The sequence below is a fragment of the Anopheles coustani genome, chromosome 3 (assembly GCF_943734705.1).
Source record: "Anopheles coustani chromosome 3, idAnoCousDA_361_x.2, whole genome shotgun sequence".
In the NCBI taxonomy this organism is placed as follows: domain Eukaryota; kingdom Metazoa; phylum Arthropoda; class Insecta; order Diptera; family Culicidae; genus Anopheles; species Anopheles coustani.
The window spans coordinates 75,110,813-75,171,760 of record NC_071288.1 but is presented as its reverse complement, the minus strand read 5'-3'; the positions used below and the strand labels follow the sequence as shown (position 1 = coordinate 75,171,760).

Genomic DNA, 60,948 nt, shown 5'->3' with positions numbered 1-60,948 from the left:
AAACTGCCTGTTTTGTCACGTCCTGAAACAAGTGTCATCCAGGCGGCTATAATTATTTTCTTCACAATTCTGATTGAATGCTGTCAGTTTGAAGTTGTATGCTGTCAGTCGGTTTTGCAACAAAACCTGCTGTCAGTAATACAAAGTGTAGTAGTGATGGGGAAACTGAATCCCTACAGGGATTCGAATCTTTCGATTCAAATCCATTCCGAGATCCGGATCTTAACCCGATTGAGAATTTGTGGGCAATTCTTGATTCCAGGGTGAACAAGACTGGTGTTTCAAACAAAAATCAATATTTTGAGGCTCTTTTGCGCGCTTGGGATGAATTAAATCCCGTACACCTTAAAAACCTAGTGCAGAGCATGCCAAAGCGCCTTGCACAAGTGCTAAAAGCTAAAGGAGGGCACATTAAATATTAAGATGTATTTATTATTATTTGTTTTTATGTATATTAATAAATAGCCTTTGTGGGCACTTTTCCATGTCACTGTTTTTTTAGATACTTTTTTTTATTATTTTTTTCTCGAAATCAAAATATGTTTGTTTTCGCTTACTCATTAGTGGATCTTATATGAAATATGTTAAACAATTTACGAAAAATACTTGCAGTATATTTAGTTGGGTTGAGAAAAAAATATTGAGCGAAAATCATCAAAATTCGAAGTGGGCACTTTTCCCTGCCGGTCACTGTATTTCGCGAAGATTTTGGCGGAGATCTCCCACAAGTGGGCTGGAAACTTTTGTAAACACTTTTTTAACCAACTGTCACAACAATGGCGGAGCAAAAAACAACTTTGACCCGACCTGTCTGTTAATTGTCTTTGGTTTTGTTGACTTGTCAGCTGTCACAAATACAATTTTTCAAAAAGGGCGGTTCTAAACTGGCGTCAACAGTCAGCAGCAAACAAGCGATTGTGTTTTTGTTACGGTGTAAAAGTGTAATTATCGGTGGATTATGTGGTCCTGTGTCGAGCCTGTTTCGTCCATCGATGAGTCGATAGTGGGTGTGTTCTGCACGAATGGATTACTGCGTATTTCGAGCCAGCAAACGGTAGGAAATTATGGAAACGCGTACGCCTTACGAGACGCCATTACATACTCGATTGTCCCACAATTGTTGCAGATCACAAGAGCTCCTACCGTCAATGGTATCCTGCAGAACAATCGATTGGTAATATCGGTGGACAGTGCCATCATACTGTTTCAGGATGAAAAGCGCTGCAACGAAGCGAGTATTCTCGACGTTGAATATTCGGTCGAAACCATCACCGTCTCAGCGAGTGGTAACATTATTGTATGTGGGCTCTCAAACGGGACAATCTTTGGGCTGCATATTACCGGTGTGAAGCTGTTCGAATTGTAAGTAACGCCAGCTTTGTCTAGTAACCAAATAGATTTAATTGCAATTTTGATTTTGTTTTATAGTGCGATCGAACCAACCGACCGTGGTACCGATTGTGCATCGTTTGCCGGCATTTGCGACACGGGAAATGGACGGTTTTTGGTGCAGACCACCCGCGGCACGCTGTACCGGGTCGCACTGGATGAATCGATGGTGGAGGAATCAATCGATGCCGTGTCGAACCCCGACCAACTGGCCGATGTTGCTAAGTACGAGCGATTGATCGGTAAAAAGTTTGAAGATCGTATCGTGTGCTTCATCGCGCTCCGCCACTACCACCTGGGAAAGCAGTCCAGCGTACCGTTGATCGCTGCAGCCAATAGCGATACGATCTTTTTCTACCGCGAAGAAAAAGCCGAACAAGTTCAACTGAAACCGGAGTATAAAGGAGTGAAGAAAATGTTTACCCTTATGAACTGCGTGTAAGGATAGCCCCAGGATCGATAAGTTTTTCCTTTTTTAAGACCATACTTAAGATATTTATTTCCTCTTTGCGCTTAGTTTTGCCCTCACGAACAATGGACAGTTGTTCGAAATATGCCCATTAACGAAACTCATGTCGGAGCTACCATGCACGTTCCGAATCGACGATATTGTTACTCTGCAGGCCACGGCGGATGTTATAGAGATGCTCATCACCACAAAGGCGGACGCGAATGGAAAGAAGTTGATGAAAATTGTCAATTTCCCAAGTAAGCATCATACATCTTAGTTTGCTTACACAAAAAACGATTTATTCACACGCGCTTTCTTTCAAACAGCCATGGAAATAAAGCAGGAAATGGAAATGACCGAACATACCTGGCTGCTGCAGCAGCCGAAAAACTCGGCCAATATCTACTACATCGCCGGTCAGACCTACAAGGAGCCGGTTGTGCAGGAGATCGAGCTGAAAATACTCTCCGAGACCGATCCCTCGTTACGGCTGCTAAAGCTGCTCAAGATTGGCCGGTTGGATGAGGCGGAAGTGTTCGCGAAGCAGTTCGATCTTGACCTACAGCTCGTGCACAAGACTCGGGCCAAGCTGCTTCTCGACGAGCTCTCGACGGCGGGCAACGAGGAGACCATCTTTGGCAAATTGATGCAGGTGCTGGCGGCGGTCGACGATACGGATTATCTCACCAGCATTCGCCGGGCCAGCATTGGTGATAGAAACATGAAGAAACGCTTCCTTCAGTTTCTCCTTTCCAAAGTGTCCACCGGTGGGGTATGTGGTTTGAAGAGAAGCTAAAACAATCTTCCGATAATGACGGCCAAAAATATATTTTGATGTTTGTATGTTTGCTCTCCTACAGAACGCTGAAATGGATCCTGTGATCGATATCAACGAGCGCGTACTAAGAATCGAAACGCTGCAACTGATTGATCCGTTCGATATCGATCAAGACTGGCAGCAGTTCGTGTACCACGACAATTTACCACAGCTATGCACCGAGCTGTTCCCGAAGGACATGGATGCGGCTTGCCTGATCTGGTCGCGTCACTTTGCCAGCATCCTGCCACAGTTGGATGATGCGAAAGTGACCGCCTTGCTACGCGCCATCCCGAAGGAGACATCTCCACTGCACGTGATCCAGTGGCTGTTGCACTTTGTTAGTCCCGTGCTTCATCACCTGCCGCAGCTGATGAACCAATTGGTGCAGTTCATCGTAGGCCGCGCCAAGTCGTTCCAAAAGCTCCCGGGTTGGCCAATGATCGGACTCACGTTCATCGAGGACGCGATCAAGATCCTGCAGGAGGTGAACTTTCCGCTCATCGACCTGCGGCTTCAGTTCGACAGCAACATGGAGGAACTGCAGCGTCTCGCCGCTGCGCTGCGTGATCTCGTTACGCTAAAGCAGCAGTTTAACCTGCTAGCCAGCCTCGATTGCTACATGCAGGAGGATATGGAAAGCACCGCCTTTCGGCTGTTGCAAATAACGCCCCTCAATCTGCTCGCCCGCATCGTAACCGAGTTCCTGTACAAGTTCTTTGTCGGGCAGGAGGTAAAACTGTTCCAGCAGATCGAGCGCTACATCCAGTTTCTGGTCGCCAACCAGTACAATAGCTTCTGGGACCAGCGTTGCATCACGCTCGTGGAGCTGCTGTACGACGAGCAGCAGCAGCTTGAGATGATACTAACGATACTGCGTGCTGCCCCCGTTCCCTGGTCATCGACTGTCGCCTCGCTGCTGAAGTACGCCACCGGCGGACACCCGACCGCAAAGGAAATCCTGATCGAGCAAAAATCACAAATCCTGAAGTGCCTGAAGATCAAGTATGGCTGGAGCCTCAAGGCTCCGTGCAACGCTCGCCTGCTGGTCCAACGCGTGCTCAAAGTGCACCTGCCCGAAATGCTCGGTGATATCCGGGCCATCGTGAAGGCGTCACCGGAGCTCGCGTTCACAACCGATTTGAGCGTGCTGGCAAAGCTGGCGGAGTACGGTGACATTTTGGCCGCCGCCGAGTATCTCGATGGGCTCGAAAAGAGCCGGAAGGAGCAGTGCTGTCGGGGATCCATTGCTATGATGATCGTAAGTGGTGCCTTTTTTAAATACGCATTCATCGGAAACCCCTTTTTTAAGTCATACTAATGATCGTTGCTATCTTATTTTACTCAATATTGAACCGATTTGTTTGAAGAATATAACATAGTCCTTCCTCTCTGTAGTAAATCTTAATATCTGACCCTGTAATCGGCAGCGAAATTGTGAAATTTTGTAGGATAAACTTGAACAAAATGTATTCACCTCAAATAACACTATCAAACATTTTGAGTAAGGTTCAAGATTAAAATTTCAATTTCTCGGGACATTCTCGACTTTGTTCGGTGAAACGAACTGATAATTTTTGCTGTCGTCCCAACTAAGTATTATCAATTTTTTCTTCTTCAAACTTTTGGAATCACTTTTGTTTCCTTGCTTTTTTGAATAGATAATATATTTACTCAACATTTAAATTTTATCATATTTGCATTTTGTTTACGCTGCACTTTGTGTACGAATGTTTCGGATTACATTATTCACTTACAGTTCTGAATGTTAATTTTACCATTCATTTTCGGTAATCAACGGGCTTTTTACATTCGATATTTTGTTTTAATAACTGATTAGGCTAATTATTGTTGATTTAAAAGTTAAAACTAAGCTTTCGTCATTTTTAGACGTTTTCGTTTCGTACAACATCGCTCATATTTCTTAGACTTTTTTCTTAGATTAAGATTTTTAACATCTGTTTTTACATGTTTGCCTGCAGATGATATTGCAAAATCGTCTGCGTAGAAACCCCAAAGACTAAAATTTATCATTTCTACGTTGGTTGTGTAGCGCATGGTCGACGGAGGAAAGATTTCAAAAGACCTGGCGATGGCGTACCTCGAGGCACTTCAAATGTTGAAACACCGTGCGGAACCGCTGCAGCAGAAAAGCATCCAACAGATCGTTAACATCGTTCAGCTGCGCACCGAGTTCGGGCTGTCCGTAACGTGTCAAAGTTTCAACGACGCTTCCGAACGCTCCGCACTGCTCCAGGCCGGCATTCGATTCGTGCTCTCCAAGATCAAGGACAATCGGGAACAATTTCTCGACCTGCTGCTTGGTGCATCCCGCCGCCTTTCCTCGCTGCTCCGGTACAACCTGCTGGACTGTCTGCACGAAGTGATGCTGCTGCTGGACAACGTCCACATGAGCTGCTTGCTGGCGGCCCAGCTTCCAGAGATGTCCGATTTGCGCCAACCGGATGCGTTCACCCCGGTACACCGCATCGTGTCGCTGCTGTTGGCCCAGCAGATGAGGCTCCTGCATGACAGTGGGTGCTCCGGTTGGGTCGAAGATCCGCTTACCTTCCCCATCTGTCGCGAGCTACTTTACCGCACCACCGGCGGATGCCCCGCTCAAACGGCTATCCGGTTCGAGCTGCTGCGCTGGATCCAGATCGGCGTGCGCTACTACCCGTCCGGAATTGAATTCGAAAGCCACCGCCGTACGATCGTTCCCGAGCCCGTCTTTAGCTCCATGTACGAGCGGCTGTCGAAGGAAACCATCGTGTCGATGAACGGAAAATCCCCACCAACAAACGGCCACTCGAAGCGGGAATCGCTTTCCACGTTCGACGTGGTAAACGATGACTTCGATCAGGTGACCGTGCCGCGGAACCGGCACGTGCAGGAACAGGAAACGATCGTCAAGTGTGTGGGGTTGGCGATGCAAGTGCTGCTGTGCCGAGTGCGGGACGCCAAACCGTCGCAAACGTTCGTGCACCTGTTGCAGCGGATGGAACCGATGGATGAGGTGTTAATTTCGAACGAATTCCAGACCACCCTGGACCATCTAATCCGGGCGAAACAGTACCCTCCGGTGGTGAACGTCGTACACTTGCTGATGTCTTACAAGCCCGCGATCGGGTTGCTTGTACCGATGAACTACGCCGAGAACGTGTATCGTAAATCCATCAAGTATATGCTATCGCAGAAGGACCCCAACTACAGTAGTAAGTATTTAATTTACAAAACTTCAATACGCCAAACCAACCTCTTTCCTGTTTAGATCGATTGCAAATAAGTTGCGAAAATTGCCGGCTGGGAATTGAAGTTCGAATAAATGAACGATAATGAACTGGTAAAGAGAGGCGGTGTAGCAATGTAGGCACTAAGATGCGGAGTACCATTTTCCTTCTTAAAAATATTGTTTTTTTTTTTAATTTAAGGTGCTATAATGACGCTATTTACGTGCGAACAGCGTGATATGTGCTTGGATTACTTGCGAACACAACTTACCAACGAGTCGCAACGCGTTTCCCTGCACACGCTGCTCGAGTTCTACTATTTCACCCTCGGACAGGAGGAAAAGGCGGTTGAGGAGCGGAGGCAACGTTTGCGCTACACGCTCTTCCACGAGCTGTGTAAGCTGGACCCGGCCCTGAAGACGAAGAAGGCGTTCGTCTTCCACTCGCAAGCGGACCTAATGAAGGAGCTCACGCACAAGCTGATCGGCGTGGAGCTGCTGCGCAAGATGAGCGACGCGTTCAGCTGGGATTATCAGCAGATGGTGGTTTCGCAGATCGTCACCTACTTCGGCCGCCAGGAGCTCTCCTTTACGGTCCACACGGACGAGTTTGGGCACGAGCAGGTACAGGTGCACGATACATCGGAGGCGATGCTGGCGCAAGTGCGGCCATACCTCGACGAGATCGGCAACGCGGTGCTACTGTGCTCCCAGCTGACCAAGTACATGGAGCATGCGAACAGCTACTTCTATGAGCAGTTTTTCGCCATCTTCGACATCTTGGCGCAGTTCAGCGAGGCAAGCGACGAGATTGTCCACTGGCGTAAAATCCTAGGCTACATGCAGTCGACGCTCACCGGCCGCCGACGGCACCGGCCCGCCCAGGCCGAGCTGGAGGCGTGGATGCGGGTGCACCCGGATGGCGATATGCTGCCGGAGATTGCCAAGTTTCGCTACCCGTTCTGGTTGTTCGTCCGCCAGCCGTTGAAGAGTCTGCTCAAGGACGACATCACGATAGAGAACTACCGCAAGCTGCTCGTGCTGGTGCACATGAAGGCACTCCTGGAGGGGTTGGACCCGAACGAGATGAACGACTACTTCTGCCGCTCGACCGTGGTCAACTCGATCAACGAGTACAAGATACAGCACAAGGAACTATTCCAGCAGTCCGAGTGGAACCGACAAACGAAGAACAAAGCGTTCTTGCAGGCGGTAAGTTGGAGCAGTGCTCGGAATTCTTATAAACGCACCCTCGTTTTAATTCTTAATTTTCTTTTTTTGAACAAAGTTTTGTAGTTTTCAACGATATGTTTCCCTTTGACTACATTAGTTTGAGAATTTTTCTGAATCAATTCTGAATCAAATCATTAAACGACAATAGTTAAAATTAAAACGACAATAGTTTTTAAAAGGAAATTCCTAAAACGCAAAATAATATATTTTCAATTCATCATGATGATCATCTTAAAACTCTGCAACATATGCTTAGTTTATGTGATATTTTTCAGAAGTATTAAAAACATGATTCGGCATCCTTTTGATCCAATTCACTGATGATGCGAAGAATGAAAAATTGATTTTCAGCAAGATAATAGCCGCGATCTTCTTTCAATCAATCAAATTCAATTCAAAATCAAATCAACATCGCGAAATTATTTCAACAATAGTAAGTTAAGAATTTAAAGCAGTGCGATTAACTGAATTTCACGCAGTGCGCAAAAACTGCACTGGATGAAAAAAAGGAATTGTGGCTAAACCACATTGAGTTATCTTTTTGTTTGCAGATCCTCCGCATCGTAGACTCAGTAATAGATCGATCGTCGAAGCTGCATATTCTGTACTACATCGCGTGCAACGCCCTGGACGGGGACGATCAGGTGAAGGCGGCCCACACGTGCTACAAGTTCGCCCGCAACTACGAACAAGAGCTGTCCAACATTCCCGAGGCGAAGGATAAAATGGAGAAGATCTACCGCAAGTACCCGGTGCTGCGGACTCAGCAGCTACTCCAGCAAAACGGGGTGACGGACGAGAAGCAGTTCCAGCTGGTGAAGCAACCGCAAGAGCTGATCCGGGCACTGTACAGCGACTCGTGCTTCCAGAAGGTGAAGGTGAACGATCTCGCCGCGGATATTGGCAAGCTGCACAATCTCGATGTCGAGGCTATCCAGGTGGCGCTGCTGCAGAAGTGGCTCACGATGTTCGGTGGTCCAGGGCTAGGTGATGGCTTTGAGGAGATGATGGAGGAGACCCTGTACGACGATCACAACGTGTCCGACCAGAGCCAGGAGGACGAAACGAACGTGCACGAGTGTATGGCCCGGGCCTACTACATCCTCAGTAGCTGGGAGCGCTCGAAGAGTGTCGAGTTTCTGGTGGCCCAGCTCAACTCCAGCGTGGACGCATCGACGGGCTCATCCGACATCGGCAAGCAGCTACAGATCTACCAGTGCTTTAGCAAACTGGCGAACGACAACTGTACCTCGTACCAGGAGTTCTTCACGCAGAACCGCTACGTGGCGCTCCGGTGCGTTCATTTGCTGAAATCACTCGGTATGCATCACCTGTCGATCGGAAAGTTCGAGAGCGCGGACAAAATGGCGCTGCTCAAGATGCTCTGGCAGTCACACGCTACCAACCCGAAGGGCCTCGAGGCGCTGTCGCTCATCTGCATCGGGTATGGCATCTACGTGCCGCAGGTTTGGAACGGCATCCTGAAGCAGATGGCCCGGCTCGGGCTGGTGTCGAACCTGCGCGCGCTGATCGACGTCGTATCGGCCCAGCGACAGCTGTTCGGGCTCGAGGGGTACCGGATGGCGTGGGAGATACTGATCAAGGAGCCGTTCCGCAGTGCCAACCGGGAGCAATCGCTTACGGAGGACACCATGCTCGCCCGCTCGCTGGTCATGCTGCAAAAGTGTCCGATCTCGTTCCGGTTGAACCTGCTCGAGGTGGCAGACGTTTGCATTAACGTGAATCGAGTGAACATGGGTGCCGTGCTGATCGGGTTCGCCACCGATGAGCAAAAGGAAGCACTGAAGAAGGTATGGCCCCCGGGATGTTGTGTGTATCCGAACTGAGGCACCGTTTTAACTAATCTCATTCCCTTTTTCTTACAGCTGATCGCCAACCTAACCGCACCGAATTTGATCGAGCAAATACGAGAGCTAGAAGAGTTTGGTCTAGTGACTACCATTACGAAGGCCGTATGCAGAGAATTAAAGCTTAACGAATCGTCACCCCCGACAAAGCGATGGCGATAAATAGCGATGGTGGTCGCCCTTCGGTACTTATTCACCCATTTTAATCCCTTTTGTTAACTTAACGCCATATGTATTAGTTGTTAAAGTCAAAATAATTAAAAGCATTCTTAAGCAAATCTATTATCGTCGTTAACAATACGAAATTATGCGATCTGAAATAATTTTTTTTATAAAACCGAAAAATGTACTTAAGATTCTCAAGATAGAACAGTATTAGGTTCGCAAATAAATAACGGCCCCCAATGACCACTCCCGACAGCTTGTCTTGCTTTGAGCAGCACCTCCGTAAACATAGAAGAGCATCATCAGGGCATATCGTTACGACTGAACTAATTAGGCACGATACGGAAGGAGGGGTCAAGGGCGTAGTATTTTTCCGAATTGGAATACGCGGTTTATCCGAAAGGTAGAACAAATTTGTTCTTAACTTAAGTAATATAGAATAATGGGCAATACTTTTATTGGACTAGTTTTTTCTAATAAAAACGACACAAGTACAAAAACGGCCGTTATTACTTTGCGTACCTTATATATTCTATCATATTATCATTTACGATTCCTTTTATCTGTTAAACAAAACAGTTTTCAGTAACGACCCATATAAATTAAATACGTTATTCTTTGAACAGCATTTAAAAAAAAAAACTTGAAAACAAATTTCCCAAAGTGTTTATAAGTAAGGCAGAGTACAGTTGGTCCCCGCAGTACGCGAATGTTTGGGACCGAACGCAATAGCGTATATCGAATTTTCGCGTATTGCGGATTTCCTCTGCCATATCGTTTATACCCCATATTGAAGAGTTGACACTGAGAGGGAACCGCTTATTTAACATATCTTTTATCCAAATAACTAATGAGTGTTCCATTTCTTATATTGCATAATAATATCTCTGTTAAAAAGTGCATATTAAAAACTTCATTCTACCAAAACAAAGTAAAATTGACTAATCAAAACTCGAGCAACGCTATGAGCTGTCAGTTTTAAAAAATCGCGTATTGCGAATTCGCGTATATCGAGTATCGCGTACTGCGGGGACCAACTGTATTATGGCGAAACTAACATTTATGTTTAATTATAAAAAGTTTAAAAAGTAGTAACAAAATTCATCCTGATTATTTCTGAAATGCATTAACTGTTCAGAAAAACCCCAATGGTCTATGAACAATCTAATTGTCTAACTAAAACAGCAAAAAATAAAATTATTTGTCTAAATCCATCAAAGTGTTTTGATCCCACCTCCATTGCTTCCTCTTTTAGTACTCTTGGGTTGCTACGATACCGTTTGTATACAAACAATTCGAGATGAGTGATTTCGGCATTTACAAATCTCGTAAAGAATGACTGATTTCAAAGAAAAACTGCTTGCAAATCTGGATAAAATCAATCAGCATGGTAAGCTGTAGCCTTCATTTGTAGTGTGTTTGATCAGTAATAATTTGTTGTTGTTGTTTTTTGCTGTAATGGAAAAAGATATTCGCCTACAGTATGCGTCACAAACTGATGACGAGATTGAAGACATTCTCTTTCAAAAGTACCACGATGAGCTGAATGGGAACAAAAAGTTCAAAACGGCCCTGGATCGAAAGGGTGAGAAAGATGGTGGTCCTTCGTTCGATTCGTACCGCTACATTCCGCGGTTTCACTTCGATCTACCGAAGAGTGCTGATTCGTTGGCGCAGAAGTTGCGCGAGGAAGCGCGCACGCTGTTCCTGCAGAAGCGCAGCAAGGAGCTACTGGACAACAACGAGTTCAAGTTGCTATGGAGTCTGCTGGAGAAGAACCACACTCCACCGCTGCACGGCGAGGAACAGTACATCAACTACGAGAACTACTGCAAGGTAGCTACGATCGCTGGAGAAAAGTTTAAACGCTACCTTACGGCTACGACGTTCGCTCGGCTGCTGGCGTCCAGCATGTACCCTGGGAAAATCAGCGTGATGTCGCTGTTCAACTACGCGATGCGCAAAGTTTGGCTGCAGCAAACCCGCATTGGCCTCTCGCTGTACGATTACACCGGGCAGGGTTACCTGAGCGAGTCGGACATGGAGTCGTACATACTCGAACTAATCCCGACATTCCCGCAGCTGGAGGGGCTGGAGAAATCATTCCATAGCTTCTACGTGTGCACCACGGTAAGAAAGTTCTTCTTTTTCCTCGATCCCCTGCGTACCGGGCGGATTCGCATTCGTGATGTGCTGACCTGTAGCTTCCTGGACGATCTGCTTGAGCTGCGCGACGAAGAGATCCCAAAGGACGCCCAGGAGCTGAACTGGTTTTCAGCCCCGTCAGCCCTGTCGGTGTACGGACACTATCTCAATCTGGACAAGGACCACAACGGTATGCTGAGCAAGAAGGAACTGATTGGCTACGGTTCCGGTACGCTGACACCGATCTTTCTCGATCGCGTGTTCGCGGAGTGTCTTACGTACGACGGCGAGATGGACTACAAGACGTATCTCGATTTTGTGCTCGCACTCGAAAACCGAGCCGAACCACAGAGCCTGCACTACCTGTTTCGCATTCTGGACGTGGAGCACAAGGGCTACCTGACGGCATTCACGCTGAACTACTTCTTTAAAGGCATACAGGAGGAACTGTCGGCGCACCGGGCCGAACCGATTAACTTCGACGACGTAAAGGACGAAATCTTCGACATGGTCAAACCGGCCGATCCGACACGAATCACGTTGAAGGACCTGATCAACTGTGGCCACGGGGAGACGGTCGTGTCGATTCTGATCGAGTTTCACAAGTTTTGGGCCTACGAAAACCGGGAAGTTATGGTCACATCGACGGGCAGTGAAGAAACACACAATTTATGATCCAACGCACAGCCCGAAGACACTGCCGGAACGATTGATACGAGAAGCGATCGGGAGTCGCAGGTCGCAGATATGGAAGAAGATGAGTGTAGAACAGTATTTTAGTAACACAAGAAACATAACGACATTCCAATCTACCAGCTACTCCTGCCGAAAGTATTCTAGTGGGGCTTTTGCCTCATCGACCAATCAACAAAACCAGTGCATTATTATGAACCATTCATGACTGAACAAAAAGATGCCTTTCTTTTTTTTTTTATACTAAACTTACGCCTGAGGGTAGAGTTAACAACTTTGAAGTATTATAAAACATTTGATTAATAAAGAAGTAGTAACGATTTTTTAACGAACTTATTCTTTTCTCAAAATGTTTGAAAAGTTAATTATTTTATGTGTTGATATGTAAGTGGTCGCATCGCACTACATACTGGGACAGTTTGCCTCAAATTGGGTTTTAAAAATGGCATACTTTTCTATATCGCAAAAGAATTATTTGTTCGGTAGGAAGACATTCATATTCCGCGTCATTTATTCTGTATGTGAAGCAATATATCATACAGAGTGTGTCACAATAAGTTAAAAAGAAACAGCATAACGAAACCATTGAGTCAATACTCAACGAACTATGGTACGCCGGTCACGGTTTCTCCGTCGGCGTGGTTAGTGCGAAGCGTGCGGCCAATGAAAAGTGATCCGACCCGTAGAACATGTTTGGTATATGACCAATCTGCCAAGAGCACTGCTCGACCGTAGGCAACGCGTAGGTGCCGAGCAGCTCTAGGTTCCAGTTGGGCAGGGTTCGATTACACTCTGCTACTGATCGGAACGGCGTGTAGAACATATAGTCGACCGTAATCCACTCATCCTGAAACGTGGTGGCTGTCTGCTGTCCTTGGCTTTGCTTGCTCGCGGATTTACCGGGTTCCTGACGATAGGCCGAATTGAACACAAACCGATGACTGAGCGAACCGGTAGAAAATTCCTGTTTGGGAGATCCCTTTTTGCCTGCCATTTCTTCATGGGACGGTGAGGCAGACGATTCGTTGAGCTCGCTCGAACCAACCGTTCCGTTGAGCTCGCTGGAACCAGCTTCCGGTGATGGAGATGGGTTGCAAAAGCTGACATAATTGGAGTGATAAAGCTAAAACGGATGGGACGATAAACGAAATATGGTTTGACCACCAAATTATTCGACTGCCTATGCAAGACATATTCTTCGTACAGCAAACGCCTACTTTTGTCGCATCCGATGGTGGAACGGTTGAATCCCGGTGGGTCTGACCCCGGTCCTTCAAGGTGTCATGCTGGCAGCCGTCGGTTATACCCAGGGAATGAGGTAAAAAGTGCTTTCCAGTCGATTCCCCGAAACTGTGGTTTTCTGGTTCGAGCGTGCGGGCCGAAAGTTGATCGTAACGCAGATACCCCTCGGTCAGCAACCGGTATGGTGCTGAATGTGGCTGCAGATTGAAATCACCGCACAGTATAACCGGATGGTACTGCGGTATACCGTTCGGCAGTTTTCCACTGTACGCGAATCGATCGAGCTCGGCGAGCAGCACCTGTATTTGCGCCAGTCGGACATCCTGTCGCCGGGGGTTGTACAAGAGGTGCGTTGTGGAGACGACGAGATTTGTTCGAGGGTTCGATTTCAGCGCCAGTTTGGCGATAATGGCCACATTCTCGCGATTTAGTTTCTGGCGCCGATGGAAGAATGAAATTTATTGATCATTCAGAACAACTTTATTTAATTAAGATTCGAAAGAGCTTTACTTACGTTCACATTCGGCTGAAAGTACTCCACCTCGTGGTGCGTTACGAGATCGAATAGATTGCGCCGGTAGAACACCGCACACCCGTCGGTTTTCTCTCCACCCGTGCGCTTTTTGTACAGCAGCGCGTAATCGAAGCTAGCCAGTCCGGTCCAAAACATATCGACGTGGTCCTGCTGTAGCTCCTGCACGCACAGAATGTCCGGGTGAACCGCATTGATTTCCGCGATCAGCCGCTCGTAACGCTGAGGCCATGGCAGGGCATGCGGATTGTTGTTTGCGTAGAGGAACGCGTGGCCATCCAGTAAATCCTGTGCCAGTATGTTGTAGCTCATAAGGGTAAACTCAAAACGCTCCCTCCCTGATCGACTCGTGGCCGATGAATTCCCTTTATACGGTGCAGATTTCCATCGTCGGTTGTTATCGAAGTAGGCCCGCTGGTACACTGGTGGCCGAGATTCCATTCTGAGGGGATACCTATAGTCTACAGCTCCAGCATGATTGCCAAAGAACGACAGGAACCGGCAGCTATAGAATTTTACGTGCCGTGGAGTGATGAAAACCGACAGCAGACGTCGTTTCATTCGCGTCGTACACTTGGACTCTGACCCACACAGTACCGGAGCGGTCGAATGCTTATTCGCGTCTTAATTTCACGCTTTACAATGTAGTTGTATCACAATTTCTTCTTTTTATGGAAAATATAAACTGCTTTCGAAAAAATCGTGCAAAAACCTGATCACGAACGTAATCACCGATTTTCCAAGATCCATTTGACGTTTGTCGGATATTTTGAAGTGGAACTGTCAAATTGACTTTCAGCTCTAGAACAGGTGTAAATAAACTGCAGCATCCATCAAATTCAAATTATACGTTTGTTTTGGTATGTTTCTTTTTCTGTAATCATTTTATTTACCTCAAAATACTATGCGTAATTTTTCAATTATTTAAATCTAATCACATCCATTTCTATTCAAAGGATATCAAACAGACACCTCGCGAAACATTCCTTCTCGTTCGTCGTACCACCTCATCCATATGCATGTGTTGGTGTGCTTGAGGTTCTGCAAGAAATATCCGAAGGTGTTGAAGGGTTTCCAGCCACCTCTTGGCATTCCGCTTTCAAAGCTCGCGCGGAGATGGAATAGTGCGGACGTTCGGTCGAAAGTGTCACGAAAAAAGAGTTCGCGGAGGCAGTATGTGGTGCAATACGCATTCTAGTGGATGTTGAGTGTTTCGTTGTGCTGTGCGAAAAGCTTATCGATTCGAAGGTGTGTAATGGGTTGTGCGTGTGTTTGAAACAAAAAGGAGCATTCGAATGAGTTCTCTGAAGTGCTTTGAAGCAGAATTTAAGGCACAGCCTTCTACGTGTCATCAAATACCTGCGTCTTGTGGCAGTGCCTAGTGGTTGTTAAAGGGTGGCCTAGTTTGAAAAAAGGTCAAAAACCGATATCCTGCCTATTTTACGCGTCGACTCAAAGAGGTACTTCATCACCATACCGTAAGTGTGGCTATTTATTGTGCAGGGACTCTGCAGCAACAGCAGCAGCAGCAGCAGCAGAAAGACTTGATCATCAGCAATACCAGCAACAGCAGCAGAAGCAGCATGAAACATGACACCACCACAAACGATCGTCGAGGAGTTTGATCTCCGCAAGATCCTGGCGCGCACACACACAGCGATCATGCCAGCATTGGTCACCGTCTTCGGATGATCGTACCACGCGAGAGCTTTCCACCCCTTCTTGTTGATTGCGCGTGCGTACACACAACGGGAGCATACTGGCCGGTGTATTGGTGTGCCAAGGGGACCCTTCTGCGCTGACACGGGGTGCCACCGTTTGTTTATGTGAAATTGTTGGAATTCCTGAATTCCGTCCGTCCGTCTGTTCCGTTCCGCTACGCGGTGTGACTGTCGCAATTCGTCGAAACGGGCCAGCAAACCATCGTCGATGACGCGGTGCAAAAGAAAGAAAGAGTCCGAAGCTGGGGCAGCAAAAAAGGTTGCATTGGGTTGGTGATCGAATCGCGGGATTCGAATGAAATGAGAAGAAGAAAACCTGCCCCTTACGTGTAAGACTTCGTTCCTTCCTGGAGTTTGTTCTGCACGGTAATCCTTCAGCAAACCGATGTGTCAAGTGAGTTATGTTGTCTCTTTAAACGACAGCGTTCGTGCCGGCGATCAACAGTAATCAATTTCCTGGAATTCAGGATCCGACGATACGTAGCAAACAACAAAAAAAAGGCCGCCAGTGCAACGGCGCAAAAATTACCCACCGTCCGATGTTGGGGCATTTAATTGGCTACCGATCAGTAGTCCGCCGGTCGAGCGGAGTTAATTATTTATTGCGAAACAAATTATGGTGCAATTGAGTAAAATTAAGCCATTCTCATAAGGACTCGGTTGCGTTCGTTTCAATGTTAACGGGGAGCGGATGGTCCTTGTGGAAACGATTGGTGCGTGAAAGTACTCCCGTCGTCCATACCGAACGTGTGTGCCATCCGATGAAGTGCTAAAATAGCTCAATGCTATTAATTTTAACGATAGTAAAGTGTGCGGAAGAAAATTAAACCATTTTAAAGTTATCGCGGATATCACAGCTGTGAGAGAGAATCCGTAGTAATTTCAAAGGGCCTAGAAACGGCTAGAATATCTATAAAATAAAAAAATCAACTTTGTAGCCGAAGCCAGACAACGAAATTTTTGAAAATTGGTAAGCTGTTTTATGTACATTAGAATTTATTATTATTTTAAAACTGATAAAGATAACTCTAGCGTAGGAAACGACCATATGGTCGTAGATGGTTTTACTAGTCTTCCTTTCTTCCACCTTTTCCTTTCAAATCTGCTTCCCATCACACTTTATGTGACACAAGATCATGACACCGATTTCGATCGGGTGATACTCGATTCGTTCAGCTTGCTGTTTGGCCATTTCCCATATTGTTCCCACATTCGGTCAGCTTTTTATGATATCGATTCGAGGCGAATGAAATGTAAATTACGCACGTGGCTCTTTGCTAGTGTTTTGATTGTTTAAAAATCCAAAGGAAGATGAACTATAGAAACATCTTTCTTTTTTTAACATCTCATGTTTTCAGATAAACGGAAAGTTACATGATCGCTTTTAGATTGCACTTACTGTATTATGTTTGGCTTTCGTGGGTTCGTCGCTTATTTGACGCCTTTTATTTCACATTGTTTTCGGGGTTGAGCGATGGATTGATTTAATGTAATGTAATGTAAAATATGCTTAATAGAGAATTTTATTTGATTATTTACATTTTTTTCCAATTAAGAGACTTCTTGTTCGTATTTAGTTTATCATGCGTTCGTCGCTTACGTTGAAGTCTTTTGTTTTGTCATGTTTTTGAGTCAGGTTGTAGAGTCTTTGATTGAAGGTATTTGGTTCTTTTATGCTATTTTTAAGTGGCAAACAATCTGAACGTAATCGATATGGTTAATTAATGGTTTTATCCAATAAAAACTAAAAAAAAAATAGATTTTCATTCGTAGTTCATTTATCATGCGCTTATCGTTTATACTGAAGTCGTTTGTTCATTACGATTCTTTAATATGATTCATTTGAAAAGTGCATTCTACTTCAATTGCAATAAATCATTCCCTTTATGATGCTAGGAACTTGTTTTTCACAGCTTTTTCTTCGTCACTCGGAAGCGTGGGAATGTTTATGGTTGTTGCAAGCTTAGTAACACCACTTTCATATGAGCATGCGACCCACGGTGGATGAGTAAATCAGAGAGCTTGTTCTTTCACTTAGAAGGCTGGTATGTGCAGTGAATGTTCAACGAAGCTCTTCGCTCCTTCGTATCTATTTCCTTCTCATGACGCACATGAATGTTGCGAATACGAAACGCCGCACCCACCGCATAATATGCAAATGTTGAAAATAAACAAAAACTGTTTCGTTTCAAATGGATTGTTTAGATCGTTGTTTCAATAACGTTAAGGTGAGAGAAGCGCGATAAGAATGCGTAAATTATGTTAGGCTATAATTATTACCTTCAAGAACACCAAGATGTGGCATGTTTGCAGAAACAGTTAAGTTTTTCTCGAACCAAAGGTCGTATGATGTCACGTATTGAATAAATTACATGCTTATCGTGCAAGAACTTTTTCCCACATTAAAATGCATCAGTTCTAATTCATTGAGTTTTGTTTATATTGCTTTTCCCTCTAGGCGACAGCATCTAGCTATTTGTTCACTATTAGATCAATGAACCAAATCCCAGCAACGCAAGCAGACATCGCCGTCAAAATAACCTAGAACTGCAAGAAGCTTGAAATACACACCGTGTGTTGTACATGTTTCAACATCAAATCGATCCAGGAAAGGGGCTCATCGCACCAAAGCCACACCATGACGGAATTTCTGCCACTCTGTGATGTGCTGTTCAATGTGATCTCGCTGGCCGGCTACTTCTGCGACGTGGTGTTCGATGTCGTCCTCGGCTACGCGCTGTACGAGCGTCAAAAGTTCACCTACTTTGCCGCTGTCATAGTGATCGTCACCTTCTCACTGGTTATTTCACAGGTAAAATGTCTCACAATTACGCAATTCGAAGGGAAATTTATTTAGACATATTCCATAATACTAAACTTATTTGCTTTTGCTTTTGCTTTCGGCAGATCGTGTCCATTCGGTGGTACTTGAACAAGCGAAAAATCCGTAATGCTACAGCGTCAACGGCTGGGCCTCCCCTGGATGTCGAAGGAGTCACGGGCAACAACAGTCTTGAAAAGAAGAAGAAAAAACAAAATAGTCTCAACTCGGACTCCAACAACGGCAGCGACGGCGATGGCAACGGAGGCGCGAACGATGCTAACGGACGTTACTCGCAATACAGTCGCTACATCGTACTGGCCCTGCACGTGACACAGCTCGGGGTGCTCTGGCGGTACGCAAAATTGTTCGTTCCGGTCGACTTGCGGCACGTCAAACACGAGGTGCGCGATCTCTGCATGCTCCGGCTGGTGCATGCGTTCTGTGAGGCGGCTCCGATGCTGCTGCTCCAGTTGTACGTCCTCGTGACGCTGCAGAATGAGGCACAACTTGCCAGCCTGAAGCTGAAGACGCTCGGTCACCATCTGCCCGCCAGTACCGCGCTCGTGCAGCAGACTAATCTGGCCGAGCAGCAACAGAAAACGTTCCGCGACCTCAACATGGTGTCGGCCACGCTTTCACTGTTCAGTGTCTGTTGGGCGCTGGCCAGTTTCAGCAAGAACGTGCGCCTCCAGAACGTACACCGGCTCGTGCTGACCTGGCTCGGTGTAATCTTTCAGTTTCTCTGGCGCCTCGGCACGGTCATCTCGCGCGTCATTTCCCTCACGGTGTACGCGTCCGTCTACAGTCATTGGGTGTTTCTCGTTATCAGTAAGTCACTCGGCAATCGGTGCTGTCGGATCAGTGGATTATTTACATCACAATTTAAATCTGAATGCTCGATATTTGCTCTTCCCTTTCTCTCCTCTCTCTAGTACTACACTGGTTTTCCATGTTTTTGTGGTTGATTTCGCCGAAAAATGTATTCCACGGTGAACGCATTTCGCGGTTGAAGAAAACGACACTCGGTGGACTGATTGCATTTGTGTACATCTTCGCGTACATTAACCTGCAAGCGGTGCGACATCGACAAAAGATGGTAAGGGAACATAATTTCTGTTAAGTTCTGATTCCATATACTAATTAATGCCACCTTTTCCCTGGTTTTTTGTATTTACTCCGCAGCTCACATTCTACGTGGTGATGTTTGCGGAAAACTGCCTGCTCGTGTGCCTGTGGATGGTAGGCGTGTGGACCAACCGGCCAGAAGGGTGGTACATGGTACCGGTCTCGGTACTGTGCAGCTTCGCCGCCGGACTGTTCTTCATGGTCGTGTACTATCGGTATTTCCACGTGCGTCGTCTCGGCTACGAGGCGGGTGGCCGTGTGGCGGAAAAGTGTTCCCCTTTCTGCCCGGAAGGTTGCCGGTGCCCGGTTGGACACGACGGTGCCTATGACGGGGGCGGAGGCATTGGACTTGGGGGCGCCGGAGTCGGATGTAAGAACGGGGGCATTAGTTTGGGAGGGTCCGGCGGAGGGGCGCACATTGGAGGATGTGGCCAGAAGTACCCTCATGCGATACCGGGAGTGTTCAACTGTCGGTTCTCTAATCCGGTAAATGCGGCAACGAAGCGTAAGAAGAAGAAACCGACTACGTTTGTGCCACCGCCGAATCTTGCCATTGCCTCCTCGAATGGGTCAGGAGTTACGGCGAATGGAGGTGCCGGTGGAATGGGTGGAGGAGGAGGAATCGGTGCTGGGGGTGGGGGTGTCAACGATCAATTACTCAGACAAAGCCCACACCTGCAGCTACTGCAGCACCATCAAGCGCACCAGGTACTCCAGCAACAGCATCAACAGCACCAACACCAACACCAGCAGCAGTTCCTGCAGCAACACCAACAGCAGCAACAGCAACACATGGGTCCGATGGCTATTCCCTTCTGGAGGCGGCCACTACCCCGCTCCCACACGGGCGGATCGAGTGAAAACGAGGGCAGCAGCGTCGGATCGCGCGTAAACATTCAACAGAAGCTGCAGGAGAAGAAACAGAAACAACTGGCGGAGCTGAAGATCATCGAGGAAGAAATCAAACAGGGGAAGCTGGGTGGCCCTGGAGGTACCGGAACGCTCAGCTCCGGCGATGATGGGAAGACAACGTTGCCTCGGCAACCGATTCCGCGCGCCAAAAAGCACATCGACATCGATCCGATCGAGTGGCGCACTTCCAGTCCGGACATGGCGGAGATCGTCGCTAACAAATCATTCAACGACCTGAACCTACTGCTCGCAGCGAACCTTGACGACGTAAACAGCCTGAACAAGTTCAACAGTAATTACGATCCGATCTACAACAGCTTCGGACTGAACGGAATCAACATATCGGCGTTGGTTAACCTCAAGGGAACTGCGGCGGGTGCTGGTGGTGTTGGTGGTCCGGGCGCAGGACTGGTGGACACTGGCGCTGCACAACCAACCTCGGCGGTTTCGACACTTGCAGGGCAGAACGTAAGCGCTGGCAATCGCAACATGTCTCCGATTTCGTCACAAATCTCCGCCGGCGAGAGCAATTCCCTCACGCGTCAGGTTCTTCCGCGCGCTAAAATCCTCCCGAACAACATCCCCCGGAACCCGTTCGCGGAAAACTACCGAGGGAACTTTGTGAATCTGTACGCGGACGCAGCAGCCAACACACCCACGGGTGTAGTGAACGGTGCGGCAAGTGCCACCAACAACGGCCGGGCGCCCTCGATCAGTCCACGGACGACGGAAATTGCCCAATCGAACCGGGCGATCCTGTACGATGCTCACGGTCGGCTGTACACCGACGCAAACCACCCGCGGCAAGTGTCGGGCACGTACAGCAGCACCGAGAACGGGGCCGGTGCGGAAAACCTACCCTTCCCGTACAACGTTGTGCCACCGCCGAGAAGCAAACTGGACAGTCGCGGTACACCGACCACCCCGGTGCAATCCGGATCGGCCAGCGGTAGCGCGAATAACACCAACAGTAGCAACAAGTCGGGCCGGACGGCGACGACGGCAACGATGGCGGCCGTGATGGCCAGCGTGGGTGGAGCGAGCGCAGCAGCGTCTAACGGAGCCGGTGGTGCAATTAACAACCTTAACAACACAAAGCGTCATAACATGCAGCGTGCAAAGACACCGGAAATTCTCCTCGCCCCGCACTATCTCGAGAACTCGCGCATCTATTTCGATTGGGTTGCGCGAGAGGCGGCCAACTTTAGGTGAGTAGACGGCATCACAGCGCCAGTGGATCCTATGATGTCGGGCGAGGGGCAACTGAATCATACGTTTTTTACCATTTTCTAGGTTGCAAGAGTCGGAACGTGATCCGCCAATCGAGAGCAGTGGTGATGAAAATTTGGACAACTCTGGATGTGACGATGGCCATAACGGACACCATCGTATACCATCAGACATCGACAGTCAGGTGAGCAATAAAAGAATAATTGTTGTGTATTATAAAAAGAAACAATTGGCAGCCCACGTGTTAAACGTGCTTGACGAATTTAAACCCCTGTTAGATCTTTATATTTGTTTACTTATTTATTTGTATGATTTATCATGTTTCTGATTTTAGGTTTCTTTACCCCGATCATACACATTACCTCGCGAGTTCAAGTATTACCGACGAAACAAAGGTCGTAAGGTGAAAAACGAACACTTCATCGCAAGCACGAATAGCAGCGACGGAGATGTGGACAGTGGAGACGACAACGAATCGGAACGCCTGTCCAACCTATCGTCCAGCTCTCAGCGGCATTTGAAAAATGCCACCCCCTGCACTAATTTATCCAATGGGCACAATACACCAACGCTCCACCAGCAGCAACAATCGCAGCAACCACTGGTTCGGCAGCGGATGAATAATTTAAACAAGAGCGTAGCCATGTCCCCAACGACCGTCGGTGGCGTACCATCGATGTATCCAAATGGTGCAGGCGGATCGCCGAGTGGAACGATGCTGCTACCAAACGGTGGAACCGGTGGATCGAACGTGTCACGGCAAACGTTGAACGCCACACCACAAAACCTGCTTCGATCGTCATCACCCCAACAACAGCCGTCCATCGCCACAGCAATTGCTCATGGGTACAATTTGAGTGCGGTAGATCGTAGCAGCCCAGCGGGAATGGTTCTGGCTGCCAACGGTGGCGTGCCGGGTCTCTCTGGCAAAGCGGCTGCCGTCCACAGTCTGGATCTTATCAGTGGCGTTGATGCACTTAGTGGTGGAATGCAAGCGTATCACAATGGTGGTGTGGCGGGAGGTGGAGGTGTCGGAAGGCCAACGCGGTTCCGAATGTACGGCACCAAGAATGGCATGGTACGCCACGAAACAAAGCTCTGATCGTTTCCATCGTAACGGAACGATAGAAACCGAATACATTTTAGCGGGTTGTAGGAGGTAACTAATTTATTTTTTGTAATATGTAAAAAACATTAGAAATATGTTTGTTTTCATGTTGTACCCTTTTTAACAAACTATCTGTAACGTGCTAACTAATGATTATGTGATATAATTTAACCACACCGCATGCATTTGTCTCCGAAGAGGGAAGCACGATGCAGCGTGGAAACACTAGAACAACACAAGCGTATGCTTTTTTAAATACATGCGTAACACAGAGACTGCCAAACGTGTTTCGTAGACACGCCATTATTGTTTTTTAAAACGATACAATTCATTTATAAAAACTACGGATACAAGCAGTAAGTGGAAACGGCACATTGTGTGACATTGTAATTTATAGGAAAAGTAAAAGCTGTTCAGTTGTGAGTAGTAATTGGATCTAACTAAATATTTAATTTTGTACAAAATTACAAAAACAGTTTGTGTTCGTTTGAATAAAACATCGCAGTGAATTGATAAAGGAGTTATGTACTTTACTAGAGCAAATGAAAAGAAAAAGGGGATGCTCTTTATTGTGTGTTTCTTTTATTTTTATAAAACGGAAGCAAATTCGGGGTGCATTGTGATGTATAGTTTCAGAAATCTTTTGTATTGTTAAAAAAATCTTAATTATTTCATAATGGTACAAACATTGTTCCAATTACACTAAAAGGCATCGTTTGAAGCTCGCGAGCACGTTAAATGGGTGTTCGCGAACTTCAAACGATGCCTTTTAGTGTATTTCAGTGCAAATATTATTTTATTACACGGCGTTTTTTTTTTTATAACCGACGATTCGAACAGTGGATGCAGTAGCAAACGTCAAGTTTTGGAACATGATATCAAGGTTTATTTATATAGGGCCACTTTTTAGCCTTTTTTGTGACAGAAATGTCAGTTGGCTATGGCAAGCAAATGTCAAAGCGTGAAAAGCCAAATCGAGCTACATGACGATGCCTGGAAATGTAGGTATCTTGCGTGCGACCCTTGTGTCGGACGTATCGCCCGTGTAGTCGTGATTTTCTCCTACCTCCAACAGTGGATTTTCCTTCGGACGCACAGCGAGCCGAAAACTACCAAAATCGGCAGGTACAACACCGTACGTCGGTGGACAGGTCGATCCTGGCCAGCAGCAGTTTCCACGCGTTCGACGAAAAGTAATCGCGTGTCCGTGGTCTACCACACCCGGGGTTGGTGGTGTAAAACGGCGACCTCATATCATCGCAACCGCCGTGGAATTGTTTTCCCCACCGACACCCCGCCGTACCAGCGTGCCTACGACGCGCAGTTCGAGTGTGCCAGATCTCGCACGAATGTCGGAAGGGCCAGTTTTCGGAGTGAAAATCAGTGCGTAGAAAGTGACCCTTTAAAGATTCTCAACTGCGCTGCGGTAGGGACGGGAAGGGGACGGTGAAATCAGTCTCGAAACACAGGATTATCGAACAAAAACACACACGCGCACACCACTGCGGACGGGTGTTTGTGCTGCTGTCAAAGGATCTGGAGCGGACACGACCGCAAGAAGAGGACCGGACCGTCCGCGGGGAGGGTGTTAGAAACGGGAGTAATCTTGTTTCTTTGTAGCGCGTAGTAGCCCGCAGGGCCGAACCAATTGCAAAAAAAATCAGTTCAACAGAATGGCGGAGAAAGTAGCAAACGTAGATACAGCAGCAATGGCAGCAGGAGCAGTAGCAGTCGAACCAGCAGCAGCGATCACCGTACCGCCGACATCGGCGATAGTTCCGCAGCAAGAGCAGACGACGTCGCCATCGTCACCGACGCCGCCATCGTCAGCCGCGGCACCGCCAACTCAACAGAAGCTATCGGAATCGGACGATTTTACCGACAACTCGGCTGAAGTAAGTGTTCTGCGCGAAATGTACGGCGTAACCCGACGGATTCAAACAGTGGTTACTGATAGCAACGCCAACAACAACCGTCAGCACAGGTTGCACAATAGCATAAACAAACTTGACCTTTCCCGTAGGCGCCCTCCATGTGTGCAATATCTAATCGCCGTTCTTTGCATGTGATTGGGTTATCTAGCCTGCATCCCCCTCCGCGCAGGTGTCTTGCAATCGCTAAAACTCTGCTTCTCGTGCACCTGTTAGCTTTGTCCATAACCTCTTTCTATCGCGAGTAAATCACAGACGATGTGTGATCTTCCGTCACGTTGGCCATGCGCTCAACCTGCTTCGATTTCAAGTAAATTGCAATCGTTTAGTCATGCCTACAGCATTGCGGGTTTCATTTTCTTTCTTTCCTCTCCCCACGGGTGGCCACGGGCTCAATGCATCCTCGCGGTTCACCGGGTTTTTAGTGGTGATTTTCTTTTCTTTTTTTTCTGTGCACGGTTCCGGTTAGGTAAACATCCACCGTTTTCTAGCGCCGGCAACTTTTACCGCACACGGTGCAGTGGAAGACGAATGGAAACGGAAACGAAAAGCCGGCTCTACAATCGGCCGGCAAGCGTTGAGATTTATTTGCAACGTCGGTCGAAACAAATGCTTCCGAACAACCAACTCAGCGGCCGGGCGAGGGATTTTGGTCCAATGAAAAATCCAACGGGAGGGAAAACGATGGAAAGCGAAGAGAATAGCTTCTACCGTCGGTGGTTGGTCGCAGCTGTTGTTGACTGGCAATTAATTCGATTCGAATCGAAGATTGGCAAAAAAAAAAAAAATCACAAATTTCTCCTTTCATCTCGCATGAAAGTGCGTGTGTAGGTAGCCTTCTGCGCGAGCACGTACACGCCTAGCTCGCTTTGTTGCATTCGAATTCGTGGTGCGCCGTTTGGCGGAAGATCGATGTTCGACTTTTGGTGGAAAGCTTCCGAGAAAGGAGGAAAGCAAAAGCAACACATCCCAGGCGGTGAAAGGCCCGGCTGACTGGTCACGAGCGGATGTGCATTCGGTACTGATGGGCAAGAAGATACACCCGTGATTGGAAGTTGCTAACGATTAGGGGCCAAGGTGTGCGGTGAAATCGTCTATCCACCAACACACAAAATCACCCACCGAGCTTCGTTCGCATGGCTAACCCGACCCGCAATCTACGGTTGCGTGCGTTTTATACTTCGCCTGGTCCACGATCGTCTGCTGATGCGCCGGCGCTAACGAATGCACATTCCGGGAGAACGACAACAGCAGCGCAAGACAGCCGGTCAGGGTCAGCGAGAAGCGCACTACCGTACGGCAATTTCGGATGCCTCATTTATTTACCTTGGTAGTCGGCTTTAAAGACGATTTATGGTTTTTCCTAAATGCAATGGTATTGATTTTCTTTTGCCTAACTTTCCTGAAAACCTTTGGAGGCTTTATGAGCATTATTTTTTATTAGAAAGTCCATTTGGGAAGGTTCAATTGGAAGAATGAGAAAGTCGATTTTAGTGTACGGCAATAATTTGCTTCGATTTGATATAAAATTAAAATTGAAGTTGTATTGAAGAGGGAAAATAATTTACTTAAATTTCTCACATCGAAAATCCATAAAAAATAACGCGACTTAATTTTTCACTTAATGTTTCACTTTTTTTACTTTAAATTTTGCACAAAATCATGTAGGGGAAAATGTGGCAAGTGGGGTGAAAATGCAATAATAAAATATATTCATATGCGTGACTCATACATCTTATGCAAATTTCACGGAGAAAACAGAATTAAGTAAAATACGCCTGATCAAAAGTGTGAAAATAAAATATTTCAAATTGAAATATAGGTTGAAAAATGATTGAAACAAACCAACTTTTATTTTGAGTTGGAGGCACTTTTAACTAAATTTCTTGACATGGTCCATCTGGAGTTGGAATTGCAGATATTCGATAAATCTCGAATATTGATAAATAGCTCTCATTAAATAATTAGTACTCTACTATCTAGGCATTTAGCTCAAAATTTTACTCTCGATAACCTTCGTTTTGATAACAATTTTGAGAGTTCAGAAGTCGTTTTTTATATAAAAGGGAAGAAACCAAATGGATCTGTTAAAATTTGGAATATTTTTTTTGCGTTGGCTGCAAGAAATTCATGTTTTTCGCTGAGTAAACCCTCACACTACTTTACGAATTCCCGTATTCTTCTGGATGGGTTCCTAAGACAAACTCGTGGAATATAGCGGTTTGTTTTGTTGTGCATTGATTCGTTGAACTTTGAATAGCTATCTAATTGATACTTTCTTTTCCACGCTAGAACACAAAGGAAGCAAATCAAGAAGACACATCGCAACAGAGTGGATTGGCGACGGTCGAGTCGGAGTATGACACGGCCTCAGATTCTCCGTCGGACGGCGGTGAAGAGGACGAAGATGATTACGAAGACGAAGAGAGCGGCGGCGAAGAGGAAGAGGATGAGGACGATGGATCGGAGGATGACGACGAGGATGATGGATCTGAGGAAGAGGACGAGGAGGAGGACGAAGAGGATGTGGTCGAGGTGCTGGACTACGAACGACAGAGTGGCGATGGGCAGGAGCAGGATGCCGAAAACCGGCGCAAGGTGGACGACGACGAGGATCGCAGCAACCCGCAGTACATCCCGAAGAAGGGGACCTTCTACGAGCATGACGATCGGACGGCCGAGGACGACCTGGATGGGTCGGGGTTGGACGGGGATGAGTCGGTGTTACGTTCGAAGCGGGACGACGAACTGGGTGACGGCCCGGGAGGTGATTCACACGGCGGTGGCAGCGGTGGTGGTGGTGGCGGCGGTGGCTCCGGTGGTGCTGGAGGTGGTGGTGGCGGTGCCGGTCGAGATACCAGTGCCCTCGGGGGATACGGTGGGGAACGGCGGGGCTCTGAAAAGGGCAGCGGAGGTGGCGGTGGTGCGAAGGGAATGAAAAAGTGGCAAGCGTCGGCTGACCGGTGGACGCACGATCGCTTCGACGAGAGCGAGCAGGCGCCGAAATCGCGCGCGGAACTCGTTTCCGCTTACGGGTACGACATCCGCAGCGAGGACGGGCCACCGAAGGCGCGCCGGAAACGCCGGTACGCGCGCGGACCGAACCGTTACACGCGCAACTGGGAGGACGAAGATGCGTACCAGAAGTCGTCCAATGTGGAGCACCAGAGGCACAAGAAACTTCCGCGGCCGGAAGAATTCCCCGAGCTGGCGTCGGCCACACCGAACGGCAAGTTCGCAACCGGGCGCGGTGCTAGTGGTCGCGTGCGTAGCGGTGGTCAGAAGGGCGCTGGTCCGGGCAGGCAACCTGCCGGAGCGGATCAAATTGGTGGCCCGCGGGCGAAATCGTCTGACGTCCGCCGTTCGGGCCGCTCGGACCGAGTTCGCTCGGGTGATTGGGGTGCACCGGACCGGGAACGCGAACGGGATCGAGGTGAAGATCGTCCAATCGATTGGGATCGATCGGATTACGGTAGTGGTGGTGACTCGCAACGTTATCGCAACGATGATCGAGTTGGCCGTGGCGATGATCGTGGCCCCCGTAACGGCTACCACAGTAACAAGGAGAACAAACTAGGCGCCAGCACCACCGGACCGGGAGCGGGCCGAAACAGCAAGGAAAAGGACTACAAGGTGATCACCTCGTTGCAGTTCAAAAATCAGTCCCGAAATAAGTCGATGGATGGACCGGGTGCAGCAGGACCGTTGCAAGTTGGTGCCGGCCAGGGCCAGGGTTTGCCGGTAGGGCCACAAGGAGGTGCAGCAGCCGCTCCAATGATGCACAGCAGCAGTGCCGGTGCCCTCTCGGGTAGCAGCAATAGTAACAAGATGAACAATCACGGACCATCGCAAGCGCACGAACGTACGAACGTAAACAACGGAGGTGCTGCTGGTGGTGGTGGCGAACGTGTTCACCTCACCGAAGCCGGGCAGCATCAGAGCAGCAGGGATCGTACAACGAACCTAGTTACTACCTCCGCATCGCTTGGATCGGTTCCGAATGCGGGCGGACCCGGTCTTTCGCCGCAGGGACCACAACACTATGGGCACCATGTTGTTCCTTCCATAGGGCAAATGCAGCAGCAGCAGCAGCAACAGCAGCAGCAATCTACCCAAAAGCATCCGTCCCAGCAGATGAAACCATCCTCCCAGGGTTACCTGGAGGAAGATCATTCGAAGTACAGTGGTGGTGGTGGTGGTGGCGTGTACGCCGGTGGGTCTACGAACGCACTCGATGCGCACACCGCGAGGATGCAAGGGACGGTGAAGGATCTGTCGAGCCATCAGCTGCTTCCGCCGGGTGGCCCGAACAGTGGCGTACCGGCGATGAACCAGCGATCTCAAATCTCACCCCGAGCGATCGTGGCGCAAACGACGGCACCTCCGGGGGCCGGTGGCCAGCCACAACCACCGCCCCAAACGATGGCGCTGCAGATGCAGTATCAACAGCAGGGCCCGAGCGCGTCCCAAGTATACGGCGCTCCCCAGCAAGGTGTACTTCCCAGCCACGCAATGCAAGCCGCCCAGCAACAGCAGCAGCAGCAGCAGCAGGTGGTGAATCAACTGCAGCACCAGCAGATGCTACAGACGGAAGCATCCGTTCCGCGAACCACCAAACGATACTCGAGTCAGCGACAGCGCTCCGCGATCGATCCGGCCACAAATGTTTCGATGGTAGCGGTGCAACAACAGCAACAACAGCAGCAGCAGCAGCAACAACAGCAGCTCGATCATCAGCAGCATTTAATGCAACAGCAGCAGATGCACTTGCTACGGCAGCAGCATGCCCAACAGACTAAGCAAAAACAAGTCTACCAACAGCAACAGCAGCAGCAGCCAACTTCTGCACCCGGTGGTCTCCCGATGACTCTTCAGGCGGCCGAATATCACGTGGCGAAGGCTCAAGCGGAACCTCCTCAGGGACCCCCGCAGGGTGGCCCGGTAGCCCAGGGTCAGAACCCGGCCGCCGTACAGTACCACCAGACGGCGACAGCCGTTTACTACACCAGTGGACCAACCGGTGCTCCTCCTCCGCAGGCGACTGGCGGGGCGGAGTACGTTACGGCTGGGCCCCCAGGTCAACAGCCAACCGCACAGGTGGCCTCACCGCCCCAACAGCAGCCGCAGTACGCTCCGCCACCTCCGTACGCCACGCAAGGACCTCCGCCGCAACTAGCACAAGCGGCAACGGCGTACATGCAGGGTCCACCGGCTCCCAGTGCCTACTTGCCGCCACCGCAATCCACCGCCGTTCCACCGAACGGACCCCAGGCTGGCCCGTCCGGACCAGCCGGTGTCGTGTCCGGATTCGTTCCGGCACTGGGGCCGCCACCACCACCGACCAGTGCGCAGGTGGCCCCACCGGGCGTCAGCCCCGGCCAGTATCCTGCCAATGCGTACGCCGGTTTCCCCACCGGGTACGCACCAGCCGGCGTCGGCGTTCCGCAGACAGTGACCGCCGGCCCACCGCCACCCCCACCAACGGTTGGGGGGCCAGCCGTCGATGGGGTGGTGCAACCGCCACCGACCGCACTCTATCAACCGGCCGGCGGCATCACGTACTACGCCCCGCAAACACAAACGCAAGCACCGAGGCCACTCCCGACCGGACGGAGGCCTACGGCGGCCATTCCCATCTTGGCCCCGCCCGATCGAAAGCCTGTAGCACCATCGTCTTCCTCCAACGTCAGCACGACGAACAAGCAGACGCCGACCGGTGGTGCTAGTGCCAACACCAAACCCGGTGCCGGTGTGGGCGGTGTTGTAGGAGCGGGAGCGAGCGGTGATGATAAACTTGTGGTGGAACCCCAGATGGACAGCACACCGTGCGTGCTACAGAAGGATAGCGGTGAAAACATCGATCACATTCTGGACAACATGTTCGTGCAGCGTCCACCGTATCAACCACCCTCGCGGAAAAGTCCCTCGCCGGCGCTCGCACCATCGTCCACGACGGGTGGAGCATCTGGAGCGCAGCCCCTCGGTAACGACACGACGGGACCGGCCGGGGCAGCATCCGAAATGGGTGGTGACGCGGGAGGAACTGGAGGTGGCAGTGCAGACGGGCAGGAGTCGATCGACAAGATCGGAGATTCCGTGAAGGTAGGTAGCAGTGATGAGAATAACAACTCTTAGGGCATGTTGGTTTTTTCACAGAACTAATAAATCCTCTCCGATCTCCTTTGCAGAACATGTCCATTCAGGATCCAGAAAAGCTGTCCATCGGCCTGCCAGATAGCAAGGAAGCCATCGCTGCTACGGCTGCGGTTGTGGATGCGGCAAACCCCCTTCCGATCGACTGACGGTATTGAAAGCGGGCGACGACCGACATTCGAACGACGATGCATGCTTGCCAGTAGTAGGACGTCGGAGCCGCTAGTATATGTTGCTCACCGAGCTTGGACATGGTATGGTTTCGTAGAGAGGACGGTTTTGATTGCCCCGCTAGTTCCGATTGAGTGCTGCGGGTTTTTCTTTTATTCATATTGTATATTGTTTTAGTTCAGATGGAACTATAACATTAATGTAATTGATTTTGAATTTATTGGCGCAATACAGTAATGTACCAATTTATTGTTGGCCTGTGACTTGTTATAATAATTATTATTTTTTTTTCTTAGAGAATTGGCCAGCTAGTTCCGATTGAGTGCTGTGGATTATTCTCTTCTTCATACTGTACATTGTTTTAGTTCAGATGGAACTATAACATTAATGTAATTTATTTTGAATTTATTGATGCAATACCGTGAAGGACCAATTTATGTTTGGTCTGTAACTTGTTTATTTTTTTGAGAGAATTTTTATTCCTCTCACAATTTACTTTTTATACTTTGAATTGGTTTTGTGATTTAATCATTTGCTACACATAGCTTTTTAGAATGTTCTTTTTCGCGGATTAATTTTCCATTACGATTATTCTTACAAAACAAAAACAAAAAAAAAGTTTAAAGTTATACTTTCAACGTAAAATAATGCAATACTACAACGAACCACCCCAAAAAAGAACAAACGTAGAGAGATAAACAATGTTAATAATGCCGTATTGCAAATAGATGAACTTCTCACAGGGGTAGTTTTTTAAATGAGCGAGAGAAAATGTAACATATTCGTTTAACTCACTCATATAAAAATTCAGTAAAAACCCTCTGTACAGTGAATTTTTTTGCCACAATGAATTTTTTTTTTGCCGACAATGGTCTCATCAAACTGTTGCAGGCAATCGACCGCCAATCCGTCACCATCCGTCATACCATTTCCGGAAGATCAATTTGCGCTACTCTCTCTATGTTTTAGGCACAAATCCTTCCGATGGGTAAGGATTTCCCTACGCGCATCTTCGTGCTTTGCCCAGTAGAAAGAGCAAAAGAACATACAGATTGTATTTATAAATTCTCGTATACATTGAATTGATTTCGTGATTAGTGTAGAATTAACCTAAGAGGGAGCGAAAAGAGTTGTTTGAAAAATAAGTAATATTTGAAATAAACAGAAGTCATTATATAGGAATGAAAATAAATAATTAGCCGTGAGCAAAATGCAAACAAAAATTTAACGTGCCGACATGTTTTTTTTTTGACATCGGCGAACAAACTATTGGGAGCGAATTGATGGCCAATTTAACTAGAGAAACGAACTCAAACTGTAATATTAACTAAGATACGATTTTGTTTATTATCAGATACGTTTGAATTAGACTAGATAACGTTTGATGGACGGTTCGGCTACGCCTGCCGATGAAATTGGGCCTTTTCGGCCAATATCTTGCGCAACGTGTCTTCCCGCTGCCGCAAACGGCGCTCCAGTTGTTCGACTTCCGTCTGGTAGCGTTGCTGGAGGGATCGAAGCTGACCGTCACGCTGCTGCAGCTGCGCCTGTAGCGCCCGAATCGTTTGCCAGCTCTCCTGCAGTTGGTCTTTGCGCTGCTCGGAACCCTTACCACAGCTGATCATGGTTTTTAACCGCTGCTTCAGTATCTCCTTCGATTGTCTCGTACGCTCGAGCGTACATTTGAGCGCAGCGTTCTTGCCCATGAGAATTCTGCGGAACAAAACACGGTTTTATGGATATGAAGCGTACGTTGTAAAAACGATATCCCGGGGCTACTTACTCGTTAATTTCCTTTTGACGCTCAAATATCTTGAGCTGCTGCTGATAGTCCTCCCGCAGTTGTTCCAATTCGGCCGATTTTTGTGTGAGATCCTGTTTGATTGTTTCTGCTTCCTCCGTCGTCCGGGTTTGTTCATTACTGCGCTGTACTCGAAGTTGCTCCAGAAGTCTGCCAGAGGAAACACAAAACATGTTCATTGCATCACTTATAGATTTTATACGGCTGTCGTCGTCAAGTGTGGACATACTGTTGACATTCTTTTAAACTGTTGGCTACCAGCTCCGGGTTGTGGTTAAGGTTTCGTAGAGTCGCTAGCTCTCCTTTGCTTCTGGAATAGGCTTCCTGCAGCCGCTGTATGTCGAGGCTTTGTGCTTGTACTGTTGTAGATACAAGATAATTTGCCATAAGTAGGCGAGAATAGGTTCGGTTAGTTCAATGTGATGGGGGCAAAATCGGTTCATCTAAGCACACACTGGAATTGCCAATCGTCGAACAAAGTCAGTTGCATCTTAACAGTCTTTCCGAATGCAGAAAAATCCGGTTACTCTTTTGCTTCGTCCCATGGCCTCAAACAAAAGTAAGTGGTTAATAATTGGTTATTCTTTGCGCGTTACCTTTTTGTTCGTAACATTTGAGTACTTCAACCAGCTTTTCCTTTGCAAGATCCGCTCGCTTCCCCTGCACGTCCGCTTTACTCCGCAGCACGTCGACTTGCGCCTGCAGCCGCGTCCGCTCCGACGTCCATCCCGTCTGGGCCGCCCGCATCGTCTCCATTTCCTGCTGGAGTGATTCGTTTTCTTCCAACACTTTCTTCAACTTCCCGGTGAAGCCAACCAGCTCCGATTCGTACTGCTGCACCAAGTCGGACTTTTCGGTGATCGTTTCCTCGTAGGCATTCAGAAGTGGTCCGAGGGTATGCGAGTTGACTGGTCCCCAGTTGAGATTGTCCTTGGCGCCACCGTACGTGCTGTCCACAAAGTCCAACCTAGGGATGGCATTTTTGGCAGTGGTTCCCTCGCGGATCGCGTCCTGGTAACGTTCGATCTGTACGTTCAACCGGTACACTAGAATTTTCATCATCTTTACATCGTTCCGCAGGTCGCCGTTCTCCTTCGCTAGCTGGTCCCGTTCGGTCTCGAACGAGGCGCACTGGTCGCAGCTCTTTGCCTTGATCGTCTCCAAAGTGTGCAAACTTTGCATGGCCTGCTGGTAGTCCTTCTGAAGTTTTTCGTGCTCAACCGCAAATTGATTGTTGCATTCGAAAACGGTGCTCAACTTCTCAACTAGCTTGGCTATCTGCTCGTCTTTGGAGCGCAGTAACTTTTCCAGTTCTGGTCCCCCGGCAGTGGTTGTGAAGGTTTCAGGCAATCGCCTGCCATCACCGCCCTCAATGTCGTCCACAGAGGTAAGATCATCAACACTTTTACTACGTCCTACAACTGTTCCGATGTGAGTTATTGTTTCACTTCCTTCCGCGCCTCTGAGTTTGCGGCGTCCTACTCTTCGCACCGGAAGACGACTGTGCTTCCTCTGGTCTTTTGCCCCGTCGACATTGTCTGCTGGAACGCGATAAAAATCACACATTGTGTCGGTTGACGTTTGCGAATTTGATGAATTTAATTGACCGGCAAACAGTTGGGATATTATGCGAAATACTGGCTCCACATTTCGGCGGGTTGGGAGCCTTGTTGACATGGTGCATGAAAGTTGTGGGTCATTTTGATGCTGGGAGTTTAAATACCACTGTCGAGAGAAAAGAGGAAATGAAAAAGACCGACTTTGCTTGGATAGATTTTGAATTCTATCTATTTACATTTATTGTGCATTAATACGAGTAATATCCATTCATCCCAATCCTCAATAAATCAGATGCATGTGCTGGTCCAGCGTTTAGTGTCCTTCCGATACCTTAAATTTATGAGGATCCTAGATGGCGCTTAGCGTTCGCGCTTCGATATTTGAAAAGGGGTCACCACATTACCACCCCTCGCTGCTCCCAGCACTTTATTCCTCCTCAAGACTAACGCTTTCCTTGCATCTTTGCTCCGCAATTTTCTTATAGACGCCACGGAGGTACGATACTTTTAGCAATTCGCAATACTTCACGGTTTAACAAGAACACTGATATGTACAACAACGGAGCACGTTTCATTCACTAAACTAGAGATATTTGTCGCGGAAAAGTTGCTCGATTATGACTACGCCATCGCGCAATAACAAACAAACTTCGATTTTAGGACCTGCCAGCTGTCCCGTTTACACCATTCAAGAGGGTTAGGTTCGGGTTTTTGCTCTTCAAACGATTACAAGTTGGTTTGAAAAACTCAGTTTGCAACGCGCTTGATGTTTCAAGCAAGACTATCCAAGAGTAGCGATGGGGAAACTGAATCCCTACAGGGATTCAAATCTTTCGATTCAAATCCATTCTGAGATCCGGATCTTCGAATCCGAATCCCAATCCGTCATGTCATACATGCTCATCTAACGCCGATTTTTCATATGATGTGTTTAATTTCAATGAATGATTTACATAATAATATCAGTATAGTTGACATTATTATTCTAATTGTATTCAAACAACACGAACAATCTAGTCCTTTTTGGGAATATGCAGACTAACTGATTTACCCGAGGTTATTCCTAGAAGAGTAGCATTTATTATGTTTCAAAAACAATTATGACAGCGTTATTATTCAAATTGAATCCATCGTGGGTCACTGAAACAGTGAAGCAAGTCCTTTTGATGTTTTTCCGCACTTTCCCGGCGGGGACTTTATCGCGGAACGAACGTATTTGGGTGAAAGGATAGTAGTTAGGACTCACACTCGTAATGCCGGTGAACCAAGACTTCCCGGCTATCTGTCTGGAAACGCCCGAAATTCGTTGTTTTCGGGCCAAATCTTTAGAATCTGTCAGATGGGATTCGAATCTTTAGAAGCCGTCAAATGGGATCCGAATCTTTGGAATTCGTCTAGGGATCGAATCTTCGGATCTTCCGAATCCCGAATCTGCCACCGGCAGAATCTCTAGTGCAGAATTTTCCACCGTCCTGAAGGGAAGTGAACGTCGAGACCGTCGTTAAAAAGGAAAATATATTCCGCTATACTCATTTAACAGCAATCAAATTAGCAGTAAGTGTTTCTATAGCGGTTGCCCAAAGGTGTGTGCGAAAAAGGCTAATCCGTCCTTTGTCCGTCGCGTTGAGCAGAATGTCTAATTCAGCACAAAAAGGATACTAAGCAAAATGTCCTTTTGCTTCGACGATTCCTCCTCAGTGTGGTGAATATAGTAGCCGTTTTCGTATCTAGATTAGATTTTTTTCTGTTCGATAAGAGTGCATAGAAGTGTGTTTAATTTTGGGTGAATGTAATTACGACACCCCCTACGAAGTTCGAATTTCTAGTTTTTTTTCGAGAGGAAAACGCACATTTTGCTACCGATGACTGTGTTGGTTGAAAGGATCTTCGCCGTCTAGGATTGCAAACACATTCAGTTTCGATTGATCGGAAATCAGTCCAGAGCTCCCCGCCCCTCTGCAGTAGAACGTGAAAATTGTGCAAAAAGTGAAGTAAAAACTGGTCTTCTCTTTCAAGCCGAAGCCCCCAGCGGGGCGGTATTGCTTAGCCGGTGTGAACATAAAATCACCGGCGTGTTGTCGATGTTAGGCTTGGAACCGTGTGTCGAAGAAGAAGCAGAGCACAATAATTTTCCAGTGGTTGCAGTATGGTGCCTTACTAGTTCGTGGTCGTTTTCGTCCGTTCCTTTGTGTTATTTTTCATCACTCCACGGCAGAATGGGCGAGAGTAATTGTTTGGCTTTTCTCCTCGCGGCTCGCTTCGCCGTCGTTGCCTTCTTTTCACCCGCTGCATTGCGTTTTATCGCCTGCCACGGCCAAGTGCTACGGAGTGTGCGTACTTCGCACCATCGTGGTCCGCTCGAGGGGTCACTGGTGCGGGCAAACGAGAACGAAAATCCGTATTAACGCAAGGGGAACGAACGAGAAGGAGGAAAAAAGCAAAAATGATGATGGTGATGACGGGGCTGATAAGAGATTACAGATCGTAACGCCGGTGTAAACGCGCGTGGGTTTGCTTCGGCAACGTAACATTTTGTGCATTCGAGAATTCTCATCTCCGGGCAGCCACTTCCGATTGGTTGTGAGTTTTGTTGCTGTTGGTAACGGTGCAGGTGGATAGTTGCTGTTTACAATTACGCGGTTCAATGCAGAGTAAGTAATTTTTAATTTGAAGCTCTACTTTTTAACTCAATTCTTCTCAATGTTCGTTCATCGAAAGCCGCTTTATGTTGTTCTATTTGACGGGAAACTATTGTTTAACGTTCAGGAAACTTTTTCCGAAATAAGGAAACCATCACTTATGTAGAAAAAGGCGAAATGAGAGTACCTCTTGTCATTTGTTTACATCGGGTTAACTGCCCACTACGAAAAGGATGGAAAGTATTTTCTTTTTTCAACGCTTTTGTTTATTGTTGAATTCTAACTTGTTTATGTTTTAGAATGCACAACAAACAACCTGGCCAGCTTATTCTGGCCCTTTTTTTATTTATCCATCCGGAAAGGGGGATACCGACTTGACGCCCCGTTTTATTTTTCACACCCAACGTGGAAGCAAATGACACTTGGACTCGATCAATTGGCTGCCGACGTGTTGGCCGCTGGCAAGAATGATGCGCCGTTGTTGGTAGCGCAAGAGCGAGCGTGCGTGTTGTTTTTCTTCTTCACTGTAAATTTAATACGAACCGCAGTGTAGCCGCCGCTGCCGTGTGACTGACCTATTATTTGGTGCGAGACAGAGATGTGTGGCCAGAAAGAGAGCCTTGTACAGGATCCAGCGAGCGTGCGTGATGCGGTACGAGAGATTCTGATGAATGGAAGAGTAGTAAAATTGCCGAAAGGAAAGACAACCGGCCGTGTGAAGGGGGGGAAGTTAAAGGAGCACCCGGGCGGTGATGATTCATCATGGAGTCTTATGGACCGCTGGTAAAGGAACGCGTTTTCCACCGCGAGTCGATCTCTTGGCCCGAGGAGGAGGAGGGATTGTGGATGAACGATGTGGGGACGCGAAAGAAACTTCCGATTCGTTCTTTTTGAGCTGTCTCAGCGTTCCTTTTTCCGTTCATCATTCGCTTCCGCCGGGCGGCACCGGTTTTTTATGTTGTTTGGGCAATCAATCATTTGCTTCCCGAATGTTGTTTACCCGTCTGCTCCGTATGATGGAGTTCGGTACAATGTGGCTACAGTTTTTGTTAACTTTCTTGCGAATTTCAACCAAGTGAGCTCATTGATAAGAGAATGTTAAAGTTATTGTGATATTTGTTAACCAGAAATCACATTAATGTTGACCATTTTCATTTTACCCAATTTTGACAAGCGTCTGAAAAGTGATTTCGTTCATAAAACAATGTACCTTAAAAACTGGTAGAAACTAAAAACTAATAGAAAAAACAAAATAATTTACTTTGGAAAAGATTGTTTAGTAAAGCAAACTTGAACAAAACACAAAATAATCAATCTTGAAGATACGATTTAATTGCACTGCTTTCCGTTCTGCCGGCAATTCATAGAAACTTTTAATGTGTTAAAAAATTAAAATAATGGAAATAACTACAAACGAGTCTTTGAGAAAAAAGATGCATAGACTAGTTAAACTCAAGAATTAGATTAACTCTGGGATGAAGTAAGGATATGTTAGAAAACACACTTGTAGACATATCTTTCATGCTATTTGCTGCGTATAGATCTTTCGGAAAAAATGGGTAAATCAAAATCATGGACCAATTTATAGATTTTTGCCAGTTCTTGCCGGGTATGCTTATGATCCATATGTTGGTTGTTCGTTGACATTTCCAGGACAATTTTTTCGTTCTGAAACAAATCCTCTGATTGCGTAAGTCTGCCGTAGTGATGAGTTAATCGGATTGGAGCTGTCGATTCCTATTTGTGCAATAATTTCGGTGGGAAGAAAGAGGTACTGGAAGTAAATTCAGAAGGTTCCGATTCAAGAAGAACCCGCTAAGCTCAAAAGGTGGAAAGAGTAGAATCATTTATTTAGGTTCGCTCGCAAAGTACCGCATTTTGTCAATTTAATTCGCCTATAACAGGCTAAATATTCATTCACAATTAACCAGGTAGCTCAACATATGGCAAACGGACGGGCTTATAGGCAACGTATGTGTGTCAAAATAACCTTAAAGGTAGCTGCTTACTTTACATTTATTATTTTTATTAACCATCCCTACGCCATTTTTATCATTCGTTCGGTCGGTTTAATGCACTTGCACCAACCGCTCGAACTCGATTCCGAGTCGCTCCTCGAAAAGAATCATATAACTCAACACTAGCTGGTTGTTGTTGCCGGCAAATGCAAGGAAGTTGCGTCGAAAGGTGAGCGGAAAAGAAATGCCCTGATTATTTTACCTGTGGATGAGCGAGAGGGCTGTTCGCCGGTATCGCAAGCTGAGAAAGCAACGCTGTGTTGGATCGACCTGCTCTGCTCTCTGGTAAAACAGGGAAGGAAAGAGCGCTGGTTAGAGAGGGACGGGAGAGAACCAACGGTTGCGGTCTGCTTCGAACCGCACGTCTACGCTAGTCGAGTTCGTGTCATCGTAGTGCTCGTAGCTCTCACGTGCGAACAGTGCGCTGCCGTCGAGTTTGACGTGTTTGGCAGTACGACGAACTGCTTTCCTGCTCGTACCGTTAATCACTTCTACCGTGAGCGAAGTTACCGAGCAGGCAAACAGCTGTTAGATAATAAAAAAAAACAAACGACTTTTATTTTGGAGGTTCTAAAGAACTAACAGGGGGCAAAAGTAAGTGCTTGAGCGTATTGTGTTTAGTTTTTTTGTGGAGTGTCGTGAGGTGTAAAAAATCATTCAATCGTTGTTTATAGAATGGTTGATAAAATATGATGGTTCTTGTGTTTATTTTATTGTTGAATTATCCGTGAACGAATCGGCAACGCGGCAAGCAGAATACAATTATCGCGTATTCAGTCGCTCATGAAAAGCGGAAAACAAAATTATACCGGTAAGTGTTTTCCCAAGAAATTGTGTGTTCATTTAGAACGGTTTTAAAGACGATAAATTAAACCATCAATGAGCGGAATCATTCACCACTGGCCGCCGCGTCTGCATTGCATTATGCGCTTTTCCTTTGTGCAACATACACATCGCCGCCCCGAAAACCCAACGCCCGTCGAAAAAGAGGGAGATACTGCACTGCAGACGCTTCCTTTATACGACGTGCACTTCCGCCCTGTGTGTGCGTTGCACGTCCTGGCACCGACAAAGGATAAAAAAGGGGAAAAAGTTTGAGCCGATTGAAGGGAGTTATCAAATGTAAAAAAAGGCTCGTGTTGCCCTGAGAGGTTTATGCTCTGAACCGGGTGTACTTTATCGCAAACCGGAAACGAACGATGAAAAGGTGTGGTGAATTATGATCAGCTACTTCTAGGGGCGCCTTTACTTGCTTGACGTAAGCAAGAAAACAAATTTGGCCTTTTTTCAATTTTAACTATTAATACGGACGTGTGTGTAGTCAGAGGAAACGTATCAATTTTCGTTATAAACGTGTGGCAAATATAAATGAACAAAAAATATATAAATACTAAGAACAATTAGGATTATAATTTAATCGTTTTGGTGGAAGAAAAAAGAACCGTAAAATAGCTATATTTTTAGCAGCTATACATAGTTGCTCTTCCCTCCCTACTTCCCCATTCGATCACATTTAAACCGTTTTTAGTCAATTCAGTAACCCGCTGTTTTGTCGCACTGATGTCATCAATCGTGAAACAACGGACAAGATGACGAATTAGCATCAGTGCGGGACCAAATTATCGTGCACATTGTTCGTATTTTTGCAGAGTGCAATTGTTGTTCGCGACCTTAAACTGCTTCGCCGCCAGAGTTGTTAAGTGTGTTTTGAGTGGCGAGTACGATTTTTGCGCGTGTTGTAAGTTTGCATTTTTTTGTTCTGTTCGAAAATCGCAAATCGTTGTCTTTCATGACCAATTTGAAAGGGGAAGAAGAAACCGCACGAAACAACACGTAGTAAATCAGTTTAGCTTCACACCTGACGATAACAGCAACCATCCATCCGTCCAATCGTGAAAAATCCTTTGGCATGCTTTTGCTTCCACTCACACCAGTCGTGTTGGGATGGTTTTTTGCGAACAAATTGCCGTTGCGTAAAACATTCCGAATGCGATTAGCGAACCCGCATACAAGGGTTGTCTACTACTATTCCTGGAGGCGCCAGCCACCGTCCGGGAAAGGGTCAGGGCTTTGTTTAATAGCCGTTGACGCCATCCATTTTACGGGCCTTTACGCGGACACACTTTACGGTCGCAAAAGTGTTGGACTGTCAACTGGTGCGGAGGGGGCGTTCGGTGCCCATTTTCTGCGTCCGGGGATTGCACTTTGTCGGTGCTAAAAGCTGAAGCTATACGAGGTTTTCCTCCCCCATTGCACTGCCGGCAGGTCCTTGGGGCGAAGGTTGAAAAATCGATCAAATGTTTCCCGCCGGTCGGGCACGACGACGTCTTACAACCTACCTCATCCCGTAAACCTCCCGCTTCAGTTCAGTGCTGCCGAACGTTGGCCAAGAACCGAAAAGAAATAAGGACACGCTCGACTTTCCTCGAACACGAGCAGCCAGCGAGTCCTAGTCCATTTTCTTCGACGATGGGTTGGAGTTTGAAGCTGGCAAACGAGGTATACAACTTCCTTTCGTATGATACCCGCTGTGTGTGCGTGTGTTTGATTAAAAGGATGTATTTATCCCACGGGTTTTAGCACCAGACATCGATCCAAAGTTTTCTATTGTGCAACAGTTTAAAGGTCGTTTCTTCATTAGATGTGTGTGCAATGATTCCTGTTTTACAATTGAAGCTAATAATCATGTTTTGATAGGTAATTTTTAAGAATCTAATGAATGTAGTAGATAAAATTCGTAAAGGTCAATTAGGGTGTTTTCGAACAGTTTTAGCAAGGCAATTAAAATACTTACAAACGTTTCAGGTGTATATATGAAATTCAGCTTTAAATTTAATAAAAAAATTAAACCCGTTCCATAGCTAGGAAAGTAATAAGATTTTTTAAAATTTAAACTAGTTTTTCTTAACATTGTTCATGTTTTTAAATATTCATGTCTTTATTCTGGAACGTACTTCGTTACCTTTTATTCCTAACGTTCTATTTGACGTAGTTTATCTATATTTGTGGATTAATGTGGAACGCCATTTGAACTGAGTTGTGCAACATGCATTTTACTTGCTTTTCAAAATAATTTTTACCCATATGTTATTGCTGCTATTGCCTATATTTTTTTTAAACGCACCCATGATTAAGATAACGTATATCCATTGCTCTTTTAGCTACACATTTTAAACAAAACAAATTATGTTTTTTGCTACAAAATCACAATTATTTGTCTCTAACGCCTTCGCTATCAATTTTCTTCTTTTAGGTTCAAATTTTTGACTGTGATTTTAAAATTAAGTCCCTGGCTAAATATGTGATTGTTTAGGATGAATTTGAACACGAATAGCTTTTTTTAAATAAGTATGAATAAAGTAACTGGCCAACAAATGGATTGTTTTGCAAAATAACCGTCTTAAAAAATTATTGGATTAGACCAAAAATCGCATTATATGCGAATCACTTTTCTACATTTCGAGCCTTTTATTTCATTTCGCCGAGTTTACCACTATTCGGATGTCGAAATTGCTACACGGACGGATACAAAAGTGTGCTTGGAAAATCGGAAAAATATTGATATAAAGACCCACAGCTTAGTGTTATACGATACATTTATTAGTGTTTATTATTATTAGAGCTAAATCATCTCAATTTAGCGTCTTAAGCGTGCTGCCATTCCGTTGTTCAATAAAATCCATACTTCAAACACCAACTTGCGCAGGCCGCTTGCATCATTTTTGCTCTGCCGAAGCACCGTTCTCGCTTACCGCAGGCGATTTTCCGTCCAAGCATAAGCTCCAGCTCCTCCGGCAAGATGTCCCCCGCAAAATGTTTTCTTCCGCTGCTTGGCGGCCTCATTCTCCCCCCAGCGGCTGGCGGCGACGGTCTTGCAGTTCCGTTGCAACGTTGCCTGGGCGTCCCATTCTCCGGTGGATGTTTATTTTGTTGCCATCGTCGTCGTCGTCGTCGTGCCTTTGCAGAGGAACGTCGTGTGGGCCAACGGGTTGTCCGCCCAGAAGGCTCTAAGTAGAACGCGAACTAGACCGGCGAAGAAAGGGGGGAAGGAATGGAAAGAAATCGACAGCATCGTTCCGTGGTTCGCGTCTCGACGCGAAAAATATGCACAGCCGGTTCTCGTTCGGTTTCGTCGCGTGGAAATATGTAACGGAAAATGACAGGGCCCAGTGCGCGTCGTTTGTCACACGCCACAACGTAGGTCTTCCACTTCGATGGCCCGAGGTTTTTTTTTTTTTCCTGCGGAAAAAGATAACTTTGACTCGTCCCGTCCGGTGTCAGTACGTCAGTTTAGACAAATGTTACAAAACTCATTCTTAACTCGCTGGAGCCATTACATTATTTTGCTGGCTTATTAATTTGTTACCCACGAATTTAAAGCTCGATCTGCTGCTGGGTCTCTATCCGGTCCATCGCGCTTGTAACCGGACGGAAATGGCCAAGCCCAAGCCACGTCGCAACGTCGCAACGGTTTCGGGAAATCGGCCAGAATCTCAAAAAAAAACGAGAGCATGGGAACGAACGTTGTAACGGGGATCGGAACGAGAGTAGGCAAACGAGACAGAGAGGCTAAACGGTCCGGGGTGGGATGGATGCCCTATACAGGGCTGCCGTTGGTTCGCCGTGGGCAAAAGGCGACGTCACCGAGCCAGGAAATCTCGGTTGGAAAAACGGTTGTGGCAAGCCCGAGCGCGCGCGCGCTCGAAACCGTTCGGAGGTGTTTTATATATTTTGTCTCAAAAAACCCTACCCACGAACCTTCTTACACGAACCCGGGTGGGGTGGGAGAAGAAGGTACGCCCGGGAGATGAGGGAAAAAGCAAGCGGTGCCCGGAGAAAAATCGCCCGCAAGAGATTGCACGACGGAGAGGAAAGAAAGGAGAATGGGAAGAAACGGGCTCTCGGGAACCGCTTCACACCGTCTTACCGTCAGATGGAAGAGATAGAGTGTAGAGTAGAGGGAAGGCTGGTTGCGAAGAGGAGCATTGGAGGCAGCGAAAACGCCCGCGAAAGATCTAGCGAAGGGAACGACGGACGCGTTGGAGCAAACGGAAAAAGAAAACACACGACGGTGGAGAAGCATAAGAAGTTCGTTGAACTTGTTTGTGCTCTCCTTCGGCGGAGCTAAATGCATTTTCCTCTTCTTCGTCGCTTGGTGCTCGCTTCGCTTCGTAGTATATCTTCGCGATCGCCTGAGATCAAGAAGCCGGCCAAGACGTTGCTCCCTTTTGCCTGCAGTCGGCGGCCGGTCGGCGTTCTGCGAAGAGCATTCGAATGATGCTCTCAACATTGATGCCCGCAGCCGAGAAGTTGTGCCCCCGACGACCCATGCTGCCCGCCATTCTGCTTCTTTTCGCAGCGAGTTCCCCGCGCGAGTCGTTTTCTCAATTTTATCGGGATATATAAACTGCTGCACCGTGTTTGTTCTAAGCGTGGTTGTATTTGCCAAGATACGCCAACGCCAGGCCAACGCCAGGGAAGCGCATTTTGTCATGCGATGCTCAATTGGGCTTTTTTTTCTTCTGCTCCTTCTCTCAATCTGTGCTGTTTTGTTGGAATTTATATGTGGGTTATGTTTGCTTTGCATTTTTCCTTTCCCTACACAAATTCTTCGTTAATTTTACCTTTTCTTTTGTTTTTTTTTCTGTCGTTTGTTCCTGTTACCTTTGGATTGGATTTGTTTGTTCCACTAAAATCCCTTTCCTTTTTTTGTGTTACGATTCGTTTTGGTGGTATTTTACCAACTTTACTTGTTTCCTTTTCTTGATTTCGATCTTGCCTCTTTTTTGTTTTGGCTTAAAGTTGCAATGTTTTTTTCAGTTTTCTCTTATTGATTTCTCCTGTCCTAGCTGCTTTTAAAATTATGCAAATGGAACTTCTCGGTATTTCGTTTCTTTTGCAAATTTTTATAACATATTGCCCCAACGTTTTTCATTTCGCGCTTGATCCCGTAAAATCCGTTAGGCACCGGCCAAAAGGGAAGCATATTTCTTCCCCCAAAATGCCGCTAAGCAACCGGCAAACCGCGGGAGTGCGTTGTTCTTTCGCTGAACGAGATGAAACGATCTGCTAGTGCCGATCCTGGTGGTGGTAGTAGTAGTTTACCGTAATTTTAATGAGCGAATTCCGTTGCCCGGCATTTTCGTGGGGCCGCATAGGGGGAAGCATAGCTCGGGAACACGATTGTCTTCCGCTGCCTCTCACTCTCCCTCCATGGTTTCTATGTGTGGGTAAATTATGTGCTTTACTGGCCAACGCCGGGCCGGGTATGCCTCTTTCTTGGCGCACACCAAGCGAACCGAGCATAAGCACGCAGATTTAGGGAAGCGGTTTTAATTCGGTAGTATTATGCTGTACGGTTGTTTCTAGCTTGACGCATGCTTTGATTGTCTTCGGATGATGCTTCTCTTGTGGCTTAACTCTTTTTCTGGATCATTCACTCTTTTCGATCTTGAATCTTTCTTAAAATTTTATATTCTTGTTGTGACTAAAAACACATTTCCCCTGTTTTACATGTCAAAAGAGTTTCCAAAACATTCGGATCGTGATTTGATGATAGTTCAGGCTAATTAAAATCCCTAACAAGAGTAGTTATTCACGCCTCCAATTTCCCTGCAAGTTTATTTGTCAAATTTAATTAAGTTTATGATTTAATATTAAGCCATTTGCTGTCATCAAAGTGACCGCAGAATGAGATAACTTAAATGAAAGTTACTTCACGTCATGTTAATTTCACACCATAATCTCCTTCCATTGAGATATTATTCATGAACCGAAACCTCCACGGGAGGGCGGTTGTTGATTAACGGCTTCGGAACAAGGTCGAGGCCCAAACACCGGCTTATACACTCCCCGGCAGTCTGCATCATTATTTATTCACTAAATCCGGCCCTGCGACCAGTGATTGTTTGTGAGTGTGTTTGTGCAGCCCGCATTGGGTGGTGTGTTTGGGTGAGAATTTTGCAAGACGTTCGGTTTTTGTTCCGGTGGCGAATTTTCCACGCCGATGGCTCCTTGGCCTGGTGGAGGTTTTCGTCGTGTCCGACTCCCGCGATAGAACGTTGTACAGATCGAGCGAGTTTGGCACGGTGGGAAACGGTGGGCTGGTATGTTGTGGGTAACAATTTTCCCACTTATTTTTCCGAACCGGCGCTGTAAAGGAGTGTCTCCAGTCGTCGTCACGAACTTGGCCCCCGCCAACAGCAGCAGCACGATCGCGAGAATCTGCCAAAGGTTGGCCGCGGCACACCGTTGGAAACAAAGCGTGGCGTGCTCCTCCGTCTTGGGCTTTTCTTCCGACGAAGACGGCGCTGTCTGTGTGCTGTGTGTGTGGTACGGCAATCGAGGGAAAAGTAGGAAAATTAATCGAGAAGTTGCGGCCCGGCGCTGGCGGCTTGGCCAGCTCGAGTGGAATTCCTTTGTGATTTTCAAATGCTTTCTTCAAACGCAATCCGAACTCTGAAATTCGAGCGAGGGCGCAGGTATTTGTGTTTGGTCGTTTTCGAGTGCTTCATGGTTGTGATTGTTGTTTTTGTTGGCGTTGCTGTTGTTTTTTACATGGAAAACACAATGGGAAAGTGTCTATTGGGACGATTGACCTGTATTTTCGATTGTCATTGAATGGGGAAGTGTTTTTCTTTGAGAATTTTCTCATACCAAGGGCGTTTACACTTTTTTTTCTCTAAATTTCATCCAAAATGGTCGACCAAGCTATTATTTTTGGTATTGTTTTATCCATTTTATCGTTTCCGAGGGCTGAATGGGTGTTTTTCTTTCTTATACTCTGTATGATCAGTAGAAATAATCTTAAATTGCTCTTATATGTGGAATTGCGTTATATTTGGAGTTAATCTCCTACTAATCAATTTTTTTTTCTCTTCTTTTTTAGGTCTTCTTGGGAGTTCCATACGTAAAAAAGGCACATGCAAACCTCGCGAGAATTTATTGTTCCCGACCAAAGCAACATCCATCACAATGTCCTTATCGTGCTGGACCTACTTGAGAACCATTCTCGCCATTTCCCGACAACTGAAGTACGCCGCTCGTGTAGTGTCTACCGCACACGCTGATAAATCAATCCGGTTCAATGGACGGCCAGTGATTTTCCTCTTGCCAAGAATTTTCGCCAAGTGTACGGCGGGAGTGCACTTGCCGCGCGGGTCAGCTGTTTCTGCGTTTTTGGATTGCACTTTTGGCCGGGGGGAAGATCAATTACATCGAACGAAACGTTTACGGGCGAGAACCTGCAAATCACGGCCCCTCGCGGCGGACAACGTCCCATCACACACGCGCCCCGATCCCCACCCTTCGATAATATGCATTTTAAGTGCTGAAGAAACGAAACGTAAAAACAAAAGAAGGGGGTCCACTCGGACAAGGACGCACTTGTTGTGTTTGCCGGTTGACGCAACCCCGTGCCGCTCGGTTGCACCGCACGTTAGAAGACAAGCCCAAGAAGAAGGTGATGGGTGTCGTGTGCTGGCGGAGGGCGTGTGCACCGTTTGGTCATCGAACCGTCTGGGCGGGCGGGCCATCGGGTGCATTAAGTCGCGCAAGCGAGGCCCATTCGTACGTCGTGTCCTTGTCTGCACCGTAACGGTCGTTCCGAGCGAAATCGAAACTGAATCGAAAATCGGCAAATTTAATCGCGCACGCATCTAATCGTGCTAGGCGAAACATTCGAAACGAATTCGAGCGCACGCTTTACGAAAAATGAGCCCCTGCCCTGGGTACGGGTTGTTGTACGCAATCGTGCAAATGGAGAATAAATCGTAACGCATCTTCGACGTAACGGCGGGCGAGGCGGAGGCTTACCGGTCCATCGTGTTTTGCTCGCCTCGGCTTCAATGATGCCACTCGAAATCATCGTCAACCATGACGGATGTTATCACCTAGCATTCCTTTCATCCCTTTCGAATGTGTAGCCACATAAATCATTTGACGTAAAATCAACCGAGTTCCACCCAAACTAACACAATACCGATCGAATGCGTTCGGAAATAGGAAATGGTGAACAATTAGTCGCCATCTTACGGAGGGTACTTTTCGCTTCACCTGACGGACGATACGCACTCTTATTTGTTCCGGTCCGGAAAGCGTCCACCGTGCGTCGTTCCAGCGTAAGATTGCGACGACCCAACCAAGGACGATAAAAATTACATCACATGACAGTGTGTGTGTGTGTCCTGTAATCGTACGCAATATCTTCGTCATCAACATCAACATCATCATGGTCGATGAACACGAATAAAACATATTCGAACCTGATAGGGGCGGCTGGAGATACGGTGTTTGACGTCCAGTGGAAAGCAACTGCCCGGGACGAACAAGACGCTCTTCGATATCGATTTTGGGGTACATCTACCAAATGCTCTGAAACGGACAGTGTCTACAAGTCACCGGAAGGTTCTAGTTTTGAAGTGCCTACAAATATTGCGTCAAAGCTTGCTTTGAAAATGAAACTTGTTTAAGGTTAGGTTGTTCTACAAAAGTTTAAATAATTTTCTTCTACCTTTTTAGTTACCACAATGAATAGCTGTGAATTAGTCGAAATTTAACCAAACGGAAGCGATGTCTAGCATTTCCTCCGTTGAAACCACCAGTGGAGTTTATTTTGACCTGTTGTGAAATTTCCCAAGTGAAACGTGTGTGCATAAGCGAAAGCAGTAAGAAATGGCTCACGAATCCTTCAATCCTACCATAAGCAAAAAGTGAGAATCGCAAAATTTGTCAGCCAAACCATGCTGACACATGGTTCTGATGAAATCTACCACCATCACCATAGTTTCGTTCATGCGTCATGCGAGTGTTGTTTTTTTTTCCTGCCGGTGCTGAGTGTTACTGCAGCTGAGAAAGTCACATCCAACAGATGATGTGGTAGAAGAAAGAAAAGAAAGTGCAAAGTGATCACCCTATAGTTTACCAGTGAATAAATACAAAAAGGATAGTAGCAGCAGCAGCAGCAAAGCAGAAAACATCACCATGAAGCGAACACCACGAAAACCGAGCGTCTCCGGATTCAGCGTCGACCGGGAAAGTCTGGCCGAATGGGCAAAGGATAAGCCCCTCAGCATACTGCAGCTTGATCCGGCGGACCGTGCGGTGCTGAGAATAGCAGGTGTGTAAATCAATTTAGTTTTTACTCTTCGATGTTATCGATTTGGCTTGGGGGTGAAAAACGGTTGCAACTAAAAACCCGTCGACGTCTTACATAATGGAAATGGTATTTCTTTGTGGCATAAGTACTCTGGAGCGTTAGCTAGCGGCTACCAACTACCTTTATCCTTTGCTTAATAGGATTTCCATTCCTACCAAAAAAAACCCTACTTGGTCGATCAGCTTAGAACAGTTACCCTTTGGCGAGCTGTTTATTTTCGAACTTGGCATAAATTAGCGTGCCTCCTCGACAATTCGTGACAAAACAGCGACAAGGTTAAGGGCACCAAGCTTTAGCCATTCAAGGTTATCCGGTGACTAACTGAACCGTCCTCAGCAACCTCTTGCTTTGATTCTAATTCTGGGCTCCCTCGCCCGTTGTTCGAGGTATTTGTTTTGCACTTGTTTTGCCTTAAGACTGCTCGACTCTCGCGGTATCGAATTCGGCTCGGGTTGAACACGGTTGACCGGGCACACACCGAGCGTTCGGTCGGAACCAATTGAAACGACATCAACAAGCGCTGTCCACCGTTTGAAGTTCAGCGATCGATCATAGTTGCGGCTTGCCGACGGATCTCCGGGGACCTCCTCCAGCGTCGAAACAACACTGACACCTCACGCCTATGATGTCATTTGTGGGCCACTTGGTGTTGTGTGAGCGCCTGCACGTGCTGCCCCGACAATGACAGTCGATTATGCTATCAGCCGCACAGCTGGATCACCGTTTGACACCTGATTCCCTCGGAACGTCCTTTACGACGGTGGTCCTGGTTGGGCTGGAACATTGAATTAGGCTCCAAAATGGGGCTGTCAATTAAAATGCACTTTATCACAGTTTGTTTGTTGCTGAAGGGCGTAGTCCCCTCCGGATGTCAGGGGATCATGATTGATGGGCGGTTGTGGCTTCGTCTATGGAAGAAGCTTTAGCTTGGGGTTCCGAACCCGAAAGCCGATTTGTGGAGCTCTGGGAAGCTCAAATGGTTAAGGTTTTTGGGTTATATTGGCCTGTTTCACAGTGTTTCGTGGATGTCGACGCTCCTGGAGTTGCTGAACTATGAAAAATGAATCCCACCAATTGCACCAGTGCATATGAATCCGCTCCAGGGAGGGGACAGGCTATTGCAACTACACGGTTCCCGTCAGTTCTGGTTGAAAAAATGGAACGTAATGTGTTCACACATCTGTCTCGTGGTGTCTTTGCCAACTTATGCGTGGTCCCTTGGACTTCCAGACGTATTAAATTGCATAAACGCCAGCTTTGGCAGCAAGCCAGGCAGGCAGGCAGTCAGTCAGTCAGTCTGTCTGTTGACCTCACCTGAGTAGCCCCCCCTCCTCTCTAGGAGTTCTAAGTGAAGCCCCACCGGTGCTGTGGTGAAACTCTAGACTCACACAGCCGTTACGCCTATTCCCACCCGCCTCTGTTGTCCAAGCGGGCGTCGTTCGCGTGCGTTGCTCCTGCAAAGACCTGAACGCATACGCCAACGGTGATAACTTCATGCAATTTCGCCCTCGACTGGAGCCCAAAAAATGTTGAACAGCAGACGAGAAGTAGTCGCCCGTTCGTTGTATGCTCAGAATGAGGCAATCATCAATCAAACCGATTGATTGGGCTGCTCCGACTCCACCGCGATGACGGCCTCCATGAAATCGATACTGGGGGAAAAAAGCAACATTTCAACGAATCGCGTAAGGTTTCTATCGGTGGCTGGTACACGGTTACCAGGGATGGGGGAGGAAGAGATGGTAAACAAACTATCGGTTCGCGTTTTTGTGCCTTTCTTAGAAATTTGAAAAAAGCCACCCAATCCTGGTCGGATATCCGTCCGATGGCAACCATTCTTGCATGCATGTGGATAATCAGGATCTACTGTAAAAACTTAGTTTGGTTCCGCTTTTATTCCACCTTTTTAAAATGATTGAAATTATATGAAGATACGAGATATCGCATATTTTACCCTCGTATAAAAGATATCACATGTTTTACCCCGTTTAACACTGCCAAGCGTTTTTAGCATACTTTTTTAGTACACTTTTTTTATTACATTTATTTATATAATGTATAAAACCTGTGGTATTTTAAGGCTAAGTAAAGATTTTGCTTCCCAAAGAAATATTTTTTTAAATTTTTTTTTAATGTGGCACGACATCCCCTAGTGGGACAAGGCCTCTCTCCGAAGAGAGTTTGTGTGACCGAAAGACGGTATATTATAGATCGGTGGTCAGCCGTTCGTAATACCGGAGGGTGCCAGACTCGAGATTCGATCCCACACCTGTGGTGTGGTGTTTCCTCGCGCTACCGCTGCGCCATGGGCACCCCCAAATTTTTTAAATTACTATAATTTTTATGTTGCATTTTCATTTACTTTTTAGAACTAATGGCAGGTGGCTATCAAAAATGATTGCCATGGCAGTCAATGTGTAAATGTACGCTGGATATGCGTAAAAAATATCATTGTTAAAAGTGCAAGTACTTTAACTAGGGATAGTTACTTTTATGAAGTGATACGATTCTACTAATTTTCTCTTGAACTCTTTGAGCGAAAAACATTACAGGGGTTCAATCCATATAATGGAATGTTTCAATAGAGCACATTTCAAAAGCGTATGGAATAAGTTCAAGCGAAAGAGAGAACATTGCAATTACGTAGGGGAATGTGTCAGATAGCTAAGGGTAATTGTGCATAGCAAACGAGGAGCTTTGCAACCGGTTGGCCCTCCAAGTTGTCAACCTCACAAAAGTCCTGGTTTATTGTAATTTGTTTGTTTACTTTGATCCGCTCCGGTTTGCGAAAAGTGATTTAATTACTGTGTATTTTTATTCGTCTATTGATTCAACTAGAATTTCGATTCCTCGATTTTTAAATCCATTAGTTTTCCATCTTTTGTCAAGCAAACGGATTCGGTACGGTAAACGTGGATAACCTCGCAAGGAATGATACCCATCGACGTGACATTTCATGTTTACCACCACGGATCTATTGTCTGACAGAACCATAACCATTCGAAATGAAAAGGTGAATAAAGAAGAATTTTTTTTGTATTTTATTTAAAAATTTCTTTGATGAAAGCAACGTTTTTTAAACGTTTTATTATTCATATTCATATTCATATTTCTAATTCATAATTCATTCATTATTATGTATGAGCGGGGTTGGAAGTTACCTCCCCTAACCGATTGCAAAGTTCCCCGGTGGGTTTCCCCTTGCTATTTGTCATATTCCCCTGTATGATTGCAAAGTTCCCCGATGCGTCTGAAAACATTCTCTGTATCGATGAAATTTTCCCTCGATAACTTGATAACAGTCCTGCTATACGGTAAAATAACTGCTATATCTTTAAATATGGTTTAGAATTTTTCCATTCTTTCATACTCAAACTGTTTTATCTCGGTTTTCCTCGAAATTCTTATAGGATTTATGAAACATCGACTTTAAACATGGTGGAGCAACGTGTCAGACGAAGCAGCTTGCCCCACTTTAGCCTAGCGTTTCCTTTGGGGAACTTTTTTTCTTTTGAGTCATCAAAGCAAAGGCTTGTAGTTACTTCTTGTTGTCAGCTACGGCTGCAGGGGAAAAGAAACTCGCTCTCTCTTTCTTCCTGTGAGACGGTGGTGAACGAAGGATTGGCTTTTTATTTTAATCCCAATGACTCACGTGCATCCTCTGTGCGGCCCATTGTACATGCTCTGGTGCTGACTCTCAGAGGAAATGCTTCTTGTCGGATGTCGCCATCATCCTGACGCACGCATGTCACCCAGCATTGGAGAGTCGGAAGGGGTTGGTAAATAGAGCTGACAGTGTCAGCCTGTGTTACTCATCTCCGGGTACACGACACAGAGGAAAACGCTACGGTGTGTGTCTCCACGGAACCTGTGTCCAAGCGTTTGTGCGACCCGAACCTGCCGTAACTGGATGATGTTTGAAGTGCTAAAGTGCCTTACGATGTGATCCCGGACGCGCCGGTATCATTCCATCGGAATTCGGTATGTTCTTCCGGTTCGCTGAACACCTAGCACGACAAACGCATATCAAAACTACCCTTGTTAAGGTGCTACACATGTGTTATCAACCGAAGAATCACGATCGTAGTTGCGTTCTAGGTAGGGGGGTATACGCTTCACCTTCGACGCTTCCTCTACTCTTATAAGGTGCCAATTGAGGCTGGAGAATAAACATGCTGCTCGATATTGACTTTAAATCGAGGCATTTTCTAAGAATTGATTTATGTAACAGATACCTGTCTGCAGAGAAGCCCCACCTTTTTTCCATCATTACCCCGTGGCTCAAAGCTTTGAAATATTTGACACGTCGAAATATTGCCGCACATCGCACCGCTCACAGTATCACCACGCCTTCATCGCCCTGCGTAAGGTGTAATATTTTGTCAGTTGTGCGTAGTTGTACCGTTGGGCTTGGTCTGCCGGTTCCACGTACCAGATCCGCGCGTAGATCTGCAAATGTTGTTTAAATAATGATTAGATAGGGTGGAAAAGGCGACCTCTAGCCCCGATCATCATGGCTGCTGCCCGCCGTTGGAATGGTTGTATCAGAGCGATAAACATTCGGCTGGCGCCAAACAACTTTTTTTTTTTATTAGGCAATTTCTTTCGCTTGTTGGACATTTTGGTGGCTGCTCGAAGGTCGGTATCGATCGATTTTTGGGTACGACTTCGGTTATTTTTGGTCGACCAAACTTTTTGTGATGGAGTTAGATGGGTGCGATTGTTTCGTTTTAACATGGAAATTTCTTTAACACGTTCCGTACCGCGTCAACCAAATATGGGTGACAGCAGTTCTAGTTCAAAAAAGTTTTTGACCCATAAATAAATGAAAATGCAACATAAAAATTATTGTAATATTTTATATAAATATTTTGGAAAGCTAAGTTTTTGCTTGGCCTTTGAAAACAATCGGTTTACCAAATTGTAATTAGACAAATTGTTCTAAAAATTGTGCTAAAACGCTTGGTACGCAAAGTGTTAAGTTTGCTCTAACACATTGGTTATCAACTTTTGATAATGGCCATGGCTATCATTTATAATAGCCAGTCAACAGTTCTAAAAAGTTTTTAGCTTAGCTTCCCAAAGAACTTGTTTTTAATATTACTATAGTTTTCATGCTGCACTTTCATTTATTTATGGGTCAAACACTTTTTAGAACTAATTGCAGCTGTCACCCACTTTTGGGTGACATGGCAGTCAACGTGTTAATGGATGTTTCAAATATAGAACAAATAGAGCGGCTCCACCGATCATAATAGTTTCATCTATTTCATTTCAAAATGTAGCTTGTTTTTATAAATAATACACATGGAATAGAGGTTTCAAAGTATTTTTCAGTTCTACTTGCATCAGAATAAAGTCATATGAATCTTTCGATGGGGTTCACTCATATCAATGAAAGATTCTTATAAAGGATTATTCAGAATGATTAATGAATCTGTGGAGATTGACCAGTGATTCATGAATCGTCAAAGAAGTGAGCCGTAATTCCTACTGAATCGCAAAAGTTTCATTAATCTTCCATTCATTGATTCAGATTGGTTTATTTTGTTAATGGTTGTGAATGTTCAATCTGAGAGTTACTGATCTGAGAAGAAAAATTCTTGTCCGTGTTAGATGTAAAATTCATTTTTTACCCTAGTGTAGAGTTATAACCATCTTCTTCTTCTTCTTCTTCTTATTGGCGTAACGACCTCTTGGTCATGCCTGCCCGTTAAGGGCTTACGAGACTTGTTTCCCTGTTGTACGTGGATAGTCAGTCCTCTCGTACAGGGGAGAGTCCGGTCTCGGTTGGGATTCGAACCCACGCCGTCGAGGTGGTGAGCCCCGGCGCTCATGGGCCGATTTTCTAACCGGCGCTACCGCTCGGCTGTCGCGGACCCCCAATAACCATCTATGGAGGATTATTTCAAGATAGAAAACTCTTGCCAAAAACTTTTCCATTCTCACCGATTGGACGCAGCCGGCATTTGGCTCGTTTTTGCTTCTCTAATAGGTGCGTACGAATGCGTTTTCATTCCATTCACCAACCATCTCTCCCCCACGTTTTCCTCAGTATGGGAGGGATGAATGTGTGGTCTCCATTCAGCAGCTTACGAGGGGCCATTTTGTGTCTCGCTCTATCTCTATTCCGGACCACCCCGGCAAAAGTTGCTAATAATGGAGGAAAAACTGCCGACTCTGCCGATATCCGCCTCGGGTTTGGCCAAAGCCGAGCTTCCGTGAAGGCAGTAATTATTCACGCATCGCGGTTCTCCTTCTCCCGCGGGTCCGCTGATGTTCTCGGAGATTGTTTGACGAATCGAAACAAAAACACCGGGTGAAACGGAACGGAACCGAAAGTTCATTTTACTAACGAATACAGGCGAACGGACGGAGTTTGGTTTCTAACTTGCGGCCGAGTATCTTAGCACAGTTATATTCGCGGATAGTTTTGGGGGAAATTTGTTTCCTACTGGTTTTTGGCATACCTGCTACAAAGCGCGTTTGTTCGATAAACAGTGAATCACTCTGGCCTTCTAATAACGTCTGTATCTGGTTTTTTTAATATTTTACTGAATTATATGTAAATGCAATATAAACACTCCTCATTGATTTCGGGAAAATTTGTCTCAAAATACGCGAAAAAGAACTTCTCACTTTCTATACTACAAATTTGATAACAATTGGACTTACAATTATAGTTTTCAAAACCGTCCGCAGTCGAGCTGCTCTGTCTGTTTCGAAAGTGAAGCCTATGTTTTTAATTATTTGGCTCGAAAAGTAAAACTTGCTCTCGGCGCCGAATGGTATACTTTTGGAGCTTTCCGTTGTTGTGGCGGCGGCAAGCCTAGTCGGATGGAAAAATGGTGGATACATTTGTAATTCTAATAGCGAACACACAGTTGCTTACATTTTAGTCTGGTTAAAGCACCAGAAACTGGTGTCGACTTGTCGAATTTATCAAGGTCTACCATGGAGGAGGAAATCACTGCCGAGGGGTTGAGAAAAGGAAACGATACTTTTTTTCAAGTTCTTTGTAAAACCGCAACTTCACTGCGAGGGTTTCTTTCTTGGAGCAAGATATACAATCTATCTGCCATTTGTTGAGAAGCTGTAGAATAATGTGGAGTTTTTAAATTGAATGATAAATCCAACAACATGAACTATTTATCGTAGTGACTTTGCACAATGGAGAATACTGTTATACTATTTGGGAAAATAATGTTTCAATTGCTCCTAAAATTGTCAAAACTTATAATAACTATCGTTTGTTTTTTCCCCAAAATAATTGGTTGTACTCAAAATTTGCCTTTGCTCATTTTTACCTAGTCCTGTTCTAGTAAGGTTATAGACAGTTTAGACATGACAGTGTCAAAAACGTAGCAGGAGACATCGATGCGCGGTGCCTATGTCATGCTTTTTATTCCTTGTTGTACTGCTTTTTATGATTCGATGACGTATTTTCCTTTTTTTTTTACTGTTTATAGCTTCGTACACAACAGTTATAACCAGTTTTTATTTTCGATGACAATACAAAGTTTCCTGTTCTCAACGTTTCGACGTGGGTAGATGCAATTTCTTCAATTTCTTTCCCTTTGACATAGGAAAACAGCAAGAATTCTATCTCCGTAACAGAGTCGACTTCGAATGGACCTTAGTTAACACCTGCACCCAAACTGGTTCCGAAGAGATTCGACTCGACTTGTCGTTGAATCGATTGTTCTCTATTTTTACTTAGCATGTCTTCTTTGTCGTCGTTTTGATGCTCCACTGTTTTCACTTTGTTTAGTGTCTAATTCCATATTTAGATTTATTGCTTTTAGACACGACAAAAATGGGTCCGCATAAAAATCCGGAGGCTTAGAATGGTGAACACGGCCATCGAGGCTGTCAAAAAATAATATTTCCGTCAATCGTCCGACATTTTTGGTTTTGTTTTGACTTGTCCGGGATTGCTTTTTTGTATTAAATGACAATAGACAAAATGGACTCTTTTGAATTGATTGTTTTTTTTTAAATATGGTTTATTTACTTTTCGGGATCAGTTTTTTGTTCCAAAGGTCGGGTATTTGTGTCACTTTTAAATTTTATTAGGTCTTTCCAATTCATCTATGTTCATTTTCAAAGAGTAAACGTATTTTATAGATCTTTCAACTTGCATATTTGCTATTATACTCCCGTTGTTTTCAATAATGTCCACACTAGTTTTCGCTCCTCTGTTGTCATTAATGAGATCAATAATATTATTTGCTTTATTCTCCGAAGAATTTCGCCTCCGATGAACTCATTACCCTCATGAGGTGATGATTTCACCCGGCACTAGCTCAAACATTTGTCGTTCCACCGACACACAACAACTTCCAAAAGGCCAACGTCCGCACTGGAGATCTTAGCTGCTCAAATGTTTGCTCCCCCGTCCCGCGATGGATGAGCCGGCGATCAAACAGCACTCCCAGGGGAGCAACGTCTTATGTGCCCTCGAAAAAGCGATGGTTAATGTTTGCGCGATTGAGCGATTTTAAATCACTTCCCTCAGCACCCGGCCTGGTGCGGGCTTGTTTATTCGTGAGCTACCGACCGAGGTGTGAACGTCGATCAAAATTCTCCTGGGCAACTTCTTCCCACCCAACTTTTCGATGCTCCTCAGTCGCATTTCTTTGAGGTAGGTCCCGTGAGTTCGTTAAAGACATCATTCGTAATGGAGCCCAGTGTTTGTATGTGTGTTGAAGAAAAGCAGATGATTGACCCAGTCGTGCACAGATTGCCCTTGACTCGTCGTTGATTGACAATGGACTTCAATATTCAGGTTCAGCTCACGTCAATTCGATTGATCTCTTCCACTATCGGTCGTTGCAGTAATTGTGTAGCATTTGCACAACACTCTCTGATACCTCGGAGTGTTCCTGTCGGAGCACCGCAGACGTTGAGTAATTATCCCACATTAATGATCTAATTGGGAAGATTAATGTTGGTCTGCCTGCGAGAACGATTTCCTATCGATGCTCTTTATCAGCAGACTACAGGCGAATGAAGTGTTTACGTGTCCGCTGGAGTCCCATGCTGGTTCGTAATCTATCAAACTCTGGCGATAATGGAGTTGACGTTTGATTTAGTCAAAGCTTATTGAAGACTTTGTAAAATTGTTTAAAAAAATTTTATAAGAAAGAAATGATTTATCACCATAATGTTTTCACGTTTGTAGATTTTTCCAATCGAGCTGATTCGTGATATAAAGATTGCCGAAGCACACTTTTTTTAGTATAATCTTTTTCAATCATATTTGTTTATAACATTAATCCACCGACGGTTTTTGAAGGCTAAAGATAAACTTAGCGTCCCAGAAAATTGATATTGAATATTACTACAATTTTTAAGTTACATTTGCATGTATCTATGGGACAAAAACTTTTTAGAACTAATGACAGCTGGCTATCAAAAATGATAGCCATGGCAGTCAACATGTTAAAGAGATCAATTTAAATTTATTTGGACTATACTGAAATTTGAGTATCATAAATGTAATAAATTGTGACAGAAGATGATGAAACAAAATTGTGAAACGATATTCTGAGATCTATAAATTAATTGTTTTTGTCCACTCGATGCATTGAGGTAACTACCACCGTGCGGATGGGCTATAGCAATGCAATGCGATGGAACGAAGTTCAGCTACATTTTTGAACTTGAACTAGACATACAGCAAGCGCGCGTGAGATACGGGACACAATGCACTGATTTCCTACCCCACAACTACTACCCCGCCCTCTGCCATTCAGAAGACTTGATATTTTTTTTTAGCTTTGATTTCCACCACATCGCGGCGGTGGTTCCCAGTTCAAGCGGTAGTACTCTGGCTACATAAGCTGCTACATAGCGCTACATGTAAACAATGCTGTGCCTCTCTACTTGCACCACTGTTGCGTAACGGTTGACTGAAATAATTTTGTTACAAACAGCCCAACCGATAGAGTGAAAGAGCGCAAGGGAGAGAGTAAAGCCAGCGCCAGACGAGCGAGATGTTGGAAGATGGGCTATTTTTAAGTCTTCCTTTCCTTGCCTTTATTGGCCTTTTGCTACTAGCAAGCGGAGAGAAGAACGCAATGGTGAAATGGATTAGATTGTCAGTGAATGTTGGAATGTGTTTATTCGGCGAGCAAAGAATATCTTGCACTGAGCGGTCATCGTCACAATGAGGAAATGTTTCATATCTGCATAGTTCTTGTTTTCCCACCAGGCTTTCTTTCTAGTTAAGTGATGTAATATTTCGTTAAAGAAATTTCCATCAATATTTTGAAAATCGACCGGATTAGTTTTATTGTGTTTTGCGCGGAAGCTTAACTGATTAACAACATGCCATTTTGTTTTTGATGCCTCAGCAGTGCGCTTACAACCACGCGCGCAATAAATCAATATTTTATCATGTTTCGGACAGAATCAAACGTTCAATTGGCAGCAGTATACTTTACAACTTGATGACTTGTTCTGTTTCGACGGTAGAGCAAATTGAAAAATAAAACCCGTGAAGAAAATACACACTCTCAACCATTCTCAAAGCAATTTATGTGTGGTCTTCTGTTTAGTTTGGTTGGCAAATTTTAAGGTTTGTGCGTTATTTGACCACCGTTCTTGGGTATTAGCGTTTCTACAAAGCAAATGGTAGCGATGGCAGAACGGACGCGACGCCACAGAAGACCGTCGAACCAGGAAAGCGGCGAGAAGTGGCTTCGATGGGAGTGCCGTTAGCTATCTTGCCTTTATGGAAGTGGGTGCTGGGCTGTGGTTAGGTGGTTTTGATTGCTTTTTAATTTTCCACCGGCTGGTAATAATCATCCAATTCATTGATTTTATGGGCCAAAGTATCATTTGATTGCGCGATTTCCAGCGCCACAGTGAAGTGAAAGAAAGGTTGAGCTGTGTGGGGGTTGATGGGTGATGGGGGGTGGTGGTGGTTAGCAATCAAGCGGGGAAGGGAAAGGAGATTTCACTGCTGTTTCCACGGCTTGGGGATTTTTTTAGTATATTAATTTGTCTCCGTCTTCTACGCGGTTAATTGAAAGTAAACCGTGGAACAGAGGAAGGAAAAGCAGAGCGATCGTAGGCTTTTGGAACTGATTTGGTTAATATTTCTAACGGTATTTAGCGGTGTATTTAAGGTGTTTTATAACCACGTTTATACATAGATTTAACACTGCCCCTGTTTGTTAAACTGTAAAGGAAAATTAGTGTTATAATATGCATTGGAAAAGCGAACGAATGTTGCACCATCATCAAACACATTCGATCCGACGTCATCCGCACAAGAGAAGAATTTGAAACAATCAAAGTCATTACCTTGAAAGATTAGATTCAAGAACGCAACTGCGGACCTACATCGGAGCATATGTTCAATTCACAAACCAAAGGGGGAAAAGCTTAAGAAAGAGAGAGGCAAAACGGGAAAAGGCGCATAACATATGATAGCGTAGCATAACGATGCGTTCACGCTTTAAGACGCCCTCTAGAAAGGGTTCTGAACCTGTTCTGGCGTGTGGGGAACGGTGGAAAATCTTTAAAAACAATCTAATGGGGGCAGCTGGTGCGCTTCCTTTCTTCTTCTGGTTCGCTGCACCAAGGAAGCGGGGGGTTTAAATTACACTTATCACGATGGAAGTGAAAGATGTATGTTGCATTTTTTGAATATTTTTTTATTAGCAACAAAAGAGGATTGAAATGATAATTTAAAGCAAATAGGTCAATTCTAATTTGCTTTCTGAAAATCATAAATATTATCTGATAGGATCTGATTGGATAAATATCGCATCTAAATCTGTGATTCTTTTCGAATCTGGTAAATAAAACTGATTTTTATTTTATT

At 45.9% G+C, this 60,948-nt stretch overlaps 6 protein-coding genes across 6 annotated transcripts; 4 read left to right on the top strand and 2 right to left on the bottom strand.

Moving 5' to 3' along the window:
- The first annotated feature begins 958 nt into the window (after positions 1 to 958).
- LOC131271595 (kinetochore-associated protein 1) lies at positions 959 to 9,366 on the top strand. The gene is made up of 10 exons (XM_058273081.1): positions 959 to 1,054; positions 1,127 to 1,362; positions 1,429 to 1,827; positions 1,907 to 2,097; positions 2,167 to 2,612; positions 2,701 to 3,918; positions 4,711 to 5,872; positions 6,089 to 7,098; positions 7,671 to 8,930; positions 9,006 to 9,366. Exons 1-10 carry the CDS (start codon positions 959 to 961, stop codon positions 9,147 to 9,149), a joined length of 6,162 nt encoding a protein of 2,053 aa, XP_058129064.1. The 3' UTR covers positions 9,150 to 9,366.
- A 1,079-nt stretch (positions 9,367 to 10,445) lies between these two features.
- LOC131272671 (serine/threonine-protein phosphatase 2A regulatory subunit B'' subunit gamma-like) lies at positions 10,446 to 12,313 on the top strand. Its single transcript, XM_058274494.1, has 2 exons — positions 10,446 to 10,542; positions 10,621 to 12,313. The coding sequence occupies exons 1-2, from the start codon at positions 10,488 to 10,490 to the stop codon at positions 11,970 to 11,972; spliced, it is 1,407 nt and encodes a 468-aa protein (XP_058130477.1). The 5' UTR covers positions 10,446 to 10,487; the 3' UTR covers positions 11,973 to 12,313.
- A 151-nt stretch (positions 12,314 to 12,464) lies between these two features.
- On the bottom strand, positions 12,465 to 14,442 carry LOC131272515 (protein angel). The gene is made up of 3 exons (XM_058274271.1): positions 13,747 to 14,442; positions 13,208 to 13,666; positions 12,465 to 13,113 (listed from the first exon to the last, which is right to left on the bottom strand). Exons 1-3 carry the CDS (start codon positions 14,323 to 14,325, stop codon positions 12,610 to 12,612), a joined length of 1,542 nt encoding a protein of 513 aa, XP_058130254.1. The 5' UTR covers positions 14,326 to 14,442; the 3' UTR covers positions 12,465 to 12,609.
- A 3,549-nt stretch (positions 14,443 to 17,991) lies between these two features.
- LOC131266636 (uncharacterized) lies at positions 17,992 to 23,119 on the top strand. The gene is made up of 7 exons (XM_058269237.1): positions 17,992 to 18,297; positions 18,393 to 19,137; positions 19,242 to 19,405; positions 19,492 to 20,142; positions 20,203 to 21,554; positions 21,640 to 21,760; positions 21,911 to 23,119. The coding sequence occupies exons 1-7, from the start codon at positions 18,124 to 18,126 to the stop codon at positions 22,676 to 22,678; spliced, it is 3,975 nt and encodes a 1,324-aa protein (XP_058125220.1). The 5' UTR covers positions 17,992 to 18,123; the 3' UTR covers positions 22,679 to 23,119.
- Positions 23,120 to 23,725: 606 nt separating this feature from the next.
- On the top strand, positions 23,726 to 31,550 carry LOC131272634 (neurogenic protein mastermind-like). Its single transcript, XM_058274448.1, has 3 exons — positions 23,726 to 24,579; positions 26,908 to 30,717; positions 30,804 to 31,550. Exons 1-3 carry the CDS (start codon positions 24,358 to 24,360, stop codon positions 30,915 to 30,917), a joined length of 4,146 nt encoding a protein of 1,381 aa, XP_058130431.1. The 5' UTR covers positions 23,726 to 24,357; the 3' UTR covers positions 30,918 to 31,550.
- A 722-nt stretch (positions 31,551 to 32,272) lies between these two features.
- LOC131272686 (protein Cep89 homolog) lies at positions 32,273 to 34,887 on the bottom strand. The gene is made up of 5 exons (XM_058274514.1): positions 34,555 to 34,887; positions 33,337 to 34,465; positions 32,970 to 33,099; positions 32,723 to 32,890; positions 32,273 to 32,652 (listed from the first exon to the last, which is right to left on the bottom strand). The coding sequence occupies exons 2-5, from the start codon at positions 34,415 to 34,417 to the stop codon at positions 32,337 to 32,339; spliced, it is 1,695 nt and encodes a 564-aa protein (XP_058130497.1). The 5' UTR covers positions 34,418 to 34,465; positions 34,555 to 34,887; the 3' UTR covers positions 32,273 to 32,336.
- Positions 34,888 to 60,948: the final 26,061 nt, after the last annotated feature.

Excerpts from the sequence above, each read along its gene's own strand:
- LOC131272671 (XM_058274494.1), top strand. The coding sequence starts at position 10,488 with ATGACTGATTTCAAAGAAAAACTGCTTGCAAATCTGGATAAAATCAAT. Across the intron at positions 10,543-10,620 it reads GGATAAAATCAATCAGCATG|ATATTCGCCTACAGTATGCG; the intron begins GTAAGCTGTAGC and ends TAATGGAAAAAG.
- LOC131272686 (XM_058274514.1), bottom strand. The coding sequence starts at position 34,417 with ATGTCAACAAGGCTCCCAACCCGCCGAAATGTGGAGCCAGTATTTCGC. Across the intron at positions 33,100-33,336 it reads CAAATGTTACGAACAAAAAG|TACAAGCACAAAGCCTCGAC; the intron begins GTAACGCGCAAA and ends TATCTACAACAG. Across the intron at positions 32,891-32,969 it reads AGTTTAAAAGAATGTCAACA|ACTTCTGGAGCAACTTCGAG; the intron begins GTATGTCCACAC and ends TTCCTCTGGCAG.
- LOC131272515 (XM_058274271.1), bottom strand. The coding sequence starts at position 14,325 with ATGAAACGACGTCTGCTGTCGGTTTTCATCACTCCACGGCACGTAAAA. Across the intron at positions 13,667-13,746 it reads ACTTTCAGCCGAATGTGAAC|AAACTAAATCGCGAGAATGT; the intron begins GTAAGTAAAGCT and ends CATCGGCGCCAG. Across the intron at positions 13,114-13,207 it reads CACCATCGGATGCGACAAAA|CTTTATCACTCCAATTATGT; the intron begins GTAGGCGTTTGC and ends CATCCGTTTTAG.
- LOC131272634 (XM_058274448.1), top strand. The coding sequence starts at position 24,358 with ATGGCGGAGAAAGTAGCAAACGTAGATACAGCAGCAATGGCAGCAGGA. Across the intron at positions 24,580-26,907 it reads TTACCGACAACTCGGCTGAA|AACACAAAGGAAGCAAATCA; the intron begins GTAAGTGTTCTG and ends TTTCCACGCTAG. Across the intron at positions 30,718-30,803 it reads AGATCGGAGATTCCGTGAAG|AACATGTCCATTCAGGATCC; the intron begins GTAGGTAGCAGT and ends TCTCCTTTGCAG.
- LOC131271595 (XM_058273081.1), top strand. The coding sequence starts at position 959 with ATGTGGTCCTGTGTCGAGCCTGTTTCGTCCATCGATGAGTCGATAGTG. Across the intron at positions 1,828-1,906 it reads TTTACCCTTATGAACTGCGT|TTTTGCCCTCACGAACAATG; the intron begins GTAAGGATAGCC and ends CTTTGCGCTTAG. Across the intron at positions 3,919-4,710 it reads GATCCATTGCTATGATGATC|CGCATGGTCGACGGAGGAAA; the intron begins GTAAGTGGTGCC and ends TTGGTTGTGTAG.
- LOC131266636 (XM_058269237.1), top strand. The coding sequence starts at position 18,124 with ATGACGGAATTTCTGCCACTCTGTGATGTGCTGTTCAATGTGATCTCG. Across the intron at positions 18,298-18,392 it reads TCTCACTGGTTATTTCACAG|ATCGTGTCCATTCGGTGGTA; the intron begins GTAAAATGTCTC and ends TGCTTTCGGCAG. Across the intron at positions 21,555-21,639 it reads CGAGAGGCGGCCAACTTTAG|GTTGCAAGAGTCGGAACGTG; the intron begins GTGAGTAGACGG and ends ACCATTTTCTAG.